The sequence below is a fragment of the Capra hircus genome, chromosome 5 (genome assembly GCF_001704415.2).
Source record: "Capra hircus breed San Clemente chromosome 5, ASM170441v1, whole genome shotgun sequence".
NCBI classification, from domain to species: domain Eukaryota; kingdom Metazoa; phylum Chordata; class Mammalia; order Artiodactyla; family Bovidae; genus Capra; species Capra hircus.
Window position 1 is genome coordinate 97,707,350 of NC_030812.1, and position 72,089 is coordinate 97,779,438.

At 37.6% G+C, this 72,089-nt stretch overlaps 2 protein-coding genes across 2 annotated transcripts in view; one reads left to right on the plus strand and one right to left on the minus strand.

The window, feature by feature from the left end:
* On the plus strand, positions 9,458-33,367 carry LOC108636137 (C-type lectin domain family 7 member A-like). Its single transcript, XM_018049110.1, has 7 exons — positions 9,458-9,544; positions 17,245-17,358; positions 22,592-22,687; positions 26,252-26,401; positions 28,448-28,599; positions 30,070-30,176; positions 32,654-33,367. Exons 1-7 carry the CDS (start codon positions 9,469-9,471, stop codon positions 32,796-32,798), a joined length of 840 nt encoding a protein of 279 aa, XP_017904599.1. The 5' UTR covers positions 9,458-9,468; the 3' UTR covers positions 32,799-33,367.
* LOC102182286 (NKG2-A/NKG2-B type II integral membrane protein) overlaps positions 70,279-72,089 on the minus strand; it is a 7,105-nt gene continuing 5,294 nt past the window's right edge. Inside the window, exon 7 of the mRNA XM_005680837.3 lies at positions 70,279-70,346. The gene's annotated coding sequence lies outside the window, so the exon portion shown is untranslated. The remainder of the gene's footprint in view (positions 70,347-72,089) is intronic.

Below are 72,089 nucleotides of genomic sequence, written 5' to 3' on the forward strand. Positions count from 1 at the left end.
TCCCACACTATTAGTCTTACAGAAGAAGAGGTATCTTTTTTCTGGCCAAACATACAATGTTTGCCATTCAATAAAAATTATTTGACACGCATGTGCAAAAAAGGGAGCCAATGACCCATTGCCAAAAGTTAAAATGGTGGTGCTGGTGGTTTAGCTGGTAAGTCATGTCTGACTCTTGTGACGCCATGTAGTCTGCCAGGCTCCTCTGTCCATGGGATTTTCCAGGCAAGAATACGTGAGTGGGTTGCCATTTCTTCTCCAGGGGATCTTCTCAATCCAGGAATCGATCCCAGTTCTCCTGCATTGCGGGCAGGTTCTTTACTGACTGAGCTGCAAGGGAAGAACACAGCTGAAATAAACTCGGGTATGTTCAAGACGTTGGAATTAGCATCATGAAACTTTCTGAGAGTAACTTTTAACTTGTCAAAATACTAGTGGAAACTTAGGAAAACATACATGAGTATATGGGGAAATTTTATCTGAGAGATGAAGATTATATAAAAAAAGAGTCAAATGGAAATATCAGATGGGAAAAACTATATCAGAAATAAATCATTCCTTCCATGGGCTTGTTAGAAAACTGGACACGTGAGAGAGAGAAGGAAAAAAATCCTAGTAAACCTGAAGATAGATCAACAGAAATATCCCAAGTGAGTCACAAAGAATAAAAAAAAGAGTGAAACTTGACAGGTCATCCAAGAGCTTTGAGACAGTAAGAATCATAGACTTCCCATCTGAAAGTATGCAAATTGAAAGGTGATAAAGTGACATTCTTTGTAGTAGTGAAAGAAAATTTCATTAACTACTATAGGGATAAAGACACATATTACATAATGTTGAAGGAATCAGCATAATAAGATGCCTAAAAATTCAATGTGATATATACCCAATAAAAGAATTTGAAAATACATAAAGTGAAAACTGATATAATTGAAAGGGGAAATAGACAAATCTTCAATTTCATTTGGACACTTTGACATAGTTCTATCAGCAATTATTCAGGATATTTAGGCAAAAAAAAGCAGTAAGGATTTAGAAAATCTGAAAGCAATTTGCAACCAAATTGCATATCAGACGTGTATAGAGCCCTATACTCAACAATAGAAAAAGCATATTCTTTTCATGTGCACATGGAGCATGGAACGTTCACCAGCATTCACCACAAAAAAAAAAAAAAATTTAAAGAAAAAAAATTACAGACCTATATCTGTCCTGGATAGATCAAAATTTCTTAACAAAATATTAGTAAATCCAATCCAGCAATATAAAAATTACAAACACATCATGAGATGGCTGGATGGCATCACTGACTCGATGGACATGAGTTTGAGTGAACTCCCAGAGTTGGTGATGGACAAGGAGGCCTGGTGTGCTGCGATTCATGGGGTCACAAAGAGTCGGACACGACTGAGTGACTGAACTGAACTGAACACATCATGACCTCGTGGATTTGTCCCAGGAATTCAATTTTGTTTCAACATTTGAAAACCAATTAATGTAATTTTCTATTTCAACACAGTATTAAAGAATAACCATGTTGCTGTTATATAGTCACTAAGCTGTGTCCAACTCTTTCTGACCCCACGGACTGTAGCATAACAGGGTCCACTGTCCATGGGCTTCTCCAGGTAAGACTACAGGAGTAGGTTGCCATTTCCTTCTCAGAGAATCTTCCCAACCCAGGGATCAAACCCTCGACTCTTGCATTGCAGGCGGATTCTTTATTGCTGAGCCACCAGGGAAGCCCACACACAGAAAAATACATGAGAAAAATCCAACTTTCATTCTTGATAAAAGGTCTTAGAAAGTTGTGAACAAAAGATAACCTGCTAGCAAGCACACCTAAAGAAAACAAAACAAAACTGTATCTCATTTCATACTTAAAGGTGAAAGACTGAACGCTTTACTCCTAAGATTGAAAACAAAGCCAGGATATACACTCTCCCTACCTTTTTTAAATGTTGTATTGGCTCCAGACCATGTAGTTGATCAGGAATAAGAAACACAATGCATAGACCAGAAAAAATGAAAGACAAATATATTTGCAGAGGTTTTTATTGTACATAGTTTACTCAAAGAATCTACAAAAGAGATATGACAACTAATAAGTAATTATATGAAATTTACAAGATATATAGTCCATGTATAATTGTATTTCTAAATGAATGTGGTAGGCAGCCTCTAAAGTGGCCTTTCGTGATTCCTGTCTTCTATTTTTGCCCTTCTCTGACTACACAGGGGTTGATTTGTGGTTCTCTTCTAAGTATGCTGTTGCTGCTGCTATTTCCTACATTGGCAGGCAGATTCTTTAGCATTGAGCCACCTGGGACACAGACAGAGATTCACTCAGTCGTGTCCGACTTTTTCTGACCCCACAGACTGTAGCCTGCTAGGTTCCTCTGTCCATGAGATTTTCCAGGAAAGAATACTGGAGTGGGTTGCCATGCCCTTCTTCAAGGGATTTTCCCTACCCAGGCAGATTCTTTACCGTCTGAGCCACCAGGGAAGCTTCACCGGTGAAACATGGTAAAAATACACTTCCATATATTTTAAAATATGTGTCCATTTCTCTTTAGAGAAATTTAGTTTTTCCTTTAATGCAGCAGTTAAGGAGAGAAGAGCATGTACTCCTGATGCTTAGGTGAAGCACCAGTCTCCAGATCTCAGGCTAGAAGTTTGATCACAGAGCTTAGATATCTCTTGCCATACAATATGGTAAATACATGCTGGTGGGATCCTGAAGAACAAAGCTTGAATGGTAAAAGTCAGTTAGTTCATCTTCAGTTAAATAGTTTAGCCTGTTTTCTATTCTGCTTGCTCAGCCAAGAAGTGTTTGCTTCTTTTTCAATTGGAGTATAGTTGCTTTACACTTCTCAATGAGTCATCCATATGCGTACATAACCTCTCTTTTTTTGAGGTTTCCTTCTCATTTATATCACCACAGTGCACTGAGTAGAGTTTTCTGTGCTAAACACTAGATTCTCATTAGTTATCTATTTTGTGCATAATATCAATAGTGTGTATATATTTCAATCCCAATCTCCCAATTCATCCTCCCTCCCCCTTTCTCTGCCTCAGTGTCCATACGTTTGTTCTCTACTTCTGTGTCTCTATTTCTGCTTTACAAATAACTTTATCAGTACCATTTTCGAGATTCCACATATATGCCTTAATAAATGGTATTTGTTTTTCCCTTTCTGACTTACTGAACTCTGTATGACAGCCTCTAGGTCCATTCACATCTCTGCAAATGGCACAATGTCATTCCTTTTTATGGCTGAGTAATATTCCATTATATATACACACACACCATGTCTTCTTCATCCATTCCCCTGTTGATGGACATTTAGGTTTCTTTTCCTATGTCCTGGCTATTGTAAGTAGTGCTGCAATAGGCTTTCATCTTGGGTGCTCTCTCTCTTACTCACTCACTTTGAGAGAAGCCAGTTGCCATGTTGTGAGCTGCCCAAAGGAGAGGCTCACCTGACAAGCAACTGATGGTATGTTTATATAAATCGCAATTAACAATGGTTAAATGATTTGAATAGATACTTCACCAAAGAAGATATACAGATGACAAAAAAAAAAAAAGATTGGTTATTAGTAAATGCAAATTAAAGCCACAACAAGGTACATGCACCTATCATAATGGCTAAAATTTAAAATATGAACAATGCCAAGTGCTGGTGAAGGTGTGAGATATCTGAAAATCCTCATACAAATGTGAAATGGTACAGCCACTTTAGAAAACAATTAGAAATTTCTAATGAAGTTAAATATACACTTACCATATGGCCTAGAAATGAATACCTAGGTATTCACACTAGGGGCTTCCCTGGTGGCTCAGTGGTAAAGAATCCACCTGCCAGTACAGGAGATGTGGGTTTGATCCCCTGGTTGGGAAGATGCCCTGGAGAGGGAAATGGCAACCTGTTCTGGTATTCTCGCCTGGGAAATCCCATGGACAGAGGAGCCTGGTGGGCTACTGTCCATGGGGGTCGCAGAAGAGTCAGACACAATTGAGTGACTAAACCACAACAAATTCACACTGGAGAAATGAAAACAGACATCCACACAAAGCCCTATAACATTAATATTATGACTTTATCATTATTACCAGAACCAGCCCATATGTTCACCACCTTCTGAAGGAATGACAATAGAACAATTGTTTAATGAATAACGGTTTATACAATGGAATAATCTCAGCCATAAGAAAGAATGAAATACTGATGTACATAACAGTATTCATAAATCTCAATAGCATTGTGAAAAGAGAAAGAAGTCATAATCAAAAACCTAAACATCATTATGAATTCACTCACATCACATTGCAGAAAAGGCAAGCTTATAGAGAATCAGATAATCAGATTAGTAATTGTCAGGGACAAGGCTGATGTGAGGGGATTGTCTGCAAAGGGGCATGAGGCAACTTTTTGGGAGATACAAATGTTCTCTATCTCTGTTATGCATGTGGGTACAAACTACATATATGTTAAAACTCATCAAACAATACTCTTGAAAAGGATGACAATTACTGCATGTAAATTTTAAATGAATATGATATTTTATCTAGGGAGATGCTTGAACCTTTATATTAGTAGCCATAGTACTGGGCGTCATAGCCACCTGCCAGGTTTAACTTTGATCTCAAATACATAAAAAATCTAAGTTGATAAGAGATCCTATTTAGGTAGAAAGAGTCAAAGATTATTTGTCTATTAGATAATGCCACACACATGTATTCAGTGTTTATAATGTGCATTATCCTTTGAATTGCAAGAATATATTAACGACAAAGTCAGGTTAAGACTCACACCTCTTGGGTGATATAATCTAATGAGACTATTAGGCAACAACTTTAATGCTCTAATGCATACTTTTTTTTTTTTTTTTTTTTACATTTTTAGCCACAGTGTGCAGCATATGTGATCTTAGGTCCCCAACCAGGCATTGAACTCACATGCCCTGAACTGGAAGTGTGAGGTCTTAACCACTGGACTACCAAGGAAGTCCCCTGGTTTCTATTTTTATTATGGAAAATATTTGGAGAAATGGGAGCATGTAAAAAGATTATAAGCTAGCTTTGTTGTTGTTCAGTTGCTCAGTCATGTCTGATTCTTTGCAACCCTGTGAACCCTCCAGACCTCTCCGTCCTTCTCTATCTCCTGGAGCTTGCTCAAGCTCATGTCCATTGAGTTGCTGATGCCATCCAACCATCTCATCCTCTTTTCCTCTCTTACTCTGTTCTCCTTTTGCCCTCAGTCTTTCCCAGCATCAGGGTCTTTTCAAATGAGTTGGCTCTTCCCATCAGGTGGCCAAAATATTGGAGCTTCAGCATCAGTCCTTTCAATGAATATTCAGGATTGATTTCCTTTAGGACTGACGGGTTTTATCTCCTTGCAGTCCAAGGGACTCCCAAGAGTCTTCTCCAATACCACAGTTCAAAAGCATCAGTTCTTCAGTGCTCAGCCTTCTTCACAGTCCAACTCTCACATCCATACATGACCACAGGAAAAACCATAGCCTTGACTAGAAAGAAGGACCTTAGTTAGCAAAGTAATGTTTCTGCTTTTGAATATACTATCTAGGTTGGTCATAAGTTTTCTTCCAAGGAGTAAGCGTCTTTTAATTTCATGGCTGCAATCACCATCTGCAGTGATTTTGAAGTCCCCCAAAAGTAAAGTCTGACACTGTTTCCACTGTTTCCCCATCTATTTCCCATGAAGTGATGGGACCAGATGCTATGATCTTCGTTTTGTGAATGTTGAACTTTAAGCCAACTTTTTCACTCTCGTCTTTCACTTTCATCAAGAGGCTTTTTAGCTCCTCTTCACTTTCTGCCATAAGGGTGGTGTCATCTGCATATCTGAGGTTATTGATATTTCTCCCGGCAATCTTGATTCCAGCTTGTGTTTCTTCCAGTCCAGCGTTTCTCATGATGTAGTCTGCATATAAGTTAAATAAGTAGGGTGACAATATACAGCCCTGATGTACTCCTTTTCCTCTTTGGAACCAGTCTGTTGTTCCATGTCCAGTTCTAACTGTTGCTTCCTGACCTGCATACAGATTCCTCAAGAGGCAGGTCAGGTGGTCTGGTATTCCCATCTCTTTCAGAATTTTCCACAGTTGATTGTGATCCACACAGTCAAAGGCTTTGGCATAGTCAATAAAGCAGAAAGAGATGTTTTTTTGGAACTCTCTTGCTTTTTCCATGATCCAGCAGATGTTGGCAATTTGATCTCTGGTTCCTCTGCCTTTTCTAAAACCAGCTTGAATAGCCCACTAATGTTTGGAAAGACAGAAGGTGAGAGTGATAGAACTGGACAGACAGGACAAGGGATTGGCTTAAGTCAAATGATGGCTTCAGTGGAGTGAATTTATTAGATTATAAAATTAGAGAATAAAAGGAGAGGATAGCTAGAATTGCAGGAAGGTGCTTAAGAAATAACTTAAGAAATAAAGTACAATTCACATATTTGAAATACCTTAGCATATTGAAAAGCAGTGATATTACTTTGCCAGCAAAGGTCCGTCTAGTCAAGGCTATGGTTTTCCCTGTGGTCATGTATGGATGTGACAGTTGGACTGTGAAGAAAGCTGAGCGCCGAAGAATTGATGCTTTTGAACTGTGGTGTTGGAGAAGACTCTTGAGAGTCCCTTGGACTGCAAGGAGATCCAACCAGTCCATCCTAAAGGAGATCAGCCCTGGGTGTTCTTTGGAAGGAATGATGCTAAAGTTGAAACTCCAGTACTTTGGCCACCTCATGCAAAATGTTGATTCATTGGAAAAGACTCTGATGCTGGGAGGGACTGGGGGCAGGAGGAGAAGGGGACGACCAAGGATGAGATGGCTGGATGGCATCACCGACTCGATGGACGTGAGTCTGAGTGAACTCCGGGAGTTGGTGATGGACAGGGAGGCCTGGCGTGCTGCAGTTCATGGGGTTGCAAAGAGTGGGACATGATTGAGCGACTGAACTGAACTGAAACTATTCATATGTATTTTTATCTCTTTTTCCATAATTTTGATATATCTCTTCTTTGTTGTTCAGTTGCTAAGTACCCTTGGACTCCTTTGAGACTCCATGGACTGTAGCCTGCCAGGCTCCGCTGTCCATGGGATTTCCCAGGAAAGAATACTGGAGTGGGTTGCTATTTCCTTCTCTAGGGGATCTTCCCAACCCAAGTGTCGGATTCATGTCTCCTACCTTGGCAGGTGGATTCTTATCCCCTGAGCCATCAGGGAAGCCCAATTCACATATTTTTTTATCCCTTTTCCATAATTTATCATTTGTTTATGAATATCAAATGATTTTATTGATTAACAAAATGGTAAGTACACAGAAGTTTCTCTAAATGTATTTATTCAATTATTGATATTGTGAATAATAAGACATGCTTTCTATTCTCCTGGAGTTAACAATCTATTATATATTTAGACTCATGATCTCCAGTAGTATCTTTTAGAACTTTATTGAAGTGTTTCTTTCTCAAGTGAGGTCTTCCATTATTATCCTCAAACTATCACCTCTTTTCCAATATGTTTTTCTTAGTTTTTAAAAATCACAATTTAGTATAGCATGCACTTGACTTACTGGTTTACTGTCCTCCACCTCACTATACTATAAACCCCATGAGCCAAGAGGTAATTTACTTGCTATATTTTTCGACTGCTCTATCCTCAGCATTTAGAACATGCCTGGCATAAAATTACGTGATCAGTAAATGCACATTAAATGAGTTAATTAATGAATGTGTTGCTTTCGTGGAAAAACACAAATAATTTTAAGATCTGTACAAATTATACCTTTTAAGTTAGAGATCCCTTAAAAGATGAATTCGAACCTTAAAATAAAATTGGCCAGAATTCTGAAAAAAAAAAAAAAAGGTCAGATTTTCTACCTTCTGATGTATCTGTTATCATAGCTCAGCAATAGTGGGTCTCAGATGCAAATGTGCTAGTTGAACTCAGGACCTTATTATCTGATATTGAGGAGACTTTAAATATCCTCATCCTTTGACCTCTTGTGTGAATGAAGAACAGCATGAATGTGACTCTAAGGGGAGGCTTCCTGTGTGGGACACATCACAGAGCAGTTAGACTCTTCTTACTCTGCTCATATTGTCACTTTGCTAACTTTTTGGTTCATGAGACAGACTCCTTGCCAGAACTTGGAATACTAAACCATGAGGCATAAACCACACAGAGGTGAGATGATCTCAGGATAACTGGCCATAAGTACAATTTAATAATTTAGCCTATGCTCTTGGGAATTAAGCTTCATTGCATGTTTTATAGTAGATATAGTTTTCTGTAAAGTATACATCTTGAACAATGATTACGTTGATGATAATGGGAGGATATTTGAGTTTTCTTCTTCTTTTGTTGTCGTTTAATGAAATTTGGTTTATGAGGTACGCAGATACATATACAAACACAAGCAAGAGACAAATGGTGCCTAGGAAACTTTTGGAATAAGTCTGCATATTCTTATCATTAATTAAATTTTCTACCAGAAACATATGAATATAGTCATGTATAACTATAACTTGTGCACTTATAATTATTACTCAAAATTTTTTTCCATGTATGTATGTAAAGCTTGACAGATTTTTCTGTGCCTCTGTTTACACATCTATAAAATGGGGATGTATAACTTTGCAGTTTCCATTATTCAGAATTGTTGTGAGGATTAAATAAGTGAATGCATATAAATACCTGAAATAGTGCCTGGGACATAGTGAGTTGTTATTATTGTTATTATTATTACATTAACCTAAAAATTATAGTCATTGACTATGGCTAAAAATGACATAGTCAATTCCCAGAAATTTAATGAAATGGATGATGCAAAGACTTGGACACATTCAGAGAGCTGGATATCAGATTTCCATACGGAGAACATTTTAATAATTATTCTTTGAGAAATTCTTTTTCATTGTTATTATTGTTTAGCTCTAAATACATACAGATCAACATGTTTTGGACAGGACATTTGACTTGATTTATAAAAATGTCAGTTCAATGTGATCAACTCTTTGATTATAAACAATGATAATAAACAGTATAGATGCCCAGATTTAACTTAAAATATGACAACTCAAAGGATACTATTATTGCCTTAATTTCTTAGCAATATGCCCAGCTTTCTTTTTTCAACACCTTTTTTAATTGGTAAATTGAAGTTGTAGAATGTTACATTTATAAAGAAGCATAGAAAATGTTCATTTTCAGTACACATATAGCAGTAAGTACTTAGTAAATTCTTGTCCATAAAGCATGACATTATATGGTTATTAATTGTTATAGTCTTTTATTAAGGTATAATTTTAGAATTATTGCTACCTTTTAAAATTGGTTATTAACCTTCATTTCAGTTATAATGCAGACTGTTATTTTATCCAGTTATTATGAAGAGAACGGATTTTGTTCCACTTTACTTCCCAGAAAACAATGGCAAGAAGATGGAATATATGACGGTCACACTTGTTGCTCCTGATCGGCGGACAGGTGAGAGACCTGAAATATCTCAAAAAGAAGGTAAATATTTGCTTATATATTTAGACTTCATAAGATCTTTACTTTGGAGTTTCTGTTTACAGAAACTGTCGGGTGTGTGTGTGTGTGTGTGTGTGTGTGTGTGTGTGTTGTGTGTATTCTTATTATTTAAATGGAAAAGTCTTATTATTCTCCAAAATTTAATTCTGGAGGATATGAAGAGAGGAAAGTTAAGTGTGAAATTGATAGTGTTAGAATTAATCAATATCTGTTTTGAAGCCTGTCTTCCTTAGACTCGTTTTTATTTGTTTCATATTTTAATGAATCACATGCCCATTGCAAAAAAGACTCCACAAGACCAGGTTTGCTAATATATCATCAGTACTTAGAATAGTGTCTGGTATATAATATATGCTCAATAAATATTTTTCAAATGAATTTTCATTCATTAATATAATCATTCATTTCTTCATTCAATGAATTTTTTTGCATGGAAACATTTGTTAAGCATTATGATAGGTATTCATGCAGCATAGATAAAAGAGAGAAATTATGCCTTCAAGTATCTTACTGTGCAGCAAGAGAGATGGCAAGTATACACTTTTGAACAAATTCTATATAAGAATACAAATGAGATGATGAGAGATCAAAGAAGGATACCATTTTTAGTTGGGTTAAGAATAGAAGTGGATTAAATAGAAAAGACTCCTTGATTGGGATAAGTCTGATGGAGAAGGAAGTGGAGGAATGTTCCAGGTGAAGATAAGGCATAGACACGTGGTGGGTGATGGAACAGTAACCAGCAGGATTTAGATGGACTGAGGAGACTGAAGGCAGACAGGCCAACCTCTTGCAAGGGATCTGGGAAAGAAATCAGTGTTCAGACTGCAGCTGTGGCATTAGGGATGGGAATGGAAGAACTTAGCAGAGAGACTTAAGGAGGTAGAATCATCAGGTTTCTTAAATTGTAGGATGAGGGGAGTAAAAAGACACAGATATCAAGATGATTTCTAGGCTTTTGACATGGGAAACTTAGTCAATTATGGTGCCATTCAACAGGATATGAAAGGCAGGTGCAGGGGCCCCAAGATGAGGAGGATAGCTTTGGACAAAATGTTTTCAATACTTGTGAAGAATGAATGAGCCTGCAGATTAGAAAACTGATAGTGTCTGAGTGTATAAAGTCATGAAAGAGTCTGATATGACTGAGTGACTCACACACACACACACACACACACACACACACACACACACACTGTAAGATTTCCTTTTCTTGGGCTCTAAAATCACTGCAGATGGTGACTGCAGCCATGAAATTAGAAGATGATTGCTTCTTGGCAGGAAAGCTATGACAAGCCTAGACAGTGTGTTAAAAAGCAAAGACATTTCTTTGCTGACAAAGGTTCATACAGTGAAGGCTACAGACTTTCCAGTAGTCATGTATAGATGTGAGAATTGGACCAGAAAGAAGGCTGAGTGCCAAAGAACTGATTCTTTCAGACTGTAGTTTTGGAAAAGACTCTTGAGAATCCCTTGGACAGCAAGGAGATCAAACCAGCCAATCCTTAAAGAAATCAGTCCTGAATATTCTTTGGAAGGACTGATGCCAAAGCTGAAACTCCAATACTCTGGCCACCTAATGCGAAGATTGACTCATTGGAAAAACCCTGATGCTGGGAAAGATTGAAGGTAAAATGAGAAGAGGGCAACAGAGGATGAGGTGGTTGGATGGCATCGCTGATTCAATCAATGTGAACTTGAGCAAACTCCAGGAGATGGTGAGGGACAGGGAAGCCTAGTGTGCTGCAGTTCATGGGGTTGTGAAGAGCTGGACGTGACTTGGCAACTGAACAACAAAAGGTATGTAAGTGACAGATGAAACCACGATAGCAGATGACATCACTCATCAACATAACGCAGGGAACACTGCTCAATATTCTATAATAACCTAAATGGGGAAAGAATTTGAGAAAGGATAGATACATGTATATGCATAACTGAATCACGCTGCTGTACACTGGAAACTAATAAAATTTTATTAATCAACTATACTCTAATATAAAATAAACATTAAAAAAGATTATGCAGATGAAGAGAAGGGGCCAAAGACAGATACCGAATACAAATCATTTGAAGATTGCACACACAAGGCTTCCCTGATGGCTCAGCATTGAAGAATCTGCCTGCCAATGGAGGAGACACAGTTTCGATCCTTGATGTGGAAGATTCCACGTAGCAATTAAGCCTGTGCATCACAACTACTGAGCCTGTGCTCTCAAGCCCACGAGCCACAACTACTGAAGCCCGTGTACCTAGAGCCCCTGCTCCACAAGAGAAGCCACTGCAATGAAACCCTGTGCATCACAACTAGAGAATCCTGTGCACCCCTGCTCACTGCAACTAGAGAAAAACCCAGGGAGCAATGAAGACCAAACACTGCCAAAAAAAAAAAAAAAGGAAAAAAGACTGCACACACACACACAAACAACTAGGAAGTGACATCAAGAAAACTATGAGTGTTAACAGGAAAGGAAAGGGAGGATATCCTTTTTCCTCTTATCTCAGATGCAGGATTTTCTAGCGTCACAAAATAAATGGTGGATTGTCTCTCACTCTGATTCCATGCTACTTTTGTGTTTTTATTGTTTATAAGAATTTATGTAATATTAGGATAATCTGTTCTTCTAACTTTTAGGACTTGCTTTTAAAATAGTATGAAACTATTGCTTTCTTTGTGAGAATATTTTAGACTCATTTTCGCTAATGGTTATGGGCAGGTATTAGATTCAAAATATTCACAACTACCGTGACACAAGCTCAACCAACCTGAAAACACAGCAGTCTGCAAACATCTGTTGCATCCTAGTAACTGTGAAACACAAAGAATTTTTCTTCAGGAATAACTTTTGGTAAATTAAATATTTCATTGAATTTGCTCATTTCATCTAAATTTTCAAATAAATTGTAACCCTTCAGCACTCTGTATCCTTCTTTCCTGAGTTATTTCTTACCATTTTCTACTAAACTATAATTCTTCTAAAAACTTGTTTATTTATTATCCACCTTTCCGTCACACCCCACCTTCCCCCGGTCCCCTCCCCGCCGCCCCCCCCCCCCGCCCCGTTGGTAATATTAGCTCCGTAAGAATAGGGATTTTTGTCTTTTTTTTCTTTTTTAACCTGCTTTATTCCCGATGCTTAGAATAGTAGCAGGGCCACATTGTGTGCGCATAAATATTAGCTTAAATGAATAAGGTTTTTATTATCTTTGAATTCTCTACTATTTTTGGTCTTTTTTCCATTCATTATATGATTAATTTCTACCTTCTTTCTTTTTATCCATGTAGTCAGGAATTTCATTACTCTTTTAAAAGAACCAGTTTCGAATGTGTAGATTCTGTTTTATGTTTATTTACTTTCTATTTAATTTTGCTTATCATGTGTTTTTTTGGGTGTTAGTTCTAAAAGGTCTTGTAGGTCTTCATAGAACCACTCAAATTCAGCTTCTTCAGCGTTACTGGTTGGGGCATAGACTTGGAATACTCTGGTATTGAATGGGTTGCCTTGGAAATGTACAGAGATCATTCTGTCATTTTTGAGACTGCATCCAAGTACTGCATTTTGGACTCTTGTTGACCGTGATGGTTCTATTTCTTCTAAGGGATTCCTGCCCGCAGTAGTAGATATAATGGTCATCTGAGTTAAATTTACCCATTCCAGTCCATTTTAGTTCGCTGATTCCTAGAATGTGGACGTTCACTCTTGCCATCTCCTGTTTGACCACTTCCAATTTGCCTTGATTCATGGACCTAACATTCCAGGTTCCTATGCAATATTGCTCTTTACAGCATCGGATCTTGCTTCTATCACCAGTCACATCCACAACTGGGTATTGTTTTTGCTTTGGCTCCATCCCTTCATTCTTTCTGGAGTTCTTTTTCCACTAATCTCCAGTAGCACAATATCCTTTTCATTATAGGGGACTGGAATGCAAAAGTAGGAAGTCAAGAAACACCTGGGGTAGCAGGCAAATTTGGCCTTGGAATACGGAATGAAGCAGGGAAAAGGCTAATAGAGTTTTGCCAAGAAAATGCACTGGCCATAGCAAACACCCTCTTCCAACAACACAAGAGAAGACTTTACACATGGAACCACCAGATGGTCAACACGGAAATCAGATTGATTATATTCTTTGCAACCAAAGATGGAGAAGCTCTATACAGTCAGCAAAAACAAGACTGGGAGCTGACTGTGACTCAGATCATGAGCTCCTTATTGCCAAATTCAGACTTAAATTGAAGAAAGTAGGGAAAACCACTAGACCATTCAGATATGCCTCAAATCCCTTATGATTATATGGTGGAAGTGAGAAATAGATTTAAGGGACTAGATCTGATAGACAGAGTACCTGATGAACTATGGACTGAGGTTTGTGACACTGTACAGGAGACAGGGATCAAGACCATCCCCATGGAAAAGAAATTCAAAAAAGCAAAATGACTGTCTGGGGAGGCCTTACAAATAGCTGTGAAAAGAAGAGAAGTGAAAAGCAAAGGAGAAAAGGCAAGATATAAGCATCTGAATGCAGAGTACCAAAGAACAGCAAGAAGAGATAAGAAAGCCTTCCTCAGTGATCAATGCAAAGAAATAGAGGAAAACAACAGAATGGGAAAGACTAGAGATCTCTTCAAGAAAATTAGAGATACCAAGGGAACATTCCATGCAAAGATGGGCTCGATAAAGAACATAAATTGTATGGACCTAACAGAAGCAGAAGCTATTAAGAAGAGGTGGCAAGAATACACAGAAGAACTGTACAAAAAAGATCTTCATGACCAAGATAATCACGATGGTGTGATCACTCACCTAGAGCCAGACATCCTTGAATGTGAAGTCAAGTGGGCCTTAGGAAGCATCACTACGAACAAAGCTAGTGGAGGTGATGGAATTCCAGTTGAGCTATTTCAAATCCTGAAAGATGATGCTATGAAAGTGTTGCACTCAATATGCCAGCAAATTTGGAAAACTCAGCAGTGGCCACAGGACTGGAAAAGGTCACTTTTCATTCCAATCCCAAAGAAAGGCAATGCCAAAGAATACTCAAACTACCACACAATTGCACTCATTTCACATGCTAGTAAAGTAATGCTCAAAATTCTCCAAGCCAGGCTTCAGGAATATGTGAACCGTGAAATTCCAGATGTTCAAGCTGGTTTTAGAAAAGGCAGAGGAACCAGAGATCAAATTGTCAACATCTGCTGGATCATTGAAAAAGCAAGAGAGTTCCAGAAAAACATCTATTTCTGCTTTATTGGTTATGCCAAAGCCCGTGACTGTGTGGATCACAATCAACTGTGGAAAATTCTGAAAGAGATGGGAATACCAGACCAGCTGACTTGCCTCTTGAGAAATCTATATGCAGATCAGGAAGCAACAGTTAGAACTGGACGTGGAACAACAGCCTGGTTCCAAATAGGAAAAGGAGTACATCAAGGCTGTATATTGTCACCCTGCTTATTTAACTTCGATGCAGAGTGCATCATGAGAAACGCTGGACTGGAAGAAGCACAAGCTGGAATCAAGATTGCCGGGAGAAATATCAATAACCTCAGATATGCAGATGACACCACCCTTATGGCAGAAAGTGAAGAGGAACTAAAAAGCCTCTTGATGAAAGTGAAAGTGGAGAGTGAAAAAGTTGGCTTACTGGCACCCCACCAAAAAAATAAAAGTTGGCTTAAAGCTTAACATTCAGGAAACGAAGATCATGGCATCTGCCCACATCACTTCATGGGAAATACTTGGGGAAACAGTGGAAACAGTGTCAGACTTTATTTTTTTGGGCTCCAAAATCACTGCAGATGGTGACTGCAGCCATGAAATTAAAAGACACTTACTCCTTGGAAGAAAAGTTATGGTCAACCTAGATAGCATATTCAAAAGCAGAGACATTACTTTGTCAACAAAGGTCTGTCTAGTCAAGGCTATGGTTTGTTCAGTGGTCATGCATAAATGTGAGAGTTGGACTGTGAAGAAAGCTGAGTGCTGAAGAATTGATGCTTTTGAACTGTGGTGTTGGAGAAGACTCTTGAGAGTGCCTTGGACTGCAAGGAGATCCAACCAGTCCATTCTAAAGGAGATCAGTCCTGGGTGTTCTTTGGAAGGAATGATGCTAAAGCTGAAAGTCCAATACTTTGGCCACTTGATGTGAAGAACTGACTCATTGGAAAAGACTCTGATGCTGGGAGGGATTGGGGGCAGGAGGAAGAGGAAACAACAGAGGATGAGATGGCTGGATGGCATCCCTGACTCGATGGGCATGAGTCTGAGTGAACTCCGGGAGTTGGTGATGGCCAGGGAGGCCTGGCGTGCTGCGATTCATGGGGTCGCAAAGAGTCAGACACAACTGAGCGACTGAACTAACTGACTGATTGATCATTTACTTTCTTTTTTTCTCCTAGTTTCTTAAATTGAACTCATTTACATATACTCTTTATTACCATTTACCCTTTATTTTTTAACAGAAATATCTTTATCTTAATTTACCATGTATTTTTCCACTTGGAAACAGATATAAGCTCATTTAAGAAAAAACTTACTCTCAATTCCAATATCTGAGGTAAATCACCTTTGTTACTTTGGCATATTTTTCTTTTGCACATTTTTTCCCTTTGCTTGATTAAAAATAGTTCTGTATACAATCTAGAGGCTGATTTTTTTTTTTTTTTTTTTTTTTTTACTTAAAGTGTGATCTCATTACAAATTTCTGCATTATTACCTTTGGACTAGTGTAGAGCTTCTACACTGTATACATAGTGATATTGTGACTAGAGATCTATACACATAATACAGTCATTTAAAAGTGTCCTTCAATGATATAACTAAATATATAAATATTTTAAGTTATTTTTAAAAGAATGTCCTGGTTTCGGGGTCCTTTTACAGTTAAAAAATTTGAAGAATTTAGCTAAGTATGAATTACAATGCTAGAATATTTCCTTTCTTGATGTGGTCAGTTGGAGAAATGCCCTGGACTTTGGAGAATGAAACAAGAGGACAGTAAAAAATTAAAAGCAAAAACAAAAACAATTAGTTGTGTTTTATTTAAAAGTAAAGGTTAAGGGCCTACTGAGATGTGGAACTGCTGATTATATATTTTTGGAGCAGTGCAATGACATCCCTCTTGACTAGGTCTCAGACATTTTCTGGGCCAAACATAGTTACAATCATCTTGGAATTGTCATTATAGTCCTCTACTCCTCCTCTATTTAATAGAAACTTACTACAGGCAAGGTCCTCAGCACATTATAAAAATTAACCCATTAAGTTCTAACAGCTAATCAATGAATTAGAGCCTGTAATTATCTTCATTTTACAAATAAAAAAACAAAGACATAAAGAATTTAAATAACTTGTCTAACCTAATTCACATAAATAAGTGATAGAACCAGGGTTAAACCTGGAAATCTTGGTTCTGGAACCCATGCTCTAAAATGCATACTGAGTCTCTTTGTATCTTGACCAGAGATGTTGCCAGATTTTAAAATCTGGATAAACAAACCTGAGGGTGGGTGGGGTTGTGGGGGTGCAATCTGTGCTCCTGATTGTCTGGGGAACAATGTATCTTCTTTATACCAATACCTCTCACCCTGGTCTCTGTATTTTTTTCCTCTGGGATAATGATTATTCCTGCAATTGTCTCAATATGCTAATTAATGCTGAGGACATTTTTCTTCTATAAAGCATCACAGAATAACAGATTAAAAAGACCTTACAGGAATGCAGGATTTCATTCTCAGCCTCAGATCCAAACAACTCAACAAATACAAAGAATTCCTGAACATGACAGAAAAAAAGGTATGTGCAAGATTTTAAATTTCCATCATGCTCTGAATGTTAGACCATTGAGAATTTTTCATGATCTTTTAAGAAATCATGCTGCTGCTGCTGCTGCTGCTACTAAGTCGCCTCAGTCCTGTAAGACTCTGCGCGACCCCATAGAGGGCAGCCTACGAGGCTCCGCCCTCCCTGGGATTCTCCAGGCAAGAACACTGGAGTGGGTTGCCATTTCCTTCTCTAATGCGTGAAAGTGAAAAGTGAAAGTGAAGTCGCTCAGTCGTGTCGGACTCAGCGACCCCATGGACTGTAGCCCACCAGGCTCCTCCGTCCATGGGATTTTCCAGGCAAGAGTACTGGAGTGGGTTGCCATTGCCGTCTCCGTAGGAAACCATAGAGAACACCAGAACTATTATTGCAGCTAAATTTTAATGTGTCTTCTACAAGAAAAAAAATGCTGTTTAATCCTACTTATTCGAACTATGCAGTGTAGAAGTAATTATCTGGATCACCTTACTGGAGATTTTGAGGGCAGTGTGGAAGAAAGAATGGCTTATTTCTTGCAGAAAGCTCAGGGATTTTCTTTCTTTCTTTTTTTTTTTCTTTTACTTTATTTTACTTTACAATACTGTATTGGTTTTGCCATACATCAACATGAATCCGCCACGGGTGTACATGTGTTCCCCATCCTGAACCCCCCCTCCCACCTCCCTCCGCATACCATCCCTCTGGGTCATCCCAGTGCACCAGCTCCAAGCATCTTGTATCCTGCATCAAACCTAGACTGGCGATTCGTTTCTTATATGATATTATACATGTTTCAATGCCATTCTCCCAGATCATCCCACCCTCTCCCTCTCCCACAGAGTCCAGAAGACTGTTCTATACATCTGTGTCTCTTTTGCTGTCTCGCATACAGATAAGTATTCTAGACTAAACTTGAGAATATTTCTTTTAGAAAAATACCTGTTTTCCTTTAAAATAGTACCTCATTTCAAGTCATCATCATAAGAAGTTGGGGGCAAAGCTCAATGCATTTTGTAGTCAGAACTGGGTTTTAATACATTCCATCAATAATTAACACTGTAACTGTCAACTTAAAAAATGCACAATGTGAGAGTTGCAAGTTAAGTTTTATTTGAGAAAAAATGAGGACAGTAGCCCAGGAGACATCATCTCAGATAACTCTGAAAAATTTCTCCAAAGAGATAGGAAGAAGGTCAGTATACATATGATTTTTGTGAAGGGAGAGTACATGCAATCAGGCACATATTTTCCCAGAAGGTTTCTGCTAATCGCATGAAGATTTTGCTAGTTATGAGGAACAGGCATCACCATGAAGATTTTAGTGCTTTTCTAGATAGGAGGAGATAGAAGAACTGGGCTTACAAAACCAGCTTCTAAAAATATCTGAGTATCTGAAGACCTGTTTTGCCAGTTCTCCCTCCCCACTCCCCACCACCCCCAGCACAGAGTGCCTCATTTCTGCTCTCCACTCTGAACTCCTTTCGGGGAGTGTTGAAAGTCAGCAGCTGCAGCTGTACCAGATTTAATCCTTGTAGAGGTAGATGCCAGCAAGTACCAATTTGTAGCTGACCTAACAGTAGGCCAGTTACCTAATTACCAGTATCTACACCTCGGTTTCCTCATCTGTAAAATAAGAATAGTAACAATCTTAGAGTGATTGTTGGGACTAAATGAGATTATAAAAGCCATTACCACATGATAATCTTTCCATTTTTGAGAGTTATTATTAATTCAATATGCAATTATATGTAAAGAATACTCCAAATAATACTTTCTTCCCCAAACTACATATTTTTCTTGAGGTATGGAAAAGAAGAAATTTCTACCAGGACAATTTCCACATAGTCAACTTCTCAGTTTGTCCCTGAGTGATTCACTCAACTAATTAAAAATATTTTTCAGTAGTATGCCTCTATTTTGAGTCACTGTGCTAAAGGAAGACCAGAGAGAGGACTTCTGTGATAGTTCAGACTAGATGTGACTGTGACTTGCCTGAGCGAAATGAAAGCAGGACATAAGATCAGGGATGCCTTTAAATTTCTACCTGCTTTTTCCTTCAGAGGGCTTTCTAGGACCTAGAGTGTGTTTGCCATTTCTTCCTTTCTCCATTGCCATAGTCTGGAATTTCTCCATTAGCCTGTTTTTCTAAGATTTTTTTTTTTGAGTGTACCATTTTTAAAGTCTTTTATTGAATTTGTTACACTATTTCTTCCATTTTATGTTTTTGTTTGTGTGTGAAGCATGTGGGATCTTAACTCCCTGACTAGGGATCAAACCTGTAGCCCCTGCATTGGAAGGTGAAGTCTTAAACACTGGACCACCAGGGAGTCCTTCCCTTAGCCTCTTTTCTTTTTTAATTAATTTTTTATTGAAGGATAATCGCTTTACAGAATTTTGTTGTTTTCTGTCAAACCTCAACATGAATCAGCCATAGTTACACATATATCCCCTCCCTTTTGAACCTCCCTCCCATCTCCCTCCCCATCCCACCCCTCTAGGTTGATATGGAGCCCCTGTTTGAGTTTCCTGAGCCATACAGCAAATTCCCATTGGCTATCTATTTTACAAATGGTAATGTAAGTTTCCATGTTACTCTCTCCATACATCTCACCCTCTCCTCCCCTCTCCCCATGTCCATAAGACTATTCTCTATGTCTGTATCTCCACTGTTGCCCTATAAATAAATTCTTCAGTTCTATTTTTTTAGATTACATATATATGTGTTAGAATATGGTATATATCTTTCTCTTTCTGACTCACTTCAGTCTATATAATAGGTTCCAAGTTCATCCACCTCATTAGAACTGTCTCAAATCCATTCCTTTTTATGGCTGAGTAATATTCCATTGTGTATATATACCACAACTTCTTTATCCATTCATCTGTCAATGGACATCTAGGTTGCTTCCATGTTCTGGGCTTCCCTTGTAGCTCAGTCAGTAAAGAATCTGCCTGCAGTGCAGGAAACCCAGGTTTGATCCCTGGGTTGGGAAGATCCCCTGGAGAAGGAAATGGCAGCCCACTCCAGTATCCTTGCCTGGAAAATCTCATTGAAAGAGGAGCCTGGTGGACTGCAGTCCATGGGGTTGCAAAGAGTTGGACACGACTGAGCAAACTGCTGTAAATAACACTGCAATGAACATGTGTCTCTTTCAATTTTGGTTTCCTCAGGGTATATGCCTAGGAGTGGGATTGCTGGGTCATATGGTGGTTTTATCCCTAGTTTATTAAGGAATTTCCATGCAGTCTTCCATAGTGGCTGTGTCAATTTACATTCCCATCAACAGTGCAAGAGTGTTCCCTTTTCTCCACACCCTCTTCAGCACTTACTGTTTGTAGACTTCTTGATGAGGGCCATTCTGACCGGTGTGAGGTGATATCTCATTGTAGTTTTGATTTGCATTTCTCTAATAATGAGCAAAGTTTAGCATCTTTTCATGTGTTTGTAAGCCATCTGTATGTCTTCTTTGGAGAAATGTCTGTTTAGGTCTTTTTCCCACTTTTTGATTGGGTTGTTTGTTTTCTGGTATTGAGTTGTATGAGCTACTTGTATATTTGGGAAATTAATCCTTTGTCAGTTATTTCATTTTCTATTATTTTCTCCCATTCTGAGGGTTTTCTTTTCACCTTGCTTATAGTTTCCTTTGCTGTTCAGAAACTTTTAAGTTGAATCAGGTCCCTCTTGTTTACTTTTGTTTTTATTTCTGTTACTCTAGGAGGTGGATTATAGAGGATCTTGCTTTAATTTATGTCATCGAGTGTTCTGCTTATGTTTTCCTCTAAGAGTTTTATAGTTTCCAGTCTCACATTTATATCTTTAATCCATTTTGAGTTTATCTTTCTGTATGGTGTTAGGAAGTGTTCTAATGTCATTCTTTTGCTTATAGCTGTCCAGTTTTCCCAGCACCATTTATTGAAGAAGCTGTCTTTGCCCCATTGCATATTCTTGCTTCCTTTGTAAAAAATAAGGTACCCATATGTAGGGGTTTATTTCTGAGTTTTCTATCTTGTTCCATTGGTTTATATTTCTGTTTTTGTGCCATTATCATACTGTCTTGATGACTGTAGCTTTGTAGTATAACCTGAAGTCAGAAAAGTTGATTCCTCCAGCTCCATTTTTCTTTCTTAAGACTTCTTTGGCTATTTGACATCTTTTGTGTTTCCATATGAATTTTGAAATATTTTGTTCTAGTTCTGTGATAAATGCCATTGGTAATTTGATAGAGATTGCATTGAATCTATAGACTGCATTTGGTAGTATGGTCATTTTCACAATATTGATTCTTCCTACCCAGGAATATGGAATATCTCTCCATCTGTTTATGTTGTCTTTGATTTCTTTCATCAGTGTCTTATAATTTTCTGTGTACAGTTCTTTTGTCTCCTTAGGTAGGTTTTTTCCCTAGATATTTAATTCTTTTTGTTGCAATGGTGAATGGGATTGTTTCCTTAATTGCTCTTTCTGATTTTTCATTGTTAGTATATAGAAATGCAATTGATTTCTTCCCTTAGTCTTTCAGTTGAATCTTGACTAGGTCTTAATTGACTATAGTAATTAGTATTTCTTAGTTCTATGTTTGTTTACTCAGAGACACTCTCTTACTACATCCCTCCTCTGAATACCAACTAGGAAGGGATCTAGTAGTCATCTAAATTTTAAAATCAATATTTTTGGTATTGGTATTTTTCTTTGCTACCCTAGAAGTAATAAGACTTAAGAGGAAGTAGGAAATGGCCACCTACTCCAGTATTCTTGTCTGGAATATTCCATGGGCAGAGGAGCCTGGAGGACTACAGTTCATGGGGTCACAAAGAAATGCCTGAATGCACGTGTGCAGCTCCAAATGAGGGAAATACCATGCATATTGTAAGCAAGACAAGAAAGACCAGATTGGTGATTTTAAAAAAGTAAATATTACTTGGGAAGAATGGGAAAAATTACATCCCTTCCCCTCATTTCCTTTACATCACCAAATAATGTTTAAATTGGGAACACCAATGATTTAAAAACAGAGGCAAATACTTCTAATAGATGGTAAGTGTTTTTTTTTTTTTTTTAAATAAGTGAAATGATACCCCTGTGAACTGAGTGGGTTACAATAGCTACTTCATGACAGTGCTAATTCATTCTTAACCTTTATGCTTTTGTGAGACAAAAACTCAGAGAATATTACCTAGATTGTAACCTTGTGACACTTTATCTTCAGTTTACACATTTTTTTGACAGCGTTCGGAGCATCATCTTCTGGATGTATTGTAGCAGTAATACTAGGAATTATATGTGTCATCCTTTTGGGAATATCAGCTTTTTTTGCTACTAAGTGTAAGTATTCTACAGAAACTTCATTCCTTTTTTTTTTAAATTTATGTTTTTATTGGAGGATAATTGCTTTACAGAATTTTGTTGTTTTCTGTCAAACCTCAACATGAATCAGCCATAGGTATAATACATATATCCCCTCCCTTTTGAACCTCCCTCCCATCTCCCTCCCGAATCCCTCCCCCAACCCCCCCCCCACTCCAAGTTGATATAGAGACTCTGTTTGAATTTCTTAGACATTCAGCAAATTCCCATTGGCTATCTATTTTACATATGGTAATGTAAGTTTCCGTGTTAGTCTCTCCATACATCTCACCCTCTGCTCCCCTCTCCCCGTGTCCACAAGTCTATTCTCTATGACTATTTCTCCATTGCTGCCCTGTAAGTAAACTCTTCAGTACCATTTTTCTAGATTCTGTATAGGTGTGTTAGAATAGGTTAATATGATATTTATCTCTCTCTTTCTGACTTACTTCACTCTGTGTAATAAGTTCTAGGTTCATCCACCTCAGGACTGACTCAAATCCTTCCTTTTTATGGCTGAGTAATATTCCACTGTGTATATGTACCACAACTCCTTTGTCCATTCATCTGTCGGTGGACGTCTAGTTTTCTTCCATCTTCTAGCTATTGTAAATAGTGCTGCAGTGAACAGTGGGGTACATGTGTGTATTTCAGTTTTGGTTTCCTCAGGGTATATGCCTAGAGGTAAGACTGCTGGGTCATATGGTGGTTTTATTCCTAGTTTTTTTTTTTAAGGAATCTCCATACCATCTTCCATAGTGATTGTATCAATTTACATTCCCACCAACAATGCAAGAGGGTTCCCTTTCCTCCGCACATTCTCCAGCATTTATTGTTTGTAGACGTTTTGATGGCAGCCATTCTGACTGGTGTGAGGTGATATTCCATTGTGGGTTTGATTTGCATTTCTCTAATAATGACTGATAAGAAAGCCTTCTTCAGTGATCAATGCAAATAAATAGAGGAAAAGAACAGAATGGGAAAGACTAGAGATCTCTTCAAGAAAATTAGAGATACCAAGGGAATATTTCATGCAAAGATGGGCTTGATAAAGGACAGATATGGTATGGACCTAACAGAAACAGAAGATATTAAGAAGAGGCGGCAAGAATACATGGAAGAACTGTACAAAAAAGATCTTCATGACCCGGATAATCACAATGGTGTGATCACTCATCTAGAGCCAGACATTCTGGAATGTGAAGTCAAGTGGGCCTTAGAAAAGATCACTACAGACAAAGCTAGTGGAGGTGATGGAATTCCAGTTGAGCTATTTCAAATCCTGAAAGATGATGCTGTGAAAGTGCTGCACTCAATATGCCAGCAAATTTGGAAAACTCAGCAGTGGCCACAGGACTGGAAAAGGTCACTTTTCATTCCAATTCCAAAGGAAGGCAATGCCAAAGAATGCTCAAACTACCACACAATTGCACTCATCTCACACACTAGTAAAGTAATTCTCAAAATTCTCCAAGCCAGACTTCAGGAATACGTGAACTGTGAACTTCCAGATGTTCAAGCTGGTTTGAGAAAAGGCAGAGGAACCAGAAATCAAATTGTCAACATCCGCTGGATCATTGAAAAAGCAAGAGAGTTCCAGAAAAACATCTATTTCTGCTTTATTGACTATGCCAAAGCCTTTGACTGTGTGGATCACAATCAACTGTGGAAAATTCTGAAAGAGATGGGGATACCAGACCGCCTGACCTGCCTCTTGAGAAATCTGTATGCAGGTCAGGAAGCAACAGTTAGAACTGGACATGGAACAACAGACTGGTTCCAAATAGGAAAAGGAGTACGTCAAGGCTGTATATTGTCACCCTGCTTACTTAACTTATATGCAGAGTACATCATGAGAAACGCTGGGCTGGAAGAAGCACAAGCTGCAATCAAGATTGCTGGGAGAAATATCAATAACCTCAGATGTGCAGATGACACCACCCTTATGGCAGAAAGTGAAGAGGAGCTAAAAAGGCTCTTGATGAAAGTCAAAGAGGAGAGTGAAAAAGTTGACTTAAAGCTCAACATTCAGAAAACGAAGATCATGGCATCTGGTCCCATCACTTCATGGGAAATAGGTGGAGAAACAGTGGAAACAGTGTCAGCCTTTATTTTTGAGGGCTCCAAAATCACTGCAGATGGTGATTGCAACCATGAATTTAAAAGACGCTTACTCCTTGGAAGAAAAGTTATGATCAATCTAGATAGCATATTCAAAAGCAGAGACATTACTTTGCCGACTAAGGTCCGTCTAGTCAAGGCTATGGTTTTTCCTGTGGTCATGTATGGATGTGAGAGTTGGACTGTGAAGAAGGCTGAGTGCTGAAGAATTGATGCTTTTGAACTGTGGTGTTGGAGAAGACTCTTGAGAGTCCCTTGGACTGCAAGGAGATCCAACCAGTCCATTCTAAAGGAGATCAACCCTGGGATTTCTTTGGAAGGAATAATGCTAAACCTGAAACTCTAGTACTTTGGCCACCTCATGAGAAGAGTTGACTCATTGGAAAAGACTTTGATGCTGGTAGGGATTGGGGGCAGGAGGAGAAGGGGATGACCAAGGATGAGATGGCTGGATGGCATCACTGAGTCGATGGACGTGAATCTGAGTGAACTCCAAGAGTTGGTGATGGACAGGGAGGCCTGGCGCGCTGCAATTCATGGGGTCACAAAGAGTAGAACATGACTGAGCGACTGAAATGAATAATGAGTGATGTTGAGCATATTTTCATGTGTTTGTTAGCCATCTGTATGTCTTCTTTGGAGAAATGTCTGTTTAGGTCTTTTTTTCACTTTTTGATTGGGTTGAGAAACTTCATTGTTTATGTTCAATTTTATCTAAACATTTTGTCTTTTCCTAAAAGGAGAGTCAAGGTTAAGACTAATGAGATAATCACACTCTGACATCAGAAACATTCTTATTTCCAGATATTTCTCCGGACTTGAGAAAAAAATATTCATGAATCCAAAGAAGAAAGTCTTTTTAAAGATTAAATTTGTTTTAGTTTTTAATTTTTTTATATGAAATATAATTGATGTTCAATATTGTGTTAGTTTCAGGTGATATTTGCATGGCTTCCCAGGTCGCGCTTGTGTTAAAGAACCCGCCTGCCAATGCAGGAAACAAAAGAGACAAGGGTTCAATCCTTGGGTCAGGAAGATCCCCTGGAGGAGGAAATGGCAACCCTCTCCAGTATTCTTGCCTGGAGAATCCCATGGACCGAGGAGCCTGGCATGCCGATGGGGTCACAAAGAGTCAGACACAATTGAGTGACTAAACAGCAACACAACCTTTTTAGATTGCTGTTTAGTCTTATGAAGGGGACTAAAGTCAGGAATGAATTATGTTGACATTTGATGATTTCACTCTTTCATATTGTTTCTAAAACGTGAGAAACAAAATTGAAATTATGGGAGAAGATTTTAAATTTTTTTCTTATTTTTAATGTTATATATATATTTTCTACATTTTGAAAATGAAAATTATAGTGTAACAAGTTTATATTTTACCTTTTAAACTAACTGTCTTCTGCTGATAATTTTCAGATTTTCAAAATTCTTTTAATTATCAGAATATGTTGAATAATGCCACACAGAAATATGATCAGAATATGTTGGATAATGACACGCAGGAATATGAGAAAGCTAGGACTCCTGTGAAAAATAAATGCTTTTCAAAGGATTGGTTAAACTCAGGTATGTAGTAACATATAAGCACTCATAATTAAAAACTGGTATAATGAATTATTGCCAGGCAATCTCCATTTTATTATTAAACTCATGATCTATGAAAGTGAAGTATGGTAGAGATATTTTTCATTCAAGAAGATACAATTTCTTGCCACATGGTCTGCCTGCATCTTTGAACTGTAGATAATCAAAATTTAGTAGTTTCTGTTTATTGGTCTGTCAGTTAACTGACTTTGCAAATAAGAAGTGAAATAATTTTTGAGTTTCTTTCAGAGTCATATCAATCAGCAAAGGAAATCTTTCAGTGCATTTAATTTACATAGCATGCATAAGATATAGTATAATTACTTAGTAGTTTCCTGCTTCTTTATAAGACAATATTTTCCACTGATCCTTTGTGAAATGACACTGTCTTATGTCACTTCCCAGGTGGCTCAGTGGTAAAGAATCCACCTGCCAATGCAGGAGATGCAGGTTCAATTGTTGCATTGGGAAGATCTGGAGAAGGAAACGGTCACCCTTCCCAGTATTCTTGCCTGGGAAATCCCATGGATAGAGGAGCCTGGCAGGCTCCTTGGGGTTGCATGGGATTGCAAAAACAGTCGGGTAAGGCTTAAGGGACCAAATAGCAACAACTGTCCTACATATCACTTTGCTAACTCAAGTCCCTTGAAACATATCCCAACTCCTGACTTGGTCATATGGGTAAAATTTACCTTGCAAGCAATCCCATCCTATCTCTCAAAGTCATGGATAACCTGAAAATTCAGAGAGCTTCCCTGAGGTTTCTCCAGGCCAACAGTCAATTCAATTAGACTCTTACCTATATCCATGTACTAGTTTTGATAAGCACTCTGGTGGGACTTTATCCTTCTGTCTGTTTTGCTTATCATCAGCAACTAGTTGCTTAAAATATTCTTGCTAGAATATAATTTAATTACTTTGGTTTTGTCTTCTATGAAAATACTTTAAAGATGCTTTTTTAGTAACTATATCTTTTTGTTCTTACATTTTTCAGATAGTAAAATTTGATGGGTAGGAGAAAGGAGAAATGGATTATTTTCTTTCTTTAAACTAATAATTGCTGTTGTTGTGGTTTAGTCACTAACTCGTGTCCAACTGTTTGTAACCTTATAGACTGTAGCCCACCAGGTTCCTCTGTCCATGGGATTTCCCAGGCAAGAATACTGGAGTGGGTGACCATTTCCTCATCCAGGGGAATCTTCTTGACACAGGGATCAAACCCGTGTCTCTTTTGTCTCTGCATTGGCATGCATATACTTTACCATTGACCCACCAGGGAAGCCGAAACTAACAATCACTGTACTTTGATGAAGCGAGAGAGTTCCTGGAGGAAAGCATTGTTAGTATTGATACAAAAATTAAATATCAAAAGCAATACAGTTTTTGCCCTCTTAAATATTTCCTACTCTTGCATTCATGTCCTGGTGCCCATGGCATCCTGGAGAAAACTTTGCAGAAAAAGAAAAGTCACTCTTTCCCTCTCGATGACAGATAGATACGTTATTTTGCATTTTAAGTTAGCAGTGATGTCCTCAGAGCTCATGGAAAGTAATAAGACCTGTAGAGCTGGGGAGGATGTCTGGAGCAAAACTTTCTGGGAAGAGCATTCAATTCAGTTCAGTTCAGTTCAGTCCAGTTCAGTCGCTCAGTCGTGTCCAGCTCCTTGTGACCCCATGAATTACAGCACGCCAGGCCTGCCTGTCCATCACCAACTCCCGGAGTTCACCCAAACTCATGTCCATTGAGTTGGTGATGCCATCCAGCCATCTCATCCTCTGTCGTCCCCTTCTCCTCCTGCCCCCCATCCCTCCCAGCATCAGAGTCTTTTCCAATGAGTCAACTCTTCACATGAAGTGGCCAAAGTATTAGAGTTTCAGCTTTAGCACCAGTCCTTCTAAAGAACACTCAGGACTGGACTGGTTGGATCTCCTTGCAGTCCAAGGGACTCTCAAGAGTCTTCTCCAACACCACAGTTCAAAAGCACCAATTCTTTGGTTCTCAGCTTAAAAACTTTTTTTTTTTTTTAAGAAAAGTCCAGAGAAGAATACAAAAACAAATGGTTTTGCTGTGAAGAGAAATGCTACTATTTTTCTAACATAGATAAAACCTTTGACGAGAGTCGGAAATTCTGCACCAACCAGGGCTCCCATCTGTTGAAGATAGAAGATGAGGATGAACAGGTAATGAGTTCTGAAGCTGGAAATTTTTCCCATATTTTTTTGTATGCAAGGAGAAAATTGCTAAAAAGTTTTAAAGAACGTCTGAAAATCATGTGTTTGTTAAATGACAATGACTTGTCTTTTCAACTCAAATAGAAAACTTTGTAGTAAATAAAAAGAATCCCTTGTTGGGAATTACAGCATCTCAGTTTTAGTTTTGTCTCAGAAAAAACATTAAGCTCTGGTAATGATGCTCTGTATCTGCTCTAGAAGCAAACTGAGGTTTCTGAACTAAAAGGCATTTCTCATGAAACCATCATGGGAGTTGCCCTTTTTTCATGTTGCTCTGTTTTGAAGTCCTTTAATAATAATGGATCTTTTAATATGTTGATATTTTTGGCACATATTGGAGTGGGTTCAGTTCAGTTCAGTCGCTCAGTCGTGTCCAACTCTTTGTGACCCTATGAATCGCAGCATACCAGGCCTCCCTGTCCATCACCAACTCATGGAGTTCACTCAGATTCACATCCATCACATCAGTGATGCCATCCAGCCATCTCATCCTCTGTTGTCCCCTTCTCCTGCCCCCAATCCCTCCCAGCATCAGAGTCTTTCCCAATGAATCAACTCTTTGCATGAGGTGGCCAAAGTACTGGAGTTTCAGCTTTAGCATCATTCCTTCCAAAGAAATCCCAGGGCTGATCTCCTTCAGAATGGACTGGTTGGATCTTCTTGCAGTCCAAGGGACTCTCAAGAGTCTTCTCCAACACCACAGTTCAAAAGTATAAATTCTTCGGCACTCAGACTTCTTCACAGTCCCACGCTCACATCCATACATGACCACTGGAAAAACCATAGCCTTGACTAGACGGACCTTAGTCTCGGCAAAGTAATGTCTCTGCTTTTGAATATGCTGTCTAGGTTGGTCATAACTTTTCTTCCAAGGAATAAGTGTCTTTTAATTTCATGGCTGCAGTCACCATCTGCAGTGATTTTGGAGCCCCCCCAAAATAAAGTCTGACACTGTTTCCACTGGTAGCCCTTTGTTTCTCCAGGGGATCTTCCCAACCCAGGGATCAAACCCACATCTTTTGTGTTTCCTTCCACCAGGGAAGTGGAAGGAATGATTAGGCAATAATAAGTAGTCCTAATTGAAAATATAAAGAAAAAGATTTTGGTAAAAATCAAATTATAATTATTTGTGTTCACATTATTTTCTTTTATTTTGTATAAAGGTTTAGCCAATTAACACACAATGTGTGGCAGTTTCAGGTGAACAGCAAAGGGACTCAGCCAAATATACACATATATCCACTCTCCCCCAGACCTCTCTCATTCAGGCTGCTATATAACATTGAGCAGAGTTCCATGTTCTAGGTCCTTCTTGGTTATCCATTTTAAATTTGGCAGTGTGTGTTCACATTATTTTCATCTTTTATTGTTATAAAAAAGACTGGGGATTAAATTACATGTAGGGTTCTTCCTTCGCAGAACTTTGTTCAGTCTTTGGTGTCTTATTTTTATTGGATTGGATTATCTCGAAAAGGAAGTGTCAGCCCCTGGATGTGGGAAGATGGTTCCTTGATACAATATAAACTGTAAGTATCCAAAACACTTGAAAGCTTCAGTTTACTTGTTAACTATGGAAATGAATGGCAGAGATAAGTTTCATTAAGCAAGATTTTCTGACCTCAAGAGCAATTCTAAGACTAATTTTAATTTTGTAAAATATCCTTGGCATTAGAAAAAACACTGCTGACTTCCATGCTTCTGAACTTGTATTCATGCGGTTTCCTCAACCAGTAACACTTTCAGTTAAAATTTATTTTCTCTTTGAAGTCATTCTTGATCTCCTGCTTTGAAATTAGTTCCCCTTTTATGCTCCTAATTAGCATTTTGTTTTCTTTTACCATCTCACATCCAATCTAGAATATTCTGTCTCTCATCTTTTGTTAATCAGCAGCACACAATGCATAATATTTGATGGTTGCTTAACAACTTAAAAATTATCAATACGGATATTAATGAATTTTCTAGACATAAATAGAGGGTAGCTGGAAATGTACAGTTTCAGTGACTAGTTGCTGTTCTTGTTGTTTTAGTAGCTAGGTTGTTGTGACTTTGGAATCCTATAGCTGTGACTCTGTAGCCCGCCAGGCTCCTCTGTCTGTGGGATTTCCCAGGCAAGAATACTGGAGTGGCTTGCCATTTCCCCTTCCAGGGAATCTACCCCATCCAGGTATCAAATCAGTGTCTCCTGCATTGGCAGGAAGATTCTTTACCGCTTAATCACCAGGGAAGCCTTCAATGACTAGTTCCAAGGTCTAAATCAAATATCTTCACTGTTTATCTAGGTTTCCTCACTGTCTAGCAAAGCCCATTTTATATTACAAATAATACACCATTAAGAAACAATCTGAAAATGAATTGGATTGGACTCAGTGTACTATGTTTTCCCCCATTTTTCATGGTGTAGTTTTCTATGATAATTTTTAAGATTATATACATTCCCCCACCACAGATACTATTAATAAATAAACTAAAAAAGTCTTAACAACTATTAATGGCAGAGATGGACTGAGGACTAGGTCACCTACTTCTGAATTTGCTCCTTTTTACACTACACTGGTATTTAGAGTGCTTTTTTATTTGCTGTAATAATGATCTGTTCCAAATTTGCAGTTAATCACATGAGATACACTCTTTTATATTTCTGCACATTTGCATATACTATATCCTTTATCTGGACTCTCTGTAGTTTCACTCTTCATCTGGTTGGATCCTAATCATTAATTTAGTTTATTTTTAGTTGCTTGATAGCTCAGTCAGTAGAGAATCTGCCTGCAATGCAGGAGACCAGGGTTTGATTCCCGGGTCAGGAAGATGCCCTGGAGAAGGAAATGGCAACCCACTCCAGTATTCTTGCCTGGAAAATCCTGTGGAAACAGGACCCTAGCGGGCTACAGTTCATGGGGTCAGAAGAGTTGAACAAGACTTATCTACTAAACCACCACCACTATAGTTCCTTTATGATGCTGTGTTAGTTTCTAATGTGCAGAGAATTCAATCAGCTATATATATACATAAATCTCACATAAACACAAATTCCCTCCTTTTTGGATTTCTTTTCCACAGAACATTGAGTAGGGTTCCCTGTGTAATACAGGAGGTTCCTATTAGTTACCTATTTTATACATAGTAGGAAGAGTGTATATATGTTACTCCTAACCTCCCAATTCATCCCACCCAGCTCCCTTTCCCCTTTGGTGTCCATATGTTTGTTCTCTATGTCTGTGTCTCTATTTCTACCTTGTAAATAAGATCATACTTACCAATGTTTTCAGATTCCATATATGTGTGTTTTTTAATGTACAATATATGTGTTTTTTCTTTATGACTTTCTCCATTCTGTATGACAGTCTCTAGGTCTATTCATGTCTCTGCAAATGACCCAATTTCATTCTTTTTTATAGCTGAGTAATATTCTATGGTATATATGTACTATATCTTGTTTATCCATTCCTCTGTTGATGGACATTTAGGTTATTTCCACATCCTGTCTATTGTAAATAATGCTGCACTGAACATTGGGTGCATGCATCTTTTTGAATTATGGTTTTCTCTGGGTCACTAATTTATGAGATAATTATACCATCTATTTATTTGTGCATGTATTGATTTAATCATTCATAAACTATGCATCACATTCTATGTAGGGGCTCTGCACTAAGTGGTATGTCTTCCTTAAGAGTCAGCTCAAATCTTCCCACATCAAAACTGTGTTCTCTGGCAAACTCTTTCCCCCTTGTCTGAGTTAGAAGCCACTCTTCTGTGCCAAATAAATGCATCTTTCCCCCTCTTTGTGTAAACTTCTTGAGGACAGAAATAGATTTACTCTGTATCTGCATCCCAGAATCTTGGTAATATGATAATATTTTAGAAATGTTTGTTAAGTGAATAAACAGAGAGATAGCTAAACATATAACTCCCTCCTTGTCAATAATAGTATGTCTACTGGAAATATGATTTATGTCTGAATATTAGACTCAATTTTTGTTTTTCTCCTCTTCAACAGAAATCTGTGGAATTCAAAAATAAACAACAACTGTGCATATGTCACAGGAACCAAAGTAGCCGCCACAGTGTGCACCAGGCAGTATTTCTTTATTTGTGAGAAGAATTATACTAGTGTTGATCTCAAACTCTCAGAAGATAAATGAAGTTGTCGACATTCTGGTGCATCCACCTGTCACCTGCAAGATGCAAGTAAATGTTGTGTTCCTGACACTGGTCTGTTATTAAGTTAATTGCATATGTAAGATAGCTTGTAAATTTGATGTAGATAACTTTAAACGTTGGAACTTCATCTGCATGGGGAAGGGGTTGACAAGCACCTTCTTTGACTTGATTTCAGGTGGAATTAATTTTGATGGAAAGATGAAGGTTTAATTCAGAAACTATTAGTGATATTCTTTTCCACTCTATTTTGGTTGGATTTTCCTGCAACATATGGTATCCCTCATATATATTGTGAAGAAATAGTCCATATACAGAGCTATTTTTTAACTGATGTTCAGGAAATCAAAGTGAAACATGATATGACTATGTACATTCATTTTTTTTTTTTGAGAAGTATATTTGTACTTTCAGAGAGGATGAGTCATTTCTGCACTTCCGCTTTATCACTTTTAAAATTCAAGATTTTCACAATTAATGTAAGAATTCATAGTTGAAAAATCAAAAAAATATAAAAAAATAGAAGCACATTGAATAAAAACTGATTCCATAGTCCTTTCTCCTAATTTTTTGCCTTTCCAGTTACACTGTTAACATTTGGATTGTATCCAGTTTTGGCTAGCGTTTTGCTGTAGATAGTGTTACATGAAACTTTATTACATAAACATCTCTGTGAATGTATTTGAATATTCTATAAAGTAGAAATAGAGAAGAGAAACTTCCATGGCAAATAGTATGCATCTTCTAAATCCTCAAGTATAGATACTTTCTGCAAAAGCTGTTAATTAGTAGCCACATATACAATACATGTATCAGTTCAGTTCAGTTCAGTCACTCAGTCGTGTCTGACTCTTTGTGACCCCATGAATCACAGCACGCCAGGCCTCCCTGTCCATCGCTAACTCCCGGAGTTCACTCAGATACATGTATACGTTTCTTCAAACCCTTACTAATATATTATATTATCAATTTTTAATAGACACAAATGTTCTTTTATTGTTTTAACTAATACTTCCAACATTACCTGTGAGACAGAGCACCTGTTCTGTTACTTATTTGTCAATTATTCCATGCTTGGCTATTTTACTTTTTTTATTCATTGTTTTTCTATTTGTTTGTCTTCCTTCTTTTCTTTGCTGATTATAGAAAGTAATTATAGATTACGATTACTGATTATAGAAAGTACTGATTATGTCTTTTTGTATTTTCACTCAGTGTATTTTTATTACCTTTCAACTTAGTTTTTCATGATTTTTATCTTATGTATAATACATAAGACAATATTTTTCTTTTTTTATTAATTTAACTAATTTATTTTACTTTACAATATTGTATTGGTTTTGCCATACATTGACTTGAATCCACCATGAATGTACATGTGTTCCCCATCCTGAACCCTCCTCCCACCTTCCTCCCCATCCCATCCCTCTGAGTCATCAAGTGCACCAGCCCCGAGCACCCTGTATCATGCATCAAACCTGGAGTGGTGATTCGTTTCACATATGAAATTTTACATGTTTCAATGCCATTCTCCCATATCATCCCACCCTCGCCCTCTCCCAGAGTCCAAAAGACTGTTCAATACATCTGTGTCTCTTTTGCTGTCTCTCATACAGGGTTATTGTTACCTTTCTAAATTCCATATATATGCATTGGTATATTGTATTGGTGCTTTTCTTACTGGCTTACTTAACTTTGTATGATAGGCTCCAGTTTTAGCCATCTCATTAGAACTGATTCAAATGTATTCTTTTTAATGGCTGAGTAATATTCCATTGTGTATATATATCACAGCTTTTTTATCCATTCATCTGCTGATGGACAACACTTTCTAACACCATACACAAAAATAAACTCAAAATGGATTAAAGATCTAAACGTAAAACCAGAAACTATAAAGCTCCTAGAGGAAAACATAAGCAAAACACTCTCTGACATAAACCACAGCAGGATCCTCTATGACCCACGTCCCAGAATATTGGAAGTAAAAGCAAAAATAAACAAATGGGACCTAATTAAAATTAAAAGCTTCTGCACAACAAAGGAAACTATAAGCAAGGTGGAAAGACAGCCTTCAGAATGGGAGAAAATAATAGCAAACGAAGCAACAGACAAAGAATTAATCTCAAAAATATACAAGCAACTCCTGCAGCTCAATCCCAGAAAAATAAAAGACCCAATCAAAAAGTGGGCCAAAGAACTAAACAGACGTTTCTCCAAAGAAGACATACAGATGGCTAGTAAACACATGAAAGATGCTCAACATCACTCATTATCAGAGAAATGCAAATCAAAACCACAATGAGGTACCATTTCATGCCAGTCAGAATGGCTGCGATCCAAAAGTCTGCAAGCAATAAATGCTGGAGAGGGTGTGGAGAAAAGGGAACCCTCTTACATTGTTGGTGGGAGGGCAAACTAGTACAGCCACTATGGAGAACAGTGTGGAGATTCCTTAAAAAACTGGAAATAGATCTGCCATATGACCCAGCAATCCCACTGCTGGGCATATGCATCGAGGAAACCAGAATCGAAAGAGACACGTGTACCCCAATGTTCATTGCAGCATAATAGCCAGGACATGGAAGCAACCTAGATGTCCATCAGCAGACGAATGGATAAGAAAGCTGTGGTACATATACACAATGGAGTATTTTTCTTTATCACACTTAGGATTCACGCTTCACGTAGGGAGGCTTTTTCTCTCTAAAATTTAAAATAATCTTTTATCTTTATATAATTTTAGGGAGCTTTTAATTTCTGGAATAGGTGAAGGTTTCTATGTACTGAAGTAAACAGTTACTTGAATTTTAATTAACATTAAATTTATTGAAGCACTTGTCTCTTGGAAAACTAATATATCAAAGTGAAAATTTAGTGTATAGAACTCAAACATTTTTTCTTTCTTTTTAAACTTTTTATTTTATAGTGAAGTGTAGCTGATTAACAATGTGACAACTTCAGGTGGACAGCAAAGGGACTCAGCCACAAATATATATGTATTCAGTTCAGTTTGATTCAGTCACTGAGTCATGTCCAACTCTTTGTGATCCCATGGACTGCAGCACACCAGGCCTCCCTGTCCATCACCAATGCCTGGAGTTTACTCAAATTCATCTCCATTGAGTCAGTGATGCCATCCAACCATCTCATCCTCTGTCATCCCCTTCTCCTCCTGCCCTCAATCTTTCCCAGCATCAGGGTCTTTTCCAATGAGTCAGCTCTTCACATCAGGTGGCCAAAGTATTGGAGCTTCAGCTTTAGCATCATTCCTTCCAATGAACACCCAGGACTGATCTCCTTTAGAATGGACTGGTTGGATCTCCTTGCAGTCCAAGGGACTCTCAAGAGTCTTCTCCAACACCAAGTTCAAAATCATCAATTCTTCAGCACTCAGCTTTCTTTACAGTCCAACTCTCACATCCATATATGACTACTGGTAAAGCCATAGTCTTGACTAGACAGACCTTTGTTGACAAAGTAATGTCACTGCTTTTTAATATGCTGTCTAGGTTTGTCATAATTTTCCTTCTGAGGAGTGAGCATCTTTTAATTTCATGGCTGCAGTCACCATCTGCAGTGATTTTGGAGCTCCCCCAAATAAAGTCTGTCACTGTTTCCACTGTTTCCCCATCTATTTACCATGAAGTGATGGGACCAGATGCCATGACCTTAGTTTTCTGAATGTTGAGCTTTAAGCCAACTTTTTCACTTTCTTCTTTCACTTTCATCAAGAGGGTCTTTAGTTCTTTTTCACTTTCTGCTATAAGGGAGGTGTTATCTGCATATCTGAGGTTACATGTATCCATTGTCCCCCAAACTCCCCTCCCCCTTAGGCTGCCATATAACATTAAGCAGTGTTCCCTGTGCTATATAGTAGGTCCTCGTTGGTTATCCATTTTAAATATAGCAGTGTGTACATGTCGATCCCAAACTCTCTAACTATCCCTGTAGAATTCAGATATTTTAAAGCAGAGTCTTTCACAGAAGACCAATTAGCAGCTACTTACAGACAACACATTGTGACAAAAATCCCAGAAGACAGGGCAAAGGCTCACGTACTCCACTGGTTCACAGAGATGGAGAAGGATTGCACAGAAGGATGAGGAGAATGGCCACAGTCTGACCACTTGTCCCTCCCCCAGGTCAGCACTGCAGAGGGTCTCCTTGAGCCTACAACTTCTCCCAGTGGGTAAAAGAGAGCCCAAGGTGGACATCCAGCTTCCCAGCATTGTGGATCACTTCCTGGGTGATTCATCTGGGTCTTGCATCAAGAAGATGCAAGAATCTGTGGGGCTTCAGCATGGACATCAGATTGGAACAGAGAAAGGACATGGAGCTTAGTGCTGGAGCAACCAGCACTTACTGGAGCAAGCAGCACTTGCATCTCGGCAGACCATACGTCTCCTCCTGGTGGTGCCTGAGTAGAGATCCCAGCCAGCAGCTGAGTCCATTTGTACAGGGGCTTCCCTGGTGGCTCATTTGGTAAGAAATCTGCCTGCAATGCAGGAGACCTGGGTTTGATCCCTGGGTTGGGAAGATCCCCTGGAGGAACGCACGCATTCTTGCTTGGAGAATCCCAGTAGACAAAGGAGCCTGGTGGGCTAGAGTCCATGGGGTCGCAAAAGTCAGACACAACTGAACAACTAAGCACAAACACACACTCCAAACTCCACGATCTAATGCGTGATACCATGAAGTGGAACTGATGTAATAATAAGAGAAATAAAGTACACCAAAAATGCAGTGTGCTTGAATCATTTTGAAACCATCCCCTCCACCCCAGTCCATGAAAAATTTATCTTTGTGAAATGCCCCTGGTGCCGAAAAGGTTGGGGACCAGTGTAATTTGAAGATATAAGATGAGGCTCTGTCTGCCAGAGAATTCCCTGTTTAGTTCTGCCTAATTTGGGCCTCTAAATAAGAATATTTTAAGGACTGATGCTGAAGCTGAAACTCCAATACTTTGGCCATCTGATGTGAAGAGCTGACTCATTTGAAAAGACCCTGATGCTGGGAAAGATTGAAGGTGGGAGGAGAAGGGGATGATAGAGGATGAGATGGTTGGATGGCATCACTGACTCAATGGACATGAGTTTGAGTGAACTCCAGGAGTTGGTGATGGACAGGGAAGCCTGGTGTGCTGCAGTCCATGGGGTTGCAAAGAGTCGGATACAACTGAGTGACTGAACAACAACAAACGACAAGATGTGCAGGCCTGTTCTCCTGTCTCTCTCAGATTGCATAGCCCCCCTACTGTTGAATACAGCCCCCAGGCCCACCCAACCAGTGAACGTAACCATAGCGTCTGGGAAGTTGTGTAGTTCAAGCCTAGTCTGCCTACAGTGGCAACTGAGGAGCCAATCCAGCCAGTAGAGCTGAGCTGATGGCCCTTCTGACCAGGATGACTAGTGCAAAATTCTACTTCATTTGGGTCTCCAGCTGACCAGCTGACTCTTTCTTTGAGCCTGATTTGTCACCCTGCTTCAACAGGAAAGTGGATTTGTGGCTCTATGTATTTCAAAGAGTAGCTTTGAGTCCCACTCAACAATGCCTGACCAAAGCATCCAGGAGTCTGCATAGCCCACCCTACAGCCTGGTTTGAAGTAAATGCCTGAGCATAGAGCACAGCCCATCTGAGCTGAGCAGCTCTGCCCATTTGCTTTACCTCTCAGGGGATCCCAATCAACAGTCCCTCCCAATTTGGGTCCCCAGCCAAGAAGCTGTACCAGCATAGAAACTGTTGTTCTGGCCCCATCTGGCTAAGGAGTTTAGTGGGCAGCTCTACCAGATGTAGGTACCCAGTTATTGAGCTGCAATGCTACGGTCCTCAATTCAGGCCCTGCCCAGGGAGGCAAGCAAGTTTACAGACCTGCCCAGCAGCTGAGTAGAACACATAATCCCACTCAACTAGGAAGTCTGAACAGAGTGTCTGAGCATCCACAGAGCCCATCTTACAATTGCCTGGGCAAAAAATTAAGATAGTAGTCCTATTCAACTGCTCTCAGCCACTGGCATCATGCAACCTCAGAGCTCAGGGAATGCCCTTGCCTGAATAGAAACCCCAGTGGCAAGCCTTGCCTGACTAAGAATGCTCTCAGCTGACCCATCCAGAACCCCAAGCTGAGCTGACTGATGTAGGATGATCTCTTCCAAATGAAGCATGAAAGGTCTGGATGAGAAGATGGCTTATTCAACTGTGCAGATACCAAGGATAATGGATGATAAAGAATCAGGTAAACATAACATCAATAAGGGAAATTAGTATAGCTCAAATAACTGACCCCAAAGATATGAAGATCTGTGAGCCATCTGACAAAGAATTCAAAAATAATCCTCTTAAGAAAACTTTGTGGCCTATAATAACACACGGATGGACAACTAACAAAATTAGGAAAACTGCATTAGAAAAAACAACAAGAAATTCAAAAGAGAAATTGAATTCATTAAAAAGAATTCCTAAGCAAAAGTTTTAGAATTTAATAATACAATGACTAATCTGAAGAAATCAATATAGAACTTCAACTTCATTTGACAAAACAGCCAACAGAAAATAATCAATAAACTGAAAGATAGGTCATTTGAAATTATCCAGTCAGAGAAGCAAAACTAAAATATAAGGAGTAAAGAAAGCCTGCTGCTGCTGCTGCTGCTGCTGCTAAGTCGCTTCAGTCATGTCTGACTCTGTGCAACCCCATAGACAGCATCCCACCAGGCTTCCCCGTCCCTGGGATTCTCCAGGCAAGAACCCTGGAGTGGGTTGTCATTTCCTTCTCCAATGCATGAAAGTGAAAAGTGAAAGTGAAGTCGCTCAGTCGTGTCCAACTCTTAGTGACCCCGTGGACTGCAGCCTACCAGGCTCCTCCATCCATGGGATTTTCCAGGCAAGAGTACTGGAGTGGGGTGCCATTGCCTTCTCCTAAAGAAAGCCTATGGGACTTTAGATTCCTAGATGGCTCAGTGGTAAAGAATCGCTTGTAATGCAGGAGACACAAGTTTGACCCCCAAGGTCGGGAAGATCCCCTGGAGAAGGAAATGGTAACCCACTCCAGTATTCTTGCCTGGGAAATCCCATGGACAGAGGAGCCTGGCAGGCTACAGTCCGTGGAGTCTCAAAAGAGTCAGAGAGTACGTAGCAACTGAATAACAACAACAAAAACAAGAAGACACGTTATAAATAAATTGCCAAAAGTTGAAGACAAAGAAAGAATTTTGAAGGAAATCAAAAGAAAAGCAACTCATTACATAAAGGAAACCCCCCACAAGACAACAGGTGGATTTCTCAAAAGAAATTTTGCATGCCATGAGAGATTGGGATGACATTCAAACTGTTGAAATAAAAATTTTCAAGGTTACTGTACCTGGTCAAGCTGTCCTCCAGAAATGAGGGAGAGATAACAAAGAAAATCTGAAGGAATTCGTCATTTCTTGACTTGCGTTAACAGAAATCCTAAAGGAAGTTCTTCAAGAAGAAAAAAAAGTGAAAGTGAAGTCGCTCAGTCATGTCCGACTCTTTGCGACCCGTGGGCTATAGCCCACCAAGCTCCTCCATCCATGGGATTCTCCAGGCAAGAATACTGGAGTGGGTTGCCATTTCTTTCTCCAGGGGATCTTCCCGACCCAGGGAACGAACCCAGGTCTCCCACATTGCAGGCAGACGCTTTAACCTCTGAGCCACCAGGGAAGCCCCCAGCTTCACCAGGGTCTTCCTAATGCCCCCATTCCAACTTAGAAGATCTCATTCTTGCCCTGTTCATTCCCTCACTTTAAAGGTAGGCACCCTTTGAGGTTGACAGTTCAATTTGTATTGCGATTCAGCTAGAAGCAGGTTGAAATTCTGAATTTAATTTTTAGTGATCTCAGCTCTACAGGAGATATGGGTCTCCTTCAGGGCTCACATAGAGGTTATTGACATGATGCTTAAGTGACTGCACCATTTTACATTCCGTCCAACAGTGCACAGGATTCCAATTTTTCCACATCCTTGTCAACACTTACTATTAATATTTTGTTTTTTAAATAGATAAGGCAGAACAATTGCCAGCAGAAGCAATAACTGGAGAAGGCAAATAAAAACCTCAGTCTTTTGTTATTAAAGACATAACTGTAAGCAGAAATGCTCCCAAATAATTTAAATTTTGATGTATCAATATATTAGTTATCTCCTTGCCTTTTCATACTGTTCACGGGGGTGTCTTTGGCCACTTGATGCAAAGAGCCAGCTGATTGGGAAAGACCCTGATGCTCGGCAGGAGGACAAGAGGAGAAGGGGGCGACAAAGGATGAGATGGTTGGATGGCATCACTGACTCAATGGACATGAGTTTGAACAAACTTTAGGAGATGGTGAAGGATGGGGAAGTCTGGCCTGCTGCAGTTCATGGGGCTGCGAAAAGTTGGACATGACCGAATAATAACGAACAACAACATGTTATTAAACAAAAATGACATATGGAGACATTTTAAAGATCTGAAATACAGCAAATTATCTCCCTTCGTCTCTTTTATTTTTTGTCACATACATTCCTGTTTATTTGCTAGTTAACACAGTTTTCTCTTTTCCTTTCTTTCTAATATAACCAAGAATTTTGGACTGAATTTCTTCATACTTACCTAATTTTTACCAGCTTTAAAATGAAAAAAAAAAAAACAACCAAATAGATGAAAACTGCTTATAAGAAATACATAATACAAAAATAAAAATTACAAACTTATTTTGGAAATTTATTTCAAAATTGTATGCACTCTGCCTGTTTCCTCCCTTATCAGGAATATTTCTCTCTTTATGTCTCATATTATTTACTTATTAATTTGTTTCATCTTGAGGTTGCATCTTGGTTTCTACAAATTCATTGTCCTTTTAATCAAGGACAATAGTTTATCCTTTTTCTTTGATACTGGTTAGACTTGGTGGATGTAAAAATAGTGAAACACGATTTATAGTTTAGTGAGACCAGAAAGGCTAGATAAAACTGAATGAAAAAAGGAAGTATAGAAAACATTATAAAAAGCACTAAAAGTACATTGGTATTTTGGGTGTGAAAGTATGTGGGTGTTTTAGGGACAGGAAAGTGGGGGAAAATGTGTTTATAATCAAACAACTAATAAGGGCCTCATTCTTTACTCAAAATAGTTAAAAAGATAACAAAAAATCCTCAAAGATGTGATATAGGCTGATAATATTTTATATTTTTACTTGCTGTAGATACTGTTGAAAGATATTCAAATCTATACAGTGAGAAAAGTTTTCTAAAACTTATCATGTATGTTTTAATTGCCATAAACCCAGAAGCCTATTTTAAAAGGCTCAGGATTGAATACCGCTAATAATTGCTTTTCCTTGGTTGTTGTTCAGTCACTAGGTCCTGTCCGACTCTTTGTGACCCCATGGGCCGCAGTATGCCAGGCTTTGCTATCTTTTATTATCTCCTGGATTTTGCTGGAACTCATGTCCATTGAGCCAGGGATGCCATCCATCCATCTCATCCTTTGTCACCCCCTTCTCCTCCTGCCCTTATTCTTTCCCAGCATCAGGATCTTTCCTAATGAGTTGGCTCTTCGCATCAGGTGACCAAAGTATTGGCGCTTCAGCTTCAGCATTAGTTTTCCAATGAATATTTAGGGTTGATTTCCTTTAGGATTGACTGGTTTGACCTCCTTGTTGTCATTGATGACTTACCCCAATTCTTTAGAAATACAGAAGTATCGGTTGAGGCTTCCCTTGTGGCTCAGATCATAAAGAATCCGCCTGCATTGTGGGAGACCTGGATTTGATCCCTGGGTTGGGAAGATCCCCTGGAGAAGGAAATGGCAACCCACTCCAGTATTCTTGCTTGGTAAATTCCATGGACAGAGGAACCTGGTGGGATACAGTCCATGGGGCTTATTATTAGACAATAATAATCATAAAGTCTGTACAACTTTTAAAATCAGTGGAGACAATACATTACTGTAAACATACGTTAATTTTTTTTTTTTTTAATTTTAGTTTTTATTTTTTGAGTCAACTTTCCAACTGGTTTTTTTTAAATATAAATTTATTTATTTTAATTGGAGGTTAATTACTTTACAATATTGTATTGGTTTTGCCATACATCAACATGTTTTTAAAAAAATTTATTTTTTTATTGGAGTACAGTTGATTTACAATGTGTTTCAGGCGTGCAGTCGAATAAGTCAGCTATGCATATACATGTATCTATTCTCTTACAAATTCTTTTCCCATTTATGTTTCTACAGACTATTGAGCATTGTGAAAGTGAAAGAGGAGAGGGAAAAAGTTGGCTTAAAGCTCAACTTTCAGAAAACTAAGATCATGGCATCCAGTCCCATCACTTCATGGCAAATACATGGGGAAACAATGGAAACAGTGGCAGCGTTTATTTTTGGGGGCTCCCAAATCACTGGAGATGGTGACTGAAGCCATGAAATTAAAAGATGCTTACTCCTTGGGAGGAAAGTTATGACCAACCTGGACAGCATATTAAAAAACATTTAATATGCTTTTTTACCATTACTTTGCCAACAAAGGTCTGTCTAGTCAAGGCTATAGTTTTTCCAGTAGTCATGTATGGATGTAAGAGTTGGACTATAAAGAAAGCTGAGCACAGAATTGATGTTTTTGAACTGTGGTGTTGGAGAAGACTCTTGAGAGTCCCTTGGACTGCAAGGAGATCCAACCTGTCCATCCTAAAGGAGATCAGTCTTGGATGTTCATTGGAAGGACTGATGTTGAAGCTCAAACTTCAATACTTTGGTCCCCTGATGCAAAGAGCTGACTCATTGGAAAAGACCCTGATGCTGGGAAAGATCGAAGGTGGGAGGAGAAGGGGATGACAGAGGATGAGATGGTTGGATGGTACTGACTCAATGGACATGAGTTTGGATAAACTCTGGGAGTTGGTGACGGACAGGGAGGCCTGGCATGCTGCAGTTCATGGGGTCGCAAAGAGTTGGACTTGACTGAGTGACTGAAATGAACTGAAATGAAATGAAATTGTGCCATATAGTCGGGTCCTTTATATATTTGAAATATACATATTTCAAATGAGCAGTGTGCTCATTAATTTTTTTTTCTTATTGTGATTGAAGTCAGATAGTGTAAAACATACTATTTTAACCATATTTAAGTGTACAGTTCAGTGGTACTAAGTATATTTACATTGTCATGCAACTCTCCATTATCCATCTCCTGGATTTTCACCTTCCTAAAGTGAAACTGTCCCATTAAATACTAACTTTCCATTTCCCCTCCCCATCCCTTATCCTCCAGCCCTGGTATCTACTAGTGTATCAGTACTTTCTGACTGTATGAATTTGTCTATTCTAGATACCTTGTGTAAGGGGAATTAAACAGTATTTGTCTGTACCTAATGTAAATTGGCTTCTCTGGTGGCTCAGTTATTAAAGCACCTGCCTGCAATGCAGGAGACCTGGGTTCAATCCCTGGGTTGGGAAAATCCCCTGTAGCAAGAAATGGCAACACACTCTAGTATCCTGGCCTGGAGAGTTCCATGGACAGAGGAGCCTGGCAAGTTACAGTTCATGGGGTTGCAAAGAGTCAGACATGACTGAGCGATTTTCACTTTCATTTTCATAGTATATTGGAATGTATTTTTAAGGCTAACTGAATATTTGTACTACAAGTAGATTGTACCTGTTTATTTACCCCTTCATGCTATACACAATACAGTGTGTACATGTTACTCAAACTCCCACTTTATCACCTTCTTCTGTTCTTCCCCCTGGTAACTATAAATTCTTTCTCCAAGTCTGTGAGTCTGTTTCTGCTTTGTGAGTAAGTTCATTTGTACCATTTTTTTTTTTTAATTTCACATATAAGTGTACAGATGAACCTGTTTCTGGGGCAGGAATAGAGACACAGACGAAGAGAATGGGTGTGTTGACACAGTGGGAGAAGGAGAGGGTGAGGAGAATTGGTAGATTAGAATTGACATATATACACTATCATGTAAGACAGCTAGTGGGAATCTGCTATAAAGCACAGGTTGCTCAGCTCGGTGCTCTGTGATAATCAAGATGGGTGGGGGTGGGGTGGGGTGGGAGGAAGGTCAGGAAGGAGGGAACATATGTATACATATAGCTGATTTGATTTGTTGTACAAAAGAAACTAACACAATATTGTAAAGAATTATATAGCAATAAAAAGTTATTAAATACCACCTAGTAGATTCCTTAAGTCTTCCGACAGACTACATTTGTGTGGAAGGTATTCCCGATGCTGCTGAAGAGGATGAGGCTTCCAAAGTTAGCTGCCTCACTCACTCTTGCTACAGAGAGTCTCAAGTATGAACTGCAGTCAGCTCTTACCACCCATACCACTGGATGATATCACTGCACCGAGAGCATTGAAATCATATGCATTCACCCCTAGAATACATGTTCAAAGTCAATTTACTGTCTTAATTATACTTTACCAATAAGAATGCTATTTAGTTGCAAAACAAATAGTTATCAAATGCATTTCTGTTCAACGATACATTTTAGGATTGGAGAATTTGACATAGAACGTGTAAATTGAGATGTACCAAAGCCAAGTAGAGTAATTACATCCATGAGCCTTGAAGTTCATGGCACACAAGTATGCCTAAAAACTAAGCTTTGCCTTTATGAGAAAGTCCTCATGCATGGAGAATTTCTAGAACACTTTTCTTGTTGTCTTTATTTATGTCAGAAACCTCCTCCCCAAAAGCAAACCATTAGATCCTAGCAAAGAAAAATAAGTCAAAGACAAACCTACAAGGACAAAAAATTGACATTTTCGTATGTGCTACCATTATTTAAAGGAGATAAGACAGTTTTGCTTTGGAGGCAATGGGGGGAGGAAACATAAACCATGGAAAAGTGCTTTTGAAAAGACTTCAAACCATATAGCTGACACAGAAGTGGGTTTGGTTATTACTATACATTTCTAAGAATTTTAAAGCATCGGACATAGGGGTCCTTTGATGCACAGATTAATGTGGTTGATAAAAAAAACAAAACAACACTTTTATTCCTGTCTAACACATACTTCTAGGGTTAAATGGTGCATTGGACTATTTATTGAATTAAACAAATCATAATTTATAAATACATGCTCTGACAATTTTGGCTATAACTAGAACAGATGATTTTTTACTTTGATGCCTTAAAAGGACTACATTCAACCCCACTCAACATTTTGAGCCTGCCGCTTTGTTTCTTTCTTGATTTCTATTTATTATTTACACAGAAAATTTGCTTCTTTAGATAATTTAAAAAGAAGACAAGAAATAATTCGAAATCTATTATTATTCAAGTCGGCCAGCCCAATCATGTATTTATTTATATTACTGCAATCTGTCAAGCAATGTGGTTATCAAAATGTTTGTTAAAGATATAAGTTGCTTATGCACATTTTGACATATACTTATTTTTACAGTTTTTATCTCATATATATATATATTTTTAGGAATTTACCTTCATTCTTTAAAAAGAAAAATGTATGAATCATGTCAGGTAGAACATGGGTATTTCCCCTTTTGTTTTTATTAATATAACCTTTTATTTTTTTGTTAACCATTTTCTAATCTCATGAGATCCTGAGATGACCATTTTATTTCAGATTTATGATACCTGCTAAAGTTCAGATTTGAACTGATCTACAGATGTCCTCAAAATTTGGGGCTTTAGTTCTTTGTGACTCTTGTCTGACAGAGTGTGGGGTAAATGAGATACTGACACCAGTGGAAACTTTCTTTGTGGGAATATTGAAGGCTGTTTGATCATTGGCTATCTTTTTCTCTGACATTGTCTCTCTAAGGCCAGTCATACATTTCAACAAGGACCTCCTAGTCTCAAAGCAGAAGTGAAAGGCCAGCAGAGTGAGCTCATCCCAGCTGTGCTCCTGACCAAGCTTGTCCTCCTGTTGGTGAAATCTCAAGGCATAAACACAGGTACTCTCGGGCACTGTGGGTGTGCCTTTGCTGTCACGCTGTTGAACAAAGGATAAAGCAGGTATAGGAGAATTTGCTAGTGGAAGACCATGTAGAAAGTTACAAGGATTTTGTATCATTGCAAGAAAGAATTCACTTTGGGGTCCATGTTAATTAATATCTAATGTTAACCCTGTTTGACCCTATGGGTCAAAATATTTAATATGCAGACTATGAATTTTAAATATACTCAAATGTTTTGGGGAATATTTAACTCTTTTTTAGGTAATATAAATTTGTGGGTTTTTTCCTCTCACCTCTAGGGGTGGCAGCCATCTGGTTAGTAACTAATTATACAAAGCTTGAACTCCCTTGTCTTAAAGTTAAATGCAATAGAAAAAGTTCAAGTGTTTGGATAATATGATTATTTTTCTATTAAAATATACCCAGGTTTATATAACAAATGTATTTTCTTGTTATTTGGATAAACAGTTATTGAATTATAAAGTAACTAAATAAAAATCAGTGAGCTAGGAAAATATGTCCTTGAAAAAGGATTTACTTTGTAATTTGGCACTGTGGTAGAAAGAATATTTATTGAAAAATAATTGGTAGTATATTCATACATCTTATCATAATTTGATGATTGTTCAAATCAAGTTTCCTCAAATTGTAAAGAAATTAAAAGGTGAAATACTATAATAATATTTTAAGGACCAAGAATAAAATCTATCTAGGAAGACCGGTTATCTGGTTCTTTCTATCGAGTTACCAAAAACATTAGTTTTTGAAAAATGTTTTTCCTCTTTAGTCATTATTTATTTATATTTCTAGGGAAATATGTATTTTTTGTGGAAGTGTATATATAAACTAAGTGTAGGAAAAGGATCATATTTTTGTAATTTTAGAAGCAATTGATATAATACACATATTTGAACTAAATAGATACTACATATAAAATATATACTTTGATATGTACTTATATATATTTATTCATTTTAACTAAATACTTTTGTTTATAACAAACTGTGGAAGAATCTTGAAGAGATGGAAATACCAGATCACCTTACCCACCTCCTGAGAAACCTGTATACAGGTCAAGAAGCAACAGTTAGAATCGGATATGGAACAATTGACTGATTCCAAATTGGGAAAGGAGTACGTCAAGGCTGTATATTGTCACCCTACTTATTTAACTTCTATGCAGAATACACCATGTGAAATGTCGGGCTGGATGAAGCACAAGCTGGAATCAAGACTTTGGGGAGAAATCTCAATAACCTCATATATGTAGATGACAGCATCCTTATGGCAGAAAGAAAAGAGGAACTAAAGAGCTTCTTGATACAGGTGAAAAAGGAGAGTAAAAAAACTGGTTTAAAACTCAACATTCAAAAAATGAAGATCATGGCATCTGGTCCCATCACTTCATGGCAAATAGATGGGGAAACAATGGAAATAGTGACAGACTTTCTTTTCCAAAATCACTGCAGCCCTGAAATTAGAAGATGCTTGCTCCTAGACAACATATTAAAAAGCAGAGACATTACTTTGCTGAAAAAGGTCCTTCTAGTCAAAGCTACAGTTTTTCTAGTAGTCATATATGGATGTGAGAGTTGGACCATAAAGAAAGCTGAGTGCTGAAGAATTGATGCTTTTGAACTGTGGTGTTAGAATTACAAATTATGCCTCAGTTGTTTGATGTTACTTCCTAAAATGCCTTTTCTTGAATCCTCCCACAATTTCTGCCTTTTTCTCAAATTGAGAAGATTGTCAAATTTGAGTGTGTGTGTGTCTGTCCTAAACGGGGATTACCTATTCAGTTTCAGACTATGGTTACCATTTGGGCATGATACAGGTACTAAGTGACCAAATACAAATTTGCAAGAGAAGCTATAATTCTAGATATTTATATAAGAATGAAATATACCATTTCCTAAATTGTTGCAATGAATTCATTTATTTTAAAAACAGTAAAAACTTAACATAACATGCCCATGAACTGTAATGGCCTGTTAATTAATCACGTAGAGACCATTGTAAGTCATCACAAACAGAAAATTTAGAAGTATCTTTTTCTGATATTTTCAGATCAATAGTTACTTGGCATCACTTATTTCAGATTATCATGCTGATCATTCATTTAGCTCTTTCTATTATTTCATGATAAATATTGCCATTTTTCAATGCTATTAAAATGCCTTATTCAGTGCTGCAAAGGATTCTTGCTGTGTTCTTTGCCTCCAGCCCTCAGAAATGAGCCAGGAGAAAGTGATATACATGGAGCCAAAATTCCTGTATTCAAAGAAAAAGAAGGACAAAAGATATTGGAGTTACAAAAGGAAAGGTAAAATTTCTTTTTCATTTGTTTTCTTGTTTTCTGAAAATATTATGATGTTAAGTAAGAAAAAATGAAGTCATAATTGTGTCCACACATATTTGATATTACATGCCTAGTTCCTTATATACTGAGATGTACATATGTGCTAAGTTGCTTCAGTCATGTCTGACTCTTTGAGACCATATGGACTGTTGCCTGCGAGGCTCCTCTGTCCATGGGATCCTCCAAGCAAGAATCCTGAAGTGGGTTGCCATGTCCTCCTCCGGGGGATCTTTCCCACCCAGGGGTCGAAACTGCATCTCGTGCAGCTCCTGCATTGCAGGTGGATTCTTTACCACTGAGCCACCAGCGAAACCCTTATATGTTGCTTTTCAGTCACTCAGTCATGTCTGATTCTTTGTGACTCCATGGGCTGCAGCATGCCAGGCTTCCCTGTCCTTCACTGTCTCCTTGAGTTTTCTCATGTCCATTGAGTTGGTGATGCCATGCAACCATCTCATCCTCTGTTGTCCCCTTCTCCCACCTTCAATCTTTCCCAGCATCAGGGTCTTTTCTAATGAACCAGCTGTTCTTATCAGGTGGCCAAAGTATTGTAGTTTCAGCTTCAGCATCATTCCTTCCAATGAATATTCAGGGTTGATTTCCTTTAGGATTGGTAGATTTGATCTCCTTGCAGTCCAAGGGACTCTCAACAGTTTTTTCGAGTGCTTAAATACTGAGGGATAAGAAAAACATAATAGTAATGAGATTTGTGGTCACAGTAATTATAGGTATTAATTTTAAACTCCAGAACAAATTTCCATTTTGTTCCAATTCTGTTTTTTTTTAATGTTTGATGCTTTATATATATATATATATTTATATATATACATATATATAAATAGATATTTTGCTTTTTGATTTTGTACAGAATCTCCATGGCATATCATTGCAATAATCCTGGGAATTGTATGCTTGTTTCTCCTACTGGCAATCACAGTCTTAGGATATATGTGTGAGTACCATATATATACATTTCTTACGAGTGAAAAGAGTCGGGATGAAACTGAGATACTATAACTAATGAACTTCTGTTGACATAAAGTTGTATAGAAACCATTAGAGATCATGGATGGTGATGATGATAATATTGATGATGATGACTTTATTATTTTGCTGTCACTGAGTGTCCATGCCACACAGAAGAGTGTGATAAGTGTAATGGCACAAAAATCTTGCTGATTATACAGTGTTGTTTACATACACAGTGGAAATTACTTTTCAAGTAGGATGAGGTTTTCCATATGACCAAAGAGTTGGGAAAATATTTATTTGAATATTACATTCATTATTATATGCACTAAGCATACTGTTATATATTTGAAAATAATAATGTTTAAATTACAAAGGAAAAGAAATGATTTATTTTCTATATGATTAAATGTTATCGATTTTACATAGTTCATGCAAATTTTCAAAAATTCTTATACAATGCTTGTTTCCAACGTCTTTTCCTCATGATTATTAATTTTTTGTTTCACTCATTCAACAAACAATTTTGAGGAACTCTTATGGATCAGGAACTATGTATGGCATCAAAGATACAAAAATTAAAGGGAAAGTCATTTTCCAATGAGCTCAGTTTCAAGGAAAATATTTTTTAAAAAAGAACCGGTGTTTAAAATAAAATATTATTAGTATAAGGACAATGGCATGAAGATATCAGATGAATGGCATATAGCATGCTGAGGTCAAGAAAGCTCTCCTGTAGGATTTAATAACTGATAAAAAGGGAAGGTGGTGCACGGGGATGACCCAGAGGGATGTTGTGGGGAGGGAGGTGGGAGGGGGGTTCATGTTTGGGATCGCATGTACACCCATGGTGGATTCATGTCAATGTATGGCAAAACCAATACAGTATTGTAAAGTAAAATAAAGTAAAAATAAAAATTAAAAAAAAATAAAAAAAGGGAAGGTGAGAAATAATTAGGAGGCTCAGGGTAGAGAAGGCTCATTCAGGTAAAGGATAACATGAAAAACGGACAGATGTACATGCTGGGAACATTCAGGTTTGGACCAAAAAAAAGGTGGCTAGCAGTAAGTTTGGCTAGGTGTGTAACTTCATGGAAATCTTCTGTACCGTGTTGTGTGCATGCATGCTAAGTCGCTTCAGTCGTGTCAGACTCTTTGTGACCCTGTTGACTGTAACCTGCCAGGATCCTTTGTCCATGGGATTCTCCAGGCAAGAATACTGGAGTGGGTTGCCATACCATCCTCCAAGGGATCTTTCTGACCCAGAAATCGAACCCACATCTCTTATATCTCCTGCACTGCAGGCGGATTCTTTACCCACTGAACCACCTGGGAAGCCCTAAAAACAAAGGAAACAATTGAAGTATTTTACATTAGGGAAAACCATAACTCATATTACATGAGCAGATCTGGATTCTGGAAAGTTCAGTCAAGGTAGACTGGAAAGATCAGATAGGGGATTATATCCAGATGAGAAATGAAATGTTGCCTGCCATGTCATTAAACAAAGGATGTCACGATCATCAGTGATTGTAGGCCTCAGGGGTGGTAAGCTGGTGAGCCCTGAGGGAACTCAGGAAGCAAAACAACACCTGTGATTTAGCAGCCATCAGACTGTAGCCACTCCCTACTATGAGCCCCAAGGACACTCAGTATATGAAAACACAGCATACTGGCCCCAGATAGCTGAGATGCATATCAAAGGAGTGATATCTGTGAGCCCAGACTCTTGTATATGCCTGTACAAAGAAAAATGCCTAATTTCTTAACTTGAAATATCTAGTTTCCTTTATTGCTTAGATAACAATAATCTTTTGAAGTTTAGACTACCTTCCTTTTGTTGCCAAACTCCTAAATAACCTACCTCTCCCTCCCACCCTCACCTCTTCGGAGTCGTCCTTCAGAGTTACTTGAGGCACTTCCTTCCCAGGGTTTAAAGTCCGAAAAACTCCCACTAAATATAACATAACTCTCAACTTTCAAGTTTGTGAATATATATATGTATATTTAGTTGACACAGACTAGGGGTGAGAATTTCAGACCTGTTCAGTGGGAAGCACAAATTTTTTCTGCAATAGATTGATGGATACCTGTGTGTTTATAAAAACGGAGCCAAGAAAGTGAGGAGAACTTAGGCTTGATGGTGATTGTTTCTGTGTGAAGTACTGACAGCAAATGAAGCCATCTTTTAAGAGAGTCAGGAGGGGTCATAGATAATTAGGAAAAGACTGAATAGCTATTGAATTAGGGAAAGAATGCGACTCAATAAACACATTGTGTAGTATTGAAGAGCATAATGATGATGAGAATTGTAAATGTCGAGCAGCACTAATTTGTATCTGAACAGTTTTGTGACATTTTTGTCATTGGACTTTTAGAAGTTTGTGGGAAGGCAATGTGATGAGATGAGTGATACACGTCTATCAGAGTTGGCTATTTTCAGATGTGCCTAAAGACTATTCTGCAAATTGTTGGAAGTCTTGCCCAAATTAGTTCTTTACTGTGTGGCCTCCAGTTCAGTTCAGTCACTCAGTCGTGTCCAAATCTTTGCTACCCCTTGAACCACAGCACTCCAGGCCTCCCTGTCCATCACCAACTCCTGGAGTCCACCCAAACCCATGTCCATTGAGTTGGTGATGCCATACAACCATCTCATCCTCCGTCGTCCCCTTCTCCTCCTGCCCTCAATCTTTCCCAGCATCAGGGTCTTTTCAAATGAGTCAGCTCTTCGCATCAGGTGGCCAAAGTATTGGAGTTTCAGCTTCAACATCAGTCCTACCAATGAACACCCAGGACTGATCTCCTATAGAATGGACTGGTTGGATCTCCTTGCAGTCCAAGGGACTCTCAAGAGTCTTCTCCAGCACCACCATTCAAAAGCATCAATTCTTTGGTTCTCAGCTTTCTTTATAGTCCAACTCTCACATCCATACATGACCACTGGAAAAACCATAGCCTTGACTAGATGGACCTTTGATGACAAAGTAGTGTCTCTGCTTTTTAACATACTGTCTAGGTTGGTCATAACTTTCCTTCCAAGGAGTAAGTGTCTTTTAATTTCATGGTTGCAATCACCATCTGCAGTGATTTTGGAGCCCCCCAAAATAAAGTCAGCCACTGTTTCCACTGTTTCCCTATCTACCTGCCATGAAGTGATGGGACCGGATGCCATGATCTTCGTTTTCTGAATGTTGAGCTTTAAGCCAACTTTTTCACTCTTCTCTTTCACTTTCATCAGAGGCTTTTTAGTTCCTCTTCACTTTCTGTCATAAGGATGGTGTCATCTGCATATGTGAGGTTATTGATATTTCTCCCAGGAATCTTGATTCCAGCTTGTGCTTCCTCCAGCCCAGCATTTCTCATGATGTATTCTGCATAGAAGTTAAATAAACAGGGTGACAATATACAGCCTTGATGTACTCCTTTTCTTATTTGGAACCAGTCTGTTGTTTCATGTCCAGTTCTAACTGTTGCTTCCTGTGTGGGCTTAGATAGACAAAAAGGAAAGGGAGGTGGGTGTCTACTAATCACAAGAAATGGCAGTATTTAGAAACTAGAAGTCTTGGTGTGTCTTTTAAATTCAGGTCCAAAATATAAATATTGGAATGGATTAATGAATCGGAGCAACAGTCATATTTATTGTAATCAAGAACATTAAGAGACTGTGCAATTAATGTTTCTAGAGCTTTTTTACAAGTAGATATTGTATTTGGCTGAATGATGATGAGTGTTAACACAGTTTGAAACAAAGATTCTCAATTTTGTAACAAATTCTCCAGTGTTTTGAAAAATGTTCCTACACTTGCTTTTACATTTTTTATGCAAGAATTTTTTGAAAAGATGGCTGTTTCTCCGAGATTTTTAACTCTCTTTTTCGACATTAGAAGTAGCCCTCTGAGTTCTTTTCCCATAGGTGTTCAATGAATCCATTATAAACTTGTGCTAAAAAAAAGCCAAATCCCTTAGGTTACCCTTAAATGAAAATATTAAATGCTAAATCAAATAGTGAATACTAAATGTCACAAATTTCAAAATCTTTATTTGAAGAGTAGATGACATAAAAGCCCTGTATTTACAGTTTATATTCTCTGTTTTATAAATATTGATTACTGCTTTACATACTTAAAATAAGTATAATAATTTATAGCTATATATAAAAATAAATTTTATGTTCTGACACTTTAAAATATTTTAACGTTACATTTTCTCTGATCATACTTTCACTTAGTCAACATTGTTTATTTTGTAATTCAGAATTAAATGATTGTAATAAAATGATCTATTAAAGCCTTTCATTATCTTAATTTTACCATATGGATTGAAGATTTTCAAACAAATTCTAAGTGCAATACACAAGATATGAAAAACACAAGTGAAAGGAATGCTTCTGTATCAGGAGCTGAGGATCACTCAATTTTACCACTTGTCACTGGTAAGTACTAAATATTTAGGCTGATAGCTGACAGATTTTTTTCATGGAGTTATCCCCTTCTGTACCCTTTCAGTGTTGTTGGTCACTCACTCAGTCCTGTCCTACTCTTTGTGACCCTATGTACTGCAGCACACCAGGCTTCCCTGTGTTTCACAATTCCCAGAGCATGCTCAAATTCATGTCCATTAAGTTGGTGATGCTATATAACCATCTTATCCTTTGCCACACTCCTCTCATTTCCCAGCATCAGGGTCTTTTCCAATGAGTCATTTCTTTGCATCAGGTGGCCAGAGTGTTGGAACTTCAGCTTCAGCATCAGTCTTTCCAATGATTATTCAGGGTTGATTTCCTTTCGGATTGACTGGTTTGATCTCCTTGCTGCTCAAGGGAATCTCGAGAGTCTTCTCCAGCACCATAATTCAAAGGCCCTTTCAGTATTGTAAAATTTTACAGTCTGTTAGGACCTTTAATTATGCTCATTCTTTCTTTTCAAATCAATTTTATTAATTATAGTTAATTGAATACAGACTTTCCAAAGTAAGAAGCTATTAGCCCTTTATATTGTTTTGATTATTTTGTGCTTGTGGATGAATTTTTGCCAATACAGATTCCTTGGAATTAATGGTTATGTCATGCTCAGTCTCTCAGTCATTGTCTGAGTGTATGTGACTCCTGGACTCCACCAGGCTCCTCTGTCCATGGGTTTCTCCCAGCAAGAATACTGGGTTGTGTAGCCATGCCTTTGTCCAGGGGTCTTCCTGACCCAGGGACTGAACCTGGGTTTCCTGCATTGCAGGCAAATTCTTTACCATCTGAGCCACAGAGAAACCTGGAATTAATACTATTTCTAAACACTTACACTGATGGGTTTCTTCCTTCAGGGAGAGCTGCTCCACTTTTCTGTAGTCTATTTGTATTCAAGAAGTCAAGATTTATCAATCTTAACAATTGCCTTGGGTCTGTCAGAGACAGTCTCTGGCTCAACAGCATTCTTGCCTACAGAGTTTGGCAGGAGAGCTAAGATAACTTTGGGGATGCAGGAGAGCTCATTCAGTGTGAAGTAAGCAGTGAAATGCAGAAAAGTGCAGGTTGCTAAATGGTCTTGAGGTTGTGGATGATGGTGGCTTTTATTTTCAAGTTAAAGGCTATGGTACATGTCAAGGAAAGTGGTCCTGCTGTGGAGAAGACTGTTACTATTTTTCAAAAACAGAGAAAACTTGGACGGAGAGTAAGAAGTCATGCCAAGACCTGGGTGCTAGTCTCATTAAGATTGATGACCGAGAGGAGCAGGTATGTTTACTTTACTACATCTGAATAAGTGCTCTAGAGGTTCGTATGTCTTAAGCGAGGATAATTGTATAGGCTTTTCCTCCAATGTTATTTCATCAGTTTTATTGGAAGCCCTGGTCCATAGAGGTGCAGACTTACCTGAAGGGGAGGGGACACAGGTGTAGCAAAGACTTGGAAGAATTCTTTGTTAAACCAAGAGAAATAGCTTTCCTGTGCGTGTGGGTGCCATGGGATGATTTTCAGTCTTTCGATTATATGCGTTGCCTCTTCACAGTTTAGTATATATCGGATTGCTCGGTATTCAGCCGCTAGGGGCTAGTTCAGGGCTAATGAAAAACTGCCTTCAATGATATGAACAGTTTAAAAGAGACAACATCTCATTGTATTGAGTTCTATTCTTTCACTATTGGTGTTCGGGAAGGAACACATTTGTACAGAAGGATGAGTTTTTTATTTTCATGATCATAGGAAATATGGAATGAAAATAAAAGTGAATGAAACTAGCTGAAATGATTCTTCAAAAATGAATTTTTACCTCACTTATAATCCTGAGTGACAGAGGAAGCTTCTTTTTCCTAAAGAGAAAATCTAGATCACATTTGCCATCACTTATAAGATTTGAGAAGATAAAGCTTATCTAACAGATTGTGTAGATTTCCTTCTAATGATTCAATTCAGGCATTGAATTTAATTCTTAGTATTTAGTACTGGAAATGTTATTTGTATTAGTGTCTTATGAAGTACAGGTTAAAGCCCTATGTTTTCTTGTTTATGGAAGTTATATTATCATAATAATAATATGAATGAATCAATCTTTACTATCTAAGTAGTGGGATATGAAGCCAAAGAAATACAAATGTCCAGATACAGATTACAAGTTCCTTGATCAATTTAAACCTCAGCTGTAATCAGTTCCTAAGTGATATGAGTTTTATTTTACCCCCGAGAGTTTATTTTAATCCATATTTTTCTTGTGATTTCTAATTCTGTTCTCTTCAGTTTTATTCCTGCCATTGAAGTTTCTGGACTTAGAGCTTCAGTGAATCTGCTTATGCTGTTATTTCTGTATTTCCATGAACTATTCTAGTTCCTTTGAAATTTCTGAAAAAACTTTGATGTTGTTTAGAGCAAAAGCCTTGCTTCATACTCTGTTACCTCTTTTGGTGATAGCCTTGCTGTCAGTATTAAAAGCTGTGAACTATACACTATGCAAACTCTGGGATGGACTTGGTCCTGGAACAGCATTATTCTCCCACTAACATTTAAGATTTCCTGTCTTCTGCTGTGTTACAGAGCATAAGAATGTAATTAGAACAGTGACTTAAATCCAATGATATTTGAAAAGAGAGACTGGGTTTTATGCATTTGTATACCTAACACCTAGCAAAAATATATAAATGAAAGAACTAATAGACATTTAAAGCTTTTTCAAAGTTCTAGAAATAATAAAGTATATTTTTGACATGTCTCTACAATAGCCATACATTTTTCCTAGGCTTTAAAAATAAACTATTAAAATATTCCTCTTATACAACTTTATTATGGTGTAAAAATTTTGACTTGTGTATGTGTTTGTGAGGGAAACAGAGACAGATGTTACTTTTAGGAAAGAGAATTTACTGCTTCACATTTGTGTCCATTCAGAAACAACTGATGTGAGTAAAATATACCAATTGGAATAATGATTACAAGTAACTAACAATATTTTATGTCAAAGATGTTTCAGACACTGCCTGCATTATTTCAGTACACAAAATCTCCATAACAGATACTATGATTCCCATTTTATAGACAAAGAGAATGCTTAAGAACATTTGTTTGCTTAAGTTTACATGCAAGTAAATGGGATGACCTATTTTAAAACTTGTAGGTAAGTTTCTTCATTTTCACTCCTGCATACTATTCTGTACTGCAGTTATACTTTATTCATAGTCTAGATGATAGGAATTTGGGTCATTTCCAGCTTTTGTTGTTATGAATGGTCCTTCATTAAACATTCTTAAACATATCTCTGCAAGATTTTTCCTCTGCCCTATGTTTTATCATACATCACCCTAGGATTGGAAGCACTACGTATGTAAGAGTTGAACTTCATATAATATTTCCAAATTGTTTTTCAATATAATTTTAGCAGAAGTTTTTCTGTTTGTTTGTTTGTTTGTTTGTTTAATTTTGGCTTCTTGTGGGATCTTAGCTCCCTGATCAGGGATTAAAGCCAGGCCCCTTGCCATGGAAGAACAGGGTCCTAACTACTGGACTACCAGGGAAGTCCCTAGCAACAGTTTTAAAGATACCTTTGTTCTCTACCTTCAAACAAGCTTGGTGTTGTTATTCTTAATTTTTCACCAAGTGAATAGTTGTCAATATATCTTTGTACTTTTGATTTGCATCTCTCTGACATCTAGTGAGCTTGTTATATCTCCACATTTATAGCACCTGTGTTTTATTTATTTGAAATATAGGTTCTTAAATTTTGCTTATTTTCCTTATTGAATAACTTTGCTTTCTTATTGATTTATAGGGATATTTTATTTGTTCATCAAACTAGATCACTACAAACATCTGAAGATTTCAGACTTGTCTTTTTGCATTCTTTAAGGTATCTTATGATGAGTAGAAGTACTAGGTTAGAGCAGTCATGTTTACCTATGTAATCTATTTTACACAGTGATTTTTTTAAAGTCCATCATGTTCATTCTTTTATATATTTCATCCAGACATGAGGAATAGAGTGATTCATTCACGAGGCCTTTCCACTTTCATTTCTTTTCTTCACAATGGAGAAATTAGTGCCTACTCTATTTGTCATAGGGATATTTAAAAACAAATGTGCCCAGCATCTTATGAGAGTTCCCTGTAGTAAAGTGTATTATTGATATTATGAATAATGCTAGTGATTCTAATTTTCCCACAGGTCTTCATTCAATCAAAAATGAAATACAATCATTGGATTGGGTTAGAGAAAAGAGGGGTTCATCATCCCTGGAAGTGGCTGGATGGCACAAACGTTTCTAAGAATCTGTAAGATTTTATTTCATAGTCTCCCCACTCCCTTTCATTCTCAGTACCTGATTCATAAATTACAGGTCAAAAATGGAAATGGTCCTTGGGAATTTAGGGAACATCTTTAATTCCAGTCATCTCACTTCTCAGACCAGCAACCAAGTGCACATCTCAGGCCCCAGATAATCACATCCTAAAAGCATTTTATCTACCCTCATTCTTTGGCAGTAGGAGAATGATAACAAACCAAAAAGTACCAAGTAATTTATATAGCATATTGCTGCTGCTGCTGCTGCTAAGTCACTTCAGTCGTGTCTGACTCTGTGTGACCCCATAGACGGCAGCCCACCAGGCTCCCCCGTCCCTGGGATTCTCCAGGCAAAAACACTGGAGTGGGTTATTTCCTTCTCCAATGCATGAAAGTGAAAAGTGAAAATGAAGTTGCTCAGTCATGTCCGACTCTTAGCGACCCCATGGACTGCAGCCGACCAGGCTCCTCTGCCCATGAGATTTTCCAGGCAAGAGTACTGGAGTGGGGTGCTATTGCCCTCTGCGATATAGCATATTAGAAGATTGTAAATGCTATGATGTGGTATGAAGCCCAATACATTTTGTCATAAAAGTGCTATATAAGTACCTTCCTGTGATGGAGGTAAAAAGAGACTTCAAGCTTCTTTGTTAGCAACTATAAGAAGAATTGCCGGTGATTTTGATGGGGCATATCTGGAATTCAGTTTTAGATTTATGGTGGATAAATATATTAAACATTTAATTACCTGCAGGATGTCACATGAACATTTTGGCACACGATTATCAAGTTCAAATGAGAGGTCTATTCATGCCTCAGTGCAGAGATGGTATTAATACTATGAGGCTGGAAGTGAACATCAGGAAATCTAAGGTCTTGGCCCTTGGACACCCAAATGTTTCAGATTATATAACTCAAAGACATTACTGAGAAAAGCGGTTAAAAATATGGTTAAGTCAATGAAGAGGGCAGGTTCATTGGGTACCTTAAAAAGAAGGACTACTTCAATAAGCAGAATGTGAAAGGCTGGTGACTTTTCACTGCTAATTTTGTTACTTGATATTAATACTTTTGCTGAGATTCATAAACAGTTGGAACAAAATTAAAATACATTTTCTTGTATATATTGTAGCCTTGCCCTAAAGTACAAAATCCATGTTCCTTAATCTCATTGCTCAGTTTCACAGATTTTTAATACTTTGTTTCATGTGGAAGGCATTAGGCTCAGTGGGGAAAAAAAAATGCACTCACATTTTCTTTCTTCCTTTTCACTGAAGAATAGATGACATACTCTATTGTATTATTAGCTTCAGGTATATGACATAGTGATCTGATGCTTATTTACACCATAAATTGATCATTACAGTAAGATGAGTGCCCCCTCCCCCAAAAAGACTAGTAACCCTCTGTCACCACAAAAATTTATTGCAATATTACTGACTATATATTATATTCCCGGTAACTTACTTATTTTATAATTAGAAGTTTATAACTCTTAAACCCCATCATCCATTTTCCCCAGCTTCCCACTTCTCTCTGCAACCACCAGTTTTTCCTAAGAATCTATGAATCTGACTACGTCTTATGGGGCCCAGTGGCACAATCCACTCTGGTCACTGGAGCCTGGTCCCCCGGGGTTTCTCCTGTATGGGCTGCATGTGTCCTCTTGTGGTTGAACTGCAATTGTGGTTGAACTGCAATTGTTGTGTGTGTGCAGGTTGGTGGGTTTGGCCTGCAGGTGGCCAAAGTTTTGGTGCTTCAGCTTCAGCATCAGTTCTTCCAATGCATATCCAGGGTTAATTTCCTGTAAGATTGACTTGTTTGGACTCCTTAGAGTCCAAGGACTCTCGAGAGTCTTCTCTAGCACTACAATTTGAAAGCATCAATTCTTCAGAGCTCAGTCTTCCTTATGGAACAACTCTCATGCTAACATGACTACCGGAAAAACCAATAACTGTGACTATATGGACCTTTGTAAGCAAAGTATTGTCTCTGTTTTTTAGTATACTGTCTAGGTTTGTCATAGCTTTGCTTATCATCAGACAGTTCAGTCTCTCAGTCATGTCCAACTATTAGTGACCCCATCCACTGCAGCACACCAGGCCTCCCTGTCCACCAACAACTGCTGGAGTTTACCCAAACTCATGTCCATTGAGTCGGTGATGACATCCAACCACCTCATCCTCTGTCAATCCCTTCTTCCCCTGCCTTCAATCTTTCCCAGTATCAGGGTCTTTTCAAATGAGTCAGCTCTTCCCATCAGGTGGCCAAAGTATTGGAAGTTCAGCTTCAGCATCAGTCCTTCCAATGAATATTCAGGACTGATTTTCATTAGGATGGACTGGTAGGATCTCCTTGCAAGGGACTCTTAAGAATCTTCTCCAACACCGCAGTTCAAAAGCATCAATTCTTTGGTGCTCAGCTTTCTTTATATCCAACTGTCACATCCATACATGACTACTGGAAAAACCATAGCTTTGACTAGATGGACCTTTGTTGGCAAAGTAATGTCTCTGCTTTTGAATATGCTGTTTAGGTTGGTCATAACTTTCCTTCCAAGGAGCAAGCGTCTTTTAATTTCATGGCTGCAGTTACCATCTGCAGTGATTTTGGAGCCCCCTAAAATAAAATCTCTCACTGTTTCCACTGTTTCCCCATCTATTTGCCATGATGTGATGGGACCAGATGCCATGATCTTAGTTTTCTGAATGTTGACTTTTAAGCCAACTTTTTCACTCTCCTCTTTCACTTTCATCAAGAGGCTCTTTAGTTCTTCTTTGCTTTCTGCCATAAGGGTTGTCACCTGCATATCTGAGGTTATTGATATTTCTCCCAGCAATCTTGATTCCAGCTGTGCTTCTTCCAGCCCAGCATTTCTCATGATGTACTCTGCATATAAGTTAAATAAACAAGGTGACAATATACAGCCCTGACATACTCCTTTCCTGATTTGGAACCTGTCTATTGTTCCATGTCCAGTTCTGTTGCTTCTTCACCAGCATACAGACTTCTCAGGAGGCAGGTCAGGTGGTCTGGTATTCCCATTGCTTCAAGAATTTTCCACAGTTTATTGTGATACACACAATCAAAGGCTTTGGTGTAGTCAATAAAACAGAAATAGACGTTTTTCTGGAACTCTCTCTGTTTTTTGATGATCCAACGGATGTTGGCAATTTGATCTCTGGTTCCTCTGCCATTTCTAAATCCAGTTTGACAATCTGGAATTTCATGGCTCACGTACTGTTAAAACCTGGCTTGGAGAATTTTAAGCATTACTTTACTAGCATGTGAGATGAGTGCAATTGTGTGGCAGTTTGAGCATTCTTTGGCATTGCCTTTCTTTGGGATTGGAATGAAAACTGACCTTTTCCAGTCCTGTGGCCACTGCTGAGTTTTCCAAATTTCCTGGCATATTGATTGCAGCACTTTTACAGAATCATCTTTAATGATTTCAAATAGCTCAACTGGAATTCCATTACCTCCGCTATCTTTTTCATAGTGATGCTTCCTAAGGCCCACTTGACTTTGCATTCCAGGATGTCTGGCTCTAGTTGAGTGATCACACCATCGTGATTATCTGGGTCAAAAAAGATGAAGATCTTTTTTGTATAGTTCTGTGTATTCTTGCCACCTCTTCTTAATATTTTCTGCTTCTGTTACTTGTCATAGCAAGCATCTCTTACTTACATGGCTGAAGCCACCATCTGCAGTGATTTTGGAGCCCAAGAAAATAAAATCTATCACTGTTTCCACTTTTCTGTTTCTATTTAGCATAAAGTGATGGGACCGGATGCCATGATCTTAGTATTTTTAAGAATGAGTTTCAAGCCAGCTCTTTTACTCTCTTCTTTCCCCCTCTTCAAGAGGCTTCTTGGTTCCTCTTTACTTTCTGCCATTAGAGTGGTATCATTTGCATTTCTGAGGTTATTGATATTTCTCCTGGCAATCTTGATTCCATCTTGTGATGCATCCAGCCTGGCATTCCACAAGATGTACTCTGTGTATAAGCTAAATAAGCAAGGTGACAATATACAGCCTTGACATACCCTTTTCCCAGTATTGAACCAGTTCATTGTTCCATGTCCACTTCTGGCTGTTGCTTTTTGACCCACACACAGGTTTCTCAGGAGGCGGGTAACATGGTTTGGTACTCCCATTTTTTAAGAATTTTCCAAGGTAAGCTGTGATACACACAGTCAAAGGCTTTAATGTAGTCAATGAAGCAGAACTAGATGCTTTTTAGGAATTCCCTTGATTTCACCATTATCCAAAGAATGTTGGCAATTTGATTTCTGGTTCCTCAGCCTCTTTGAAACCCAGCTTGTACATCTGGAAGTTCTTGGTTCATGTACTGCTAAAACCTCGCTTGAAGGATTTGGGGCATAACTTCACCAGCATATGATATAAGTGCAATAATACTGTAGTTTGAGGACTTCTCAGATGGCACTAGTGGTAAAGAACTTGACCCCTGCCATAGCAGGAGACATAAGAGACACATGTTCGATCCCTGGTTAGGGAAGATCCCCTGGAGGAGGGCCCGTACCCTTGCGTGGAGAATCCCCATGAACAGAGGAGCCTGGCAGGCTGTGGTCCATAGGTTTGCAAAGAGTCAAATATGACTGAAGTGACTTAGCAGGCAGCAGACAGTAGTTTGAACATTCTTTGGCATTTCCTTCTTTGGGACTGGAATACAAACTGACCTTTTCTTGAAGATATCTCCAGTCTTTTCCTTTCTATTGTTTTTCTCATTTCTTTGCATTGCTCATTTAATAAGACTTTTTTTTTTTTTTCCTCTCTCTACTTGCCGTTCTTTGGAGCTCTGCATTCATTTGGGTATATTTCCATTTCACCCTTGCCTTTCACTTGTCTTCTTTCTTCAGATATTTGTAAAGCATCCTCAGACGACCACTTTGCCTTGCTGCATTTCTTTTTCTTGGGAATGGCTTTGGTCACTACCTCCTGTACAGTGTTACTGATTTCCATTCATAGTTCTTCAGGCACTCTATCAGATCTAATCCCTCGAGTTTGTTTGTCACCTCTACTGTATAATCATAAGAAGTTTGATTTAGGTCATACCTGAGTTGCCTAGTGGTTTTCCCTACTTTCTCAATTTAAGCCTGAATTTTACAATAAGGAGTTCATGATCTGAGCCACAGTCAGCTCCAGGTCTTACTTTTGCTGATTGTGTAGAGCTTCTCCTTCTTGAGCTGCAGAGAACATAATCAATCTAAATTCAGTATTGACCATCTGGTGATGTCCATGTGTAGAGTCTTCTCTTGGCTTGTTGGAAAAGGGTGTTTGTTATGACTAGCATGTTCTCTTGACAAAACTCTGTTAGTCTTTGCTATGCTTCATTTTGTACTCCAAGGCCAATTTGCCTTTTATTCAAGTATTCCTGCCATGACTATCCCATGATCCCTTAAAAAAGGCAAAAAAGATATGACACCAGAAGATGAGACCCCAGGTCAGAAGGTGTCCAATACGCTACTGGGGAAGAGCATAGAGAAATTACTAATAGCTCCAGAAAGAATGAAGCAGCTAGGTCAAAGCAGAAATGATGCTCAGTTGCGGATGTGTCTGTTGGTGAAAGTAAAGCCTGATGTTGTACAGAACAATATTGCACAGGAATCTAGAATGTTAGGTCCATGAATCAAGGTAAATTGGACGTGGTTAAGCAGGAGAAGTCAAGATTGAATATCAACTTCGTAGGAATCAGTGAATTAAAATAGACATGTATGGGTGAATTTAATTTTTGTGTGTTAATTGCTTAGTCATGTCTGACTCTTTGTGACTCCATGGACTGTAGCCTACCAGGCTCCTCTCTCCATGGCATTGTCCAGGTAAGAATACTGGAGTGGGTTACCACTTCCTTCTCCAGGGGAAATTCCTGACCCAGGGATCAATCCCATGTCTCCTGCATTGCAGGCAGATTCTTTATTATCTGAGCTATAGGGAAGTCCTGAATTGAATTTGGCTGACAATTACATCTACTACTATGGCCAAGAAATGAAGTAGCCCTCATAGTCAACAAAAGAGTCCAGAAAGCAGTACTTGGGTGCAACCTCAAAAATGACAGAATGATCCCAATTTGTTTCCAAGATAAACCATTCAAAAGCACAATATTCTAAGTCTATGCCCCAACTACTACGCCAAAGAAACTGAAGTTGTCCAGTTCTGTAAAGACCTTCAAGACCTTCTAGAAGTAACACCGGAAAAAAAAAAAGATGTCCTTTTTAACGTAGGGGATTAGAATGCAAAAGTAGGAAGCCTGAGTCACAGGAAACTAGGTTTATTTTTATTTCTAATGACAATGAACCAAATAATTTTTTTTTATATTTAAACGCTTCCCAAATTTTCAGAAGTCTCAGAAGAATTTTTCAAACTACATATCTAGTTCATGTATATATCCCATTCTATACTATCTTTTCTACTTCTTCCTTATCTCTAATTGACAACCTTATCTCTAATATTTTCATTAGTTTTAGACATAATTATACTTTATAATTCCACAGGTAAATATCGGTTGCAAGGTAAATATTCCATCAAAATAATTACATCCATATATTTTAAATTTGTGATAATTAAATTTTGCTAAAGAATGACTTTCTAAAATAAATATATTTTCTGATGCAGGGATTTCCAGAATTCAAATGGAAAATGTGGATGCCTCAAGCCAACACATATTATTCCTGATGGTTGTACTAGGCAGCTTCATTATATTTGTGAAAAAACATTTACTTGCCTTAATAATTAAAGGAATTACTGTGATCAATGTCTTAATACATTCATCCTTTAATAAATATTATGGAACAAACTTTAATTATTCACTAACTTAAATTACAAACAAATTACTCAACTATGTATGATTTTAAAAGGATTATGGTATCTCAACATCTGTGAGAAAAGACCAATAAGTTTTATATATAGAAAATGATAAATCCAAATTTGTTTATTTTTTTTAATTTCAAGAATCAGTAAATCAGAGAACATGAAACAAATTCATTGAACTGAATAATGCTTTTATATTTATTTTTCTTAATCATTTAATTGAATTTATTTGAATAGATAATTAATACATTCAGATTGGTCAAACTATGAGATATGAAATAATGAGCAAAGTCTCTTTACTTATCTTATTTCCTATTCACCTAGTTTCCTTGTTAGAGGCAAATACATAACTAGTTTCTTGGATAACTATAGATAATGGTTCTGTTTGTTTATATTTTAATGTAAAAAATATCTTGCAGATTGTTCCATATCAGTACTTAAAGAGCTGTCTCATTTTTTGTAAAAGATTGCAAGTATTGCACTAAATCCCTGGAGAAGGAAATAGCAACCTACTCTACTACTCTTGCTTGGAAAATCCCATGGACAGAGGAGCCTGGTAGGCTACAGTTCACAGAGTGGCAAAGAGTCAGACATGGCTGAGCGACTTCACTTTCACTTTTTCATTGCACTAAATGGATGTGCCAAAATTTATTAGACCAGTTTATTTCAATGACTGTTTAGGTTTTCCCCAGAGTTTTGTAATTATAGAAAAACTTTACAGTAAAAAGAACTTAATATATTGTGTTATTTTCTATTCATCTTACGTATATGGGAAATACCCATGAATGTAATTTCTGTGTCAACAGATGAATATATTACATTTTAATTGATATTTATTGTTTAAATAGAGATTATACACCTGTTATATCCAAATAGCAATGTTCAAGGGTGACACTTTCTCACATCTTTGCCATAAAAGTGTGTTAGCAATCTTTTTTATTTTACCAATAAAATATTTACCAAAAAAACTTTTGTTTTGTGTCAATTAAATTACAATTCTTTATTACCTGAGCATCTCTTGATAGCATTTATTTTATTTAAACTATTTGTTCACATCTTTGTCAATATCACAAACAATTCTGAGCAAAAGAAAGCAGACACATAATAGTTTATCCTATAAAATTCCACTTATTTATATTGAAATGAGATAAATCAAAACTCTGACGTTAGAAATTTAGGACAAGAATTATACAGTGTGAACTTGCTCCCAGAAGGAATAGTAATTGATAATAAATATTAGTTACCATGATGAGGAATTATTCCTGAAGATAATGTACAAGGGGCATTTCTCAATTGATGATGATATTGTATTTAATAATGTGAAGGTGAATTACAGCGGTGTTGTATTTATTTCTTGGAGGTGGCATAACAAAGTGTCACAGCTTAGGTGCCTTAAAACAACAGATTTTTTTTTAAAATTTTTATAGTTTTGTAGGCTAGCAGTTCAAAATAAATCAAGTGTTGGCAGGACCAAGTTTTGTGAGACTCTGGTAAATCCTTCATTGCTCTTCCTAGCTTCTGACGTTCCTTTTCATTTCTTGGCTTGTCCCTGTGTCACTCTAGTTTTTGCCCTTGGTACCATAAACCATTTTTCTTTTGTGTCACTGTACAAATATGCCTCTTTTTATAAATAGCCCCATCATATTTGATTAGGCCTTTCCTTAATGGCATCTACAAAAATTCTATTTCCAAATAGGACACCTTGACCTATTTTACCTTGAATACACCTGCAATGACCCCGTTTCCAAAAATGGTCATATTCACAAGCATGGGAGTTAAGATTTCAGCAAATATATTTTTTGGTAACACAATTTAACCCATAACAAGTGTAAAAATTAATAACATGTACATAATGATTTATTTGGATTTCTTTACGAGTGCTTTATTTTCATAAAATTTTGTTTAATAAAACACACCATTTATATTAGAAAAATTAGATATTAGGAGTTAACAATAAAAAATGAAATGCTATGTAGAAAATTACTAAAAATTCATAAATATTAAAAAAGATCTAAATTACTAGAGACATAGTTCTTAACAATGCATAGAAAGATTTAATAATATTAAATATGTTGCCTCTCCCTAAAGTGTTTTGAAAGTTTAGAGAAACTAACACAAATCCTAACTTAATTTTTTCCTGGAACTTAATCATTTAATTCTAAAATATCTATGGTAGGACAAGGAGCCAACAAGAGCCATGATATTTCCAAGTTAAAGAATAAGAGAATTTGGAATGATAAATGCTAAGCTACTTAGATGAAAATAATAATTTACCCCATTTGATATTGAATCAGGGAGAGGTGAATTGACCACTGGAACAAAAGAGAAGCATGGCAATGCATAATGAGATTCACCAAATATGTAAAATTAGAAGAGAACTGCTATCAATCAAGCAATGTCAAAACTAGAAATAGCTGGAGCTGGCATGCTCCTTCTGAGAAGGCATCCTCTCTGAAAATTAGCTTTCTTGAGGAATACTTGACATTCAATACATTGTGGATATTGAAACTGTAGAATAAGCTTCCCTGGTGGCTCAAATGGTAAAGAATCGGCCTGCAGTGCAGGAGACCTGGGTCTGATCCCTGCATTTGGAAGATCTCCTGAAGGAGGGCATGGAAACCCACTCCAACATTCTTGCCTGGAGAATCCCCATGGACAGAGGAGCCTGTGGGCTACAGTCCAGGGTCACAAAAAGTCACACATGACTGAACAACTAAGCATGGCACAAACTGTAGAATATGACATTTGACAAATATATTCATACCTGCGAAATTATTGAAGCAAGTATGGTATGAATATTTCTATTACTCCAAAAAATTTGCTTGTGTCTCTTCACAACCCTCTCCTTGCCACTCTTTGCCCACCTTCAACACCACATGACCACTGGTATGCTTTCTGTCACTTTAGATTAGTTTGCATTTTCTAGAAATTTATAAATGTGAAAGTGTAAAGTATGTACTTTTTCTGACTTCTTTCAGTCAACATCATTATTTAGATATTCATTCATGCTATTGTATATCAATAGTTCATTCTTTTTCATTGCTGAGTAACATTCTGCTGTACAGATAGACCACCATTATCCATACATCTGCTCTTGGGGTGTTGGGGGAGGTCTTCAAGAGGTCATAACTACTAGTTGACCATGCAATTGGAAGCTCCTCTGTCCTTGGAATATACACCTGTACACTGGTCCCAAAGTAGGAGCCATTTCATTTTCAAGGAGGCAGATCTGAGAGAGCAATGGGTTGTTGAGAGCATCTTGACAGTATACATGGCTGAACTCGTTAGAGCCTGTTAATAAACTTTTGAAATTTTTTTTGGAGTGATAGCAAGAAACACCAACATTAAGAAGAAACAAAGAGATAAATGAACAACCTGATCTTCCACTTGACAGAACCTCAAAAAGAAGAACAAAGGCCAAAGTTAATCGATGGAAGGAAATAACAAAGATTGAAGGAGAAATAGAGATAGAAAAACAATATAAAAGATCAGTAAAACTAAGAACAAACAGAAAACTTCAAAAATACACAATAAATCGTATTTCCAAGCATATTCATATAGCACATAGTAGTGGTGTCACTGCATTAGCTTCCAGACAAGTTGACAACAGGGCACTTGAAAGGTGGAAGCTGTGCTCGGCTGTACTTAGTTGTTCAGTCGTGTCTGACTCTCTGTGACCAATGGACTGTGGCCTGCCAGGCTCCTCTGTCCATGGGGATTCTCCAGGCAAGAATACTATGTTCGATACAGGACACAGGATGCTTGGGGCTGGTGCACGGGGGATGATCCAGAGAGATGATATGGGGAGGGAGGTGGGAGGAGGGTTCAGGATTGGGAACTCATGTACACCCGTGGTGGATTCATGTCAATGTATGGCAAAACCAATACAGTATTGTAAAGTAAAATAAAGTAAAAGAAAAAAAAAAAGAATACTAGAGTGGGTTGCCATTCCCTCCTCTACGGGATCTTCCCAGTCCAGATATCGAGCCCAGGTCTCCCACATTGTAGGCGATTCTTTACTGTCTGAGCCACCAAGGAAGCCCTGAAAGGTGGGTATTTAAATTTAACTTTTAATTAGTTAAAAATAAGGAATATTTTAATGTTGGTTCCTATTCACACCACATTGAACAGAGGTGGAACATTTCTAGCATCACAGAAAATTCTCTAACCAAATAGAACTCTCTTTTCCATGAGTGCAAGTCAATAACCAAAAATTTGAAAATCCTTAGTTGGTTTTAAATTTGGTCATAAATGTCTGAATAACAGGTGGACCATAGAAATGACCACAAAAATTCAAAAATTTTATAAGAATTACAAGATAAATACAAAACCAAATGTCTGTCTTGTGAAGAATTGACTGCCTTACATGCTTACTTTACAAATGAAATACAACAAAACAAAGTAGAAATCTAAGCTTGCATCACAAGAAATTAAAAATGAAAAAGCTAAAATTAGGTGAAATAAAACCCAAATGAAGTAGAGGGAAGAAAACAATAATTAGTGCAAAATCAAGACAAAGGACAAAATTGCAATATGGAGAAACAACAAGACCAAATGTATTCTTATTGAATATATTTAATAAAATTGATAAAAGACTGATGAAAAAAATTGAAAAAGGGGAATTTCCAGGTGGTTCAGTGGTAAGGACTCCATGCTCTCACTGCTGGTGGCCCACGTTCAATACCCGTTTGGGGAAGTAAGACCCACAAGCCATGAGGTGAGGCCAAAAAACTTTTTTTTGAGAGGAATCAAATCTTTTACATGTATAATAAATAAAGGGATAATGTATACTTTTTTCAGATATTAAACAGATAAAAAACAATATTATGAATACATTTTAGTGTCCATATAAAATAGAAAAATCCTAAAATACAAATTACCAAATTAAAGCACGGCAAAAAAAAAAAAAATCCTGAGTAAACCTAACATACATTGTGAAACATTAAGTTCATTATATGAACCTTTCTACAAAATAGTTCTAGATGCTCAGATGGCATTGATAGTGAATAAAAACACTCAAAAATGTAGCAGTACTCTTTCACAAAGTTTCAGGTAAAAGAAGAAGAGAAATACTTCCTAATAATAGCTTTCATAACAACCTGTCAAGTATATATAACATAACTGAAAACTCAGTTAAAGCTCTTTGTGAACATAGATGAAGAAAAATAGCTTAATCTACATATAGCATATGCATTGATTTTTTAAGAAAATGGGCAACACAGATGATCATTGTGATTTTATTTATAGAAGTGCAAGATTGATTAAATATTGGTTTAATGGAAGAAATAAAGGTAATTTACTTCATAATCGTTATACAAAGAAAACATTTACCCTTCCAACTGATGGAAAATGATGCAAACATAACATCAACATCAATTGATTATAAAATTTGTTTGAAAAATGAGAATATTATGGTTTCACATGAGAAACATATGATGAAAAACCTTAAGATAAATCTCATATTTAAGGATGAAATATTGAAATCTCTTCCTTGACTAAGAAGAGATAGATACAGAACCTTTACTGTACCTTCTATTCAACTTTGGAAATTAAATTGTAGCCTATGAAAATAAGCCAAGAAAAAAAAATTGCACCTAGAAAAAAGATATGAATAGCTATTATATAAAGATATAAAAATCTCATATAAAATCCATAAAAATAAATATTTGAAATGATGGAATTAATACAAAAAGTCAGAGAAATTATTGACTATAAGACTAACATGTAAACCTTAATATACTACTCTTTACTGCACCAAAAATTTCTAAAATTTAGAAAATAAGAGTGTCAATAACAAAATCATGACTATGAAACACCCATGTATATTTAACATCTCAAAATAGAGAAACACAAAATCTGACAGGGAAAATTTAAAGAAAACTAACTCATAGACGAATAAAGCATATTGACTGGAACAGCCAATACTGTAAAGATGACTCTCTTTACAAATTATTTTAAATAGTAAATGCAGTCCCAAGAAGTTTTTTTTAAAACAGATTTATTGAGGTACAATTTACACACCATGAAATCCATCCATTTAAACTGTGTAAATCAGTGATTTTAAATATGGTCACAGTTTACAACCATCATCACTATCAGTGATGAAAATATTCATTACTGATCAAGTAGCAGTCATTTTCTTTCTCATCTCCACATAGCTCTTGGTAATTGCTAAACTACTTTTGGTCTTTGTTCTCAAATATAAAATGTTTTGATATTTCATGTAAACAGACTCAGAAAACATGTCACATTTTAGAAAGTTTGAATGTCATAAACATATTATTGAGCAAAAAAGGCCAGACACAAAAGAAGTGATATCTATACTTTTTGGTATGCATATTATATTTAAACAGTTTTTAAAAATTAATTTATTTTTATTGAAGCAATTTTTTTTGAATTTTTACTTTGATTTTGAATTTTTATTGAA

Excerpts from the sequence above, each read along its gene's own strand:
- LOC108636137 (XM_018049110.1), top strand. The coding sequence starts at position 9,469 with ATGGAATATATGACGGTCACACTTGTTGCTCCTGATCGGCGGACAGGT. Across the intron at positions 26,402-28,447 it reads AAAGGATTGGTTAAACTCAG|AAAAGTCCAGAGAAGAATAC; the intron begins GTATGTAGTAAC and ends TTTTTTTTTAAG. Across the intron at positions 30,177-32,653 it reads TCCTTGATACAATATAAACT|AAATCTGTGGAATTCAAAAA; the intron begins GTAAGTATCCAA and ends CCTCTTCAACAG.